A 72,089-nucleotide genomic window follows, 5' to 3' on the forward strand; every position below is an offset into this window, starting at 1 on the left:
GGAAAAGAATGAATACTACTTATATTTTATATTTCAGGTCTTGTGAAGTTCAATATTTACTATAAAATTGTTTTCAGATCCAAAAATAAATAAATAAAATCACGAACGACCTGCCAACATTATCGTTCTGTTTTGATTAACTCTGGATTCTGTTGCTACTGTTTTGGAAGGTTTTTATCGATTCAAGATGTTTGAGAAAACAGAAATATCTATCTCGGAAAAATTCAGGAAAGTGTAGTAAAAATAAAAATTTGCGCTTATTTTTTAAAAAATATATGTCATCCTGCGGTGCATAAAACTGTTGAAAAAGTTTGACGTGAGTCCAACCATGAGCGAATTTCAGTTTTGCGTAAGATTGTGACTAAAATGATTGCCGAGATTTTTTTATAGAATGGGAAAGTTAAAGTGCCAGATGCTTTCTTCTTTTAATATTGATGCTAAACTGGCTCTGCTTATTTTTTTCGCATGCTATTCTGCAGTAAATTTTAAAAAAGCAGATCATTAAAAAAAAATTGTCTGTGAAACTTCAGGATCGTAAGCTTCTAGCTGCCATGGTTTCTGTTTCAATCTCTAATCATTTTGTTTGACATTCAGTCTAATCTTTAAACTATCATTTGGCAACATAAAATTTGTTGCTTATATTTTGTTTCTTTCTTTTAAATAACATCTCATTCTCATTCAAAAAACTAATTGATGTCTTGTTTACATTATGTTCCGTAAATTAACTTTGTTTGACTGCTTGAATTTTAATAAAGTCATTTATCACTGAAACTATTTCGCTGAAAGTATTATTTGATGAAGAACTTTTACTAATTAATAGAAAGTTAAGTTCAGACTGTCTTGGGTGTTGTTTTCTAATTAAAAGGAATAGAGTATGCGTAAGTCCTTTAATTTATTGATGAATTGCTCCAGACAGTTGTTTAAAATGGCTTTTTTCATTTTCGATTCGTTGTAAGACACATTTATATTTTGAACTCTGTGTGCAAGAAGTTTGTTTACATCTTTGTTTGGAGTGGAATTTTTTTTTCTTTCCTCTAGTGTTATGTATGGTATTTACTAGTCATTTAATTTCTTAGATTCATATTTTTATTTTTTCCAAATAATGATGCAATATATGTCGATGCTTCTAACTGCGAAACATTTAATTTCGATTATCAGACTGGTATAAACAATTTAAGATGAACTTGGTGTATTAAAATTCATTCAAATTGAATTGATAGAAAACTTCTAAATTATACCTAATGTGTCCTAAACTCCATTTATCAACTACTGTTTTTAAATTGTTAAAGTTATTTTATTATCTTTCAAAGAAATAATAGAATTTAAAAAGTTATGAAGTCTTTATGTTAGACTATAATATTTGACATTTTAAAAATTTATTATGTAGCCTTATGATGGAAGAAAAACTGCTTAGTTTTTGTTTGAAAGTTATTAGATTTCAGTTGTAAGACACTGTCATATTTCTTGTAGATCATGCATGTTTTAATTAGAATATTTAAATGTATTCCCTATTTTTGACATGATTTTTTAAAAGCCAGCCATTATTCTAGGTTTCAAACTGCCTTATAATGAAACGATTCTTGAAACTTTTATTTTTTTAGTTTTATATAATTACTTGATTTTGTAGTTTTGTTAGAATCTGAAGCTATTTGATTTCAACTTTGCTTTTCTAGTTCAGCAAGTTGAGTTTTGATTAAATTTTAAACTATATTACGTATGAATATAATTATTTAGAGCTTGATCAACTTGAAAACTTTTCATAATAGTTATTCATAATGGTTTTAAAAGTCAAGCACCTAGTTTAAAAACATCAGTTGCCTTGCCAGGAACAGAATTTAGAGCCAACAATATAATTATTTTAAATTAAGGAATTATTTTCTATTACTTTGCCCATTAAGAAAAATGGGTACTTACGTTTTCTTTCATCGACCATTTCACCGTCGCACCAATGTCATTTTGGCTTCTTACAAAGTATGTATAGTAATTGAATAGGTAAAAAATTGAAAAAATACAATTATAACTTTATTACATGCCAAAATTTAGATAATATTTAAATTTGAACCATTTCCAAATCTTCAACCTCTTCACGACTAAAGTAGGTAGTAACATAGCAAAAAAATATTTTGCAGTTCTGAATTTCAATTTTACAGTCATTATAAGATAAAGTATGCATTCCTATTGACAGGAGGCTAATAATTTTAGATATATATACGTGGACCTCAGGTCTTAACTAAATAAAATAGCATAAATATTTTAAATGTTAAATTGCACATAAAATAGGAACAAACTTACTTATTGTTTTATTATGGTCGATTTAAATACAATGATTAATAGAATTAACAATTTTTGGAATTGAAAAATACAAAGTTTTTTCTATGTACAATGCGATACTCCATTAAGTTTTATCAATACTATTTTAATTATGCAAACCATACAAAATAAATAATTATTGAAAAGAATCTAACATTAATTATAAAAAATATCTAACTCTTGGGGGTAAAATTTCAAAATTATCGAAAAGTAATTAAATATATGTATGTACCTTAATGTAAAACAATTCATTAAAATACACATAAAAATATTTCAAAATAGATATAAAATTAAATACTCATAATATTATGATATTTCACTTGATTACTTACTAAACTGTTATAAATTTCGCCATGCATACCAAGTTACTCATACGTGGACCTGCATGTTCTTGATTGTATTAAATTTAAAAGCTTCCTATAGATCACTGAACTACTTAGTCAAAAGAATTTTTTATTTTATTTTTTAGAATAACTGAATTATATAACATTTGAAGTAACTGACATTTTTGAGCTCGTGGATTAGGCATCATTTTTCGAAAGTCACTTCTGTTTATGTGAAATTCTAACCAACTAATTTACATGTTCTGCATCGATTGGAATCTCCGGAAAACTTAAATGTCCATGAATGTTCCAGTTAGGGTAAAATAAATTTTCTTATAGTCTCTTTTTTGAAGCTAAAAAGCGAAGGTCCACATATGTGGACCAAGGTTATGAAGAGGTTAATAATGATATGTAATTTACTTCTTATACAAATAAAATGGTAGTTTCTCATCAATTTCATTTTTTTTTTATAGGAAATGCAAAAAGTTAAATGATCCACTACAAATAAATATTTTTTACCCTGATCCAAGACTTCAAATGGCACTAATTCTCTTTTCCAAGATTCATTGTTTTTGAAGTTATTGTTGATTGTTGAAAACAATCGACCAATTTTAAAAACAACCTATTTGAGCTGTGTTGAAAACTCACAACTTTAGAATTGAATATTTTTATGGATTTAATGTATCACTGCTTAAATGGTAACTATTATTTCAGATATTTTTGATGTTTCCTAAAAAAAACTTGTTATGCTTTTAGTCTTCACTTTTTGTAAGAATAATAATTTTAATTGCCTTTGTTAAATATGATTTGGGATTTTGTAAAAATAAATATCAATTGCACATTTACGAAAGACAATTCACACATTAGTCAATTTGCAGGTTTATAAAATGCTCTTAAAATTAATAAAGTCGGGTGGGGTATAGTGAGTATAAAATCAAGTTTTTTTAATTTTTCTTAAAGCTGGCTCTAAAATCAAACCATTAAATTTATTTTACTGAATATTTGATGAATTTATATGCATTGGATTTATATTGAATAAATATGAAGCATAGCTCGTCTACTTTGTTTGATAGTTTTCTTACAGTAATGCATTTAAAAGAACATGTTTTGATATACCTACTTTACCCCATATTACAGTGGTTATAGCTCTAAAATTAGTGTATATTTCACTAAAAAACTTGTAAATACTGTTTTCAAAGTAAAAATTTGCTTAATTAAATGTTTCTTGATTATATTTTAAAAAAATACATGCTAAAAAATGTTTTTTTCTCCATAAATTAAAGTGTAAAAAATGTTCATGGCTATCAAAAGTAGGTTTCACTTTGAATGCAGTATATTTCATTGATCTCTTCATAATTTCATCGAAAAGCATGGAAACTATAATAGTTTTAGGTTTATTTGAAATATAAATGAAAGTGTAAAATTTATATCTATATAGGTAATTTAAAGTGTTTTTAATGTTTATATCAAACATGTATTTTTATTCTATTTAGTTATTTTACGGAAATTGTTTTGTTATCCATGAAAAAACTGCCATATGAAGGCAGAAATTTGCGTGAAAACTCATCTATATCTTTAAATAAGTTCTGTTCTTCAGATGTCCCTCTATCAGTTTGAACTAAAGTTAATAGTTTTTAAAGATATTAGAAGAGAAGTGATCAACAGCTTAAAATAACATACTGTAAAATTTTATCATTAACAGATAATTTGTAAACATAAAATTTTTACAAGTTTCTAAACTGAAATTAAAATGCTTGCTGCAAAACCAGTAAATGTCTGTAATAATATGAAACAAATTTTCTCAATTTCAAAGGAGGAAATAGAATCTTAGATAAGTATTATATTAAGGTAAACCATGACTTAAACCAGAATTTTAACTAAACTTATTTTTTAATAATAACCATCCCTGTTTTTTTAATGAAAAAATCTTTGTAATAATTAACCTTTCTATTATTTATACAAGTACCTTTTAGTTTCTTTTTATATAGCCGATTGACAAAATGTATATAAAAATTTCTATAAAAATCTTCAATTTTGAGTTCGCTATTTTGAATTCAATTATGAGTTCCAATTTTGAATTGCTACTGTAAGTCTATGTATCTCTGAATGTACATTATTGCACTTTTCAAATACAGTGAAACCTCCGTTAAGCGGACATCCTTGGGACCGAAAAAATTTTCCGTTTATGAGAGTTGTTCGCTTACGGGAAGGATACCCTAATAACGAAGTTTAACACTGTTAATTGTTTTTAGAATATTTTCAAAGATGTAGAAATAATTCAATAATTTACAATAACTATTTACTAGGATATTTATTTGAACTTTAAGAAAGGTAAAAAAGTATATATAAAGAAAAGTTGAATTTTTTCCCCTTGCAATTTAAAGCAGAAATAGTTTTTTTTTTCAAATTTAGAAAAAGTAGTGTCTGGTTTGAAGAGATAGAAAAAAACGTTTCAAGGCCAAAATGACGGTCCGTGTCCGGTTACAGGAGTGTCCGCTTTGCGGAGAATGTACATAATGGTTTATTTATGGAAGATTCCCAGGGAATTAAAAATATGTCCGTATTGAGAGGTGTTCGTTTTGCAGGAGTGTCCATAACAGGAGGTTTCACTGTATATATATATAATAAACTAATGTGTGTAAAGTTAAGTCATAATGTTTCTAAAAAGTGTTTGAAATAAAACAGATCATCACCAATTCCATGTTTTGATAATTCCCAAAATTAGTAAAATACTATAGTTATAGATTGAGTTCAGAGCAAAAGTTTTTTGAACTGTTTCTTCATATTGTGAAACAATACATTATGCTTGCTACAATCAAGAACATAGATGGAAATGAGAAGTTATCTTGAATTTTAATTTTCAGTTTATTTTAATGATTTTTTTCTAATATTACTGTTATTTTTTTATGCAATATATTTTTATCTATGATTAAACTAATATTTTCAAAATAGAGACATTTATATGAAAGAACAATTTAACAGAAAAAAAATATTCCTAAATTTTAATATATGTTATCAATGAATATTATTTTATTTCATGCAGTATTATTTATATGCATATTGTTGTGTATTGTTGTATATATTTATATTGTTATTTTCCTCTTATAGATGAAGAATATACTGATGTCTTATAACAATACCTAACATGGTGGAAATGTACATTTTATGTTATTTCTGACAAATCACTGTATTGCATTGAATTATTTTAGTCATTTCTGTTAAGACTGCTTTTACAAAAAAATGGAAATTTGTTGTGTATCATGACGATAGTTTTTAAAAAATGGCAGTTCCATATTATTACAGTGAATTAAAGAAAGGCACTGTTCCTGATGCTGAAAAGAATAATTTGAATAAAGCAGAAACTCCTAATGAAAAGGGACACGGTTTTGATAATCCTTTGCTGGCAATAGAGCCTGATGTTAGCACGTGTGATATTCCTAGAAAAGCCTCAACTTTTCAGAAAAAGAAGAAAAAGAAAAAAACTTTTCAAACACCTACATATCTCAGATCAAATTCTCTAACTACTAACAGTCTTCGACTTTCTTCTCAAGCAATTTATGCTCATAAGGAAGCAATATCTACTGGAGAAGGAGCTTCTAACTCTCCTCAAAAAACTAAAAAACAAAATCATAAAAGGCGCAGCTCTGAACCAAATATATATGAAGAAATTCCTGAACAATCATATGAAGATTTGTCATGTTATACTGAAAGTAGAGATGGTTATGCATCACACAGATGGCCACCTAAGCCTCATGAATGTAATGGATCTTCAACTTATTCGTCCTCTAAGGTTGTTTTGGATGAGGTTGAAAAAGTACAACAAAGGCATGTACAAATTTTAGAAAATCTCAATTTAGATGTGGAAGCTATGTTAATGCCTGAAGAAACTGTATGCTTAGAGGAGTTAAATTCTGAAACAAATAAGTTTGCTGCTGAGCGTTCTAATTCTGAAGCTAAAGCGTTGCATTTTCTTAGTCCTGGGACGCCACCTTTATACTTTGCCTCTTCACATTGGCAAGGTGGTGGTAGTTTGTGTGGCACTATGCCTAAAGCAGCAACTACTAGTCATGGCCTCCGTGTAATGAATGAATATATTTTACAGCAATCAGACTTTTGTCCTGGTGGTAAAGCTGCTTCTGATTATGGTCAAAAAGGTATGCTTATAATCTCTATATATGTAATATATCTAATAATATATATATAATTATTAACAATACCTTAAGCATGTAAAGGTATACTCATTTAAACTTGCTTTTTTATTTGATTTTTTTTAATCAATAAAAAGTCTTTTTTATATGTGAGAATAATTGATTTGAATTATCAAATAATATTATAACTGAAGTTTTAATAATATAAAAAAAATAGTTAATTTTAATTAATAACTTTGATTAGATTTTTAATGTATAACTATCTACTACCAGGTAATTTTTGTATAAAAAATGTTAATATATGTTAAAAATTAATAAGTAATAAAAACTTTTTTTTTACATTATTTAAACTTTTATTATACTTGTAATTTTTTTATTTTTAACTTTATTATTTTTATATTTGTTATGGAATAAGAGTATTTTTTACTTTCTTATATAAAATTATCTGAATTGATAGAGTTGAAAATCTTTATAAGTTGAATTTGTTAGGTTATATAATTTATTTCTTAATACTATAAATAGAAATCTATATTTAATTTGAAACTTATATTTTCTCTTTATGATACTTGGGAAAACATATTTTAGGCCTTAAAAAAGATGATTTTGCACATTTTACACCTTTTTTTTAAAATTTTTATTCTGCTTATGTTCAAATTTATAATTATCCTGTTTATTTATTTAATTTTGTTAGTTTTTTTTCTAAGTATGAAACTAAAAAAATATATGAGGATGCTGAGAGAATTTCATTTTATTCCCTTTTATTAGATTTATTTATTTATTTTTAAATTTTCTTTCTCTGTTGTAGGGTGCTTTATTAAGTGGTTTATATTACCCAATGTGTATAGTTTCTGTTATTTGTTTAGTCATCAAAACCTTTTGCTACTATTTTGTTAGTTTTGTTTGTTTCTTTTAAGAATGCTTCTATGAAAATATACGTTCATTGATTTTTTCTCTCTTGAATTTTTTTCTATTCCAACAAATCATTCAATATTATTCATATGTTAAAGTTAGAAGTGCTGTCAGTGAATACATAATTTTTAATTTAAGAAATATTGCTAATTAGCACTGATAGTATTTAGTGTATTTAAATTACATTTGCTAATAAAAGTGCTTATTAGCATATTTCTTAGAGTAGTTTTTTTTTCTGGTAATTTTTTTTGTTTTTTTGTAAGGCTCATAATATTTTTGTGTGCTTAAACTTGGTACTGCATGCTTTGGCCTTTTCTCTTCTTTTTTTCTTTTTAAAGTCTTTCAAGAGCTCTTTCTGATTTTAGTTCTCCAGAAATTCAGCGAATCTACTAATGCTGGAGAAACAAGTGAAGAACCGTCATACATGCTTTATGATGATGCTCATCGGCTACAATGTTCTTCGCGAGGTTGGTGGTGGTGCTGCTTTTTTTTCTTGCCTTGCTTTTATTTGACTAATATGCCTATTAATAATAACCATTAATTCCATTTAATTTTTTACACCTTTTTCCTTGTTATGGACGATTTCTATTTTTCTCTTTGTAATACATTCTGAATTCAGAAAAAAATTTACCAAATCTTATCAACTATTTTTACTGATTATCTATATTTATTATATATAATGTTACTTTTAGAAGGACACCGAATAAACTATATTAGTTTTTACATTATATATCTGTTGACTGTGAACTTTGTTTAATGTAACACTTCTGGTTGCATCAGTTAGCATTGAAGCATCATAATTGCAATGCTCGTTTTTAACAACTAATCTTCTAAATACAAGTTGCTGCTCATTTTATTTGGGTAATTAATTACATTCATCTCCTTAATACAATTGTTTAGGTTGTTCCTGAATATATATTTTAATAATCAAAATTTAAACATTGCAGCTACATGTTACAGTTGAATATTAAGTTTTGTAATTATTAATATTCTTCTCTTGCATAATTCATTATTTCATTAAGTTCATTGTATTAATTACAGAAAGTTAATGACAAAAAAAAAGAAGCTGTAATTGCATGGTATTATAATTATTATAGCATGCTGGTCTCACACAGAAAATATTTTCATTCACTATTGTCTTACTTCTGCGAACTCTGCTTGATCTATGCTTATTATTCAGACCCTTCATTATTTAATAATATCATATTATTTCGTTAATAGATGTAATTTTTTTTAAAGACATGTAAGTTATAATTTTGAACTTCATTTGATTTTCTGTTAGAAAAACTTATTCAAAATTTTTTCCCTGTTAAAAAGTTTGTTGCTTATTGCACCTCAAGAGGAACTTTGTAAAGTATATGTTGTGGCTATTACTATTATTTATAACTTGCCTACCTTAACATATCTGATATTATTGTCTAGAGGAATGACGTCGTGTTTCCTATGCATTATTTTATCCTAAATTAAATGAGGCCAAACTTAAATCAGTAGAACTGATAAATTTAAAACTGTGTGCAAAAATTTTATATTTTATTTTAGTCTTTTTTGCACAAAAAATCCTTGTAGATTAGAGACTAGTAGTTCTATTAACTTAATTTTTAATTCACTAGATTTGATTTAAAGCAAAAGAAACAATTACATCGGGTCTAAATAGCAATGTCAGTTATGTAAATAAAGTGTACTTTTTATACATAATATGGATTAACTCTTTTAATTTCTAAACTACAACTAACATTTGGTTTCATTTGATTCAGCATAAAAAGATACCAATACATCATTTATCCACATATCAATGTCAAACAAGTAAAAAATGTGTAGGGGAGTGTTGGGTACCCCCACCCACTGTCTATTTCATATGTATAGAATATTTTTTCAAGTCAATGGGCCATCGGACATTAATTGTTATGTTAAAAAAAGATAATTTTCAAAGTTTCAAGTATTTATGCAGTTGAAAATATGTTGAATTCAGTAGTCAAATTTTTTAAATTTCTATTTTTTTAAATTAAACTATTCTTTTTTTGGTTTATTCTTTTTGCATTATTTAATTAGATGATAAAACAATAGAAACATACAAAAATATTGATTATTACTCAATATTATACAGAAATATAAGCAATACTCCTTAAGTGGGCGGGGCTACCCGACTCTCCCCTAAATCAAGAGTTGTACTGTTTTTTTCATAAAATCCTGTAAATTTTAAACTGTGGGTCCTGTCAACTTAGGTTTAGTTTTGTTCCTTTCAGCATAAAGAGGGTTATTCACTTATCTAGTTAGCATTTTTGAGTTTTTTTCTTCTCTTTTTTATTTAAATTTATATCACAGCTCCTCAATTGATCCACAAATTGTAGCATGAGGTTTACAGATGTAAATGGACAAAATAGAATTGTAAATTAAAAAAAAAAAAAAAAATTGTGCAAAATTAAAAGTTTAAGCTGTAAACAAAATTGCATAAAATATTTAGGTTTTTAGTGCATTTAACAAGCAAGGACAAAATAGGTGGCCAAGAAATGCCTGAGTGTCTCAGTTCCTTTTTTAAGCTTTCTTTTTGACTTGAATATAAATTAAAATAAAATATAATGTACTCTATAGTTCAGACTAAAAGAACAAAGATTTCAATTCACTAAATTAAACCCAAACAAGTAACTGTTGAAATTTCCTTATCCTGTAGGAATCTGAAATAATTTAAAGTCAGTAAAAAATTTTCTACTTTTCAACCGTTGAAAAATAGTTGGAGGAACTCTTTTAGTCCACACAGCTTTTGGTGAAGCTAAGAACAGGGTGGCCACCTACCTGGAAAACCTTGAAAACCTGGAATTATCAGGGAATTTTTTTTATACTGGAAAAAACCTGGAAAAATCAGGGAAATATGGATAAAAACCTGGAAAACCTGGAAATTTTAAAGAAAAGCTGGAAATTTTTTCTTATATATTTTTTTTAATTTCACTAATTTAAATTATTTGCTAATTTTCTTAATTTAAATTGTTTCATCCATTATACCCACATTTTTTAGACGGAAATGTATCTCCAAACAGTTAAAATATCATCAACTTACTTTGCTTTCATCAAAATTTGCTCCATTATAACCCTGTTAAACTAGAATACAACATAAAATTCTCCCATGGTTGCTAAGCAAATGTCTTTGATCTCTATGCAGACTATGGGACTGTGCAATTTAGGAAGGGCAAAGATTATGGTGGATGTGGAAGACGGGGTTAGGATTCGGTTTTTGAATTCTGTCCGTGTTCACACAGAATGATTCAAGTTTGTTCGCAATTGGGAGCGGTAATTTTTTTCTATTTTAACAAAATGTTTTTGTATTTTCAACTTTATTAAATTCTCTAAAAATTAGTTGATTATAATTTAATAACAATAGATTTTATAATGCACTCTTTTTCTGAAAGCTTTTGAACTCCCATTCAAAGAAATCTGTAAATTATTTTTTCTCAGCAAACCAACCAATCACACATTTCATTTTAACCTTTTATAGTATATTTTTATTTTGAAAAAAGTTTTTTTTTTAGAACTAACTATATATTAATATCAAATTTTACGGTTTTGTTGGTAAGTATTAGTTTTTGATTCAAAATTTGAATTGTATAGTTATTACAATATGGAAAGTTTGTAAATGCTGCTTGCATTCCAGAGATGATATTTCAAAACTATTCATCTTTTTACCTAAAAAAGCTGACAATGACTAAGGAATATATAGGAAACATATTAAATGATGTATATACATAAAATAGAATTTTTTTTCTTCATATGTGTTTAGTCAGAAGAAGGAAAACAAAACTTAGTGTTTTAGTTCTGCACTGTACAATATTCCAGTTGTTCAAACAAAAACAATTAACTATGCTAAACTAAAAAACTGTGTGTTTAGATTGGAATTCTTTAAATGTTTTAATTTCAAATAAGGAAAAAAAAATCAAAAAAGTATAAATTTAAAGGAATTTTTTTTATTTTTTTTCTTCTATAGAGTATAGAACTGAAAATTAGACAATTTTACAATTCTGACATTTATTTTTTTATGCTGAATCCCTTAAAATAAAAATGTTATTTTAAAATACCATTATTTAAAAATTTGACTTGAGATATTGGTTTAAGGAAAATTTGATCAGTGAATTTCATAAAAAGCTCTGGTAAGATGAAATACAGTATACAGTACAGCTTTATATTGAAATGTAATTAAAGTGATTCACAAAAGTGTTGATACACTTATGACTTTCAATGAAATAAGACTATCCATTAATTAAAATAAATCTTTCAGAATATATATTTAAGGATAAAAAATGTGTTCTAATCTTTACAAAACTGAAATATTTTAAATGACAATATGAAATATTTTGAAAACAAAGGAAAAGTTTATTTTTAAGGAATCAATCATCAAAAAGTGACAAAAACTTTATCCCACAAAAGTCATCATACACTTTTAAAGAAAAAACTCAGTCTATTAGTAAATCTAACTTTTCGTTAAATTAACATTTAGTGGAGTTTCTTTTAACATCTACAATAGCTTTTAAAGGTTGAAAATACGTGTAACTAGTTTTTTTTTTTTCAGGTGAAATTCGTGCAGAATATTTTTTTAAAATTTTTACAGAAACTTTTACAGCACTCAATTGCAAATTTATGAATTTTTCCACAAAATTTATAATTTTAATCTCTGATATGAAGTCCTTCTTTTAAGCATTTTATCACATATTGCACAGTTCAATTGAATACAGTAAACTAATTTAACATATTCATTACTGATTTACCTCTTATGAAGACAAATAATCAAATTTGGTCTATTTTATTACGACCACAAGTCATTTTTAAATGATAAAATAAAATATTACGGAGTTAGCAAGCAAAAATTAAAATATAATTTTGCTATTATAGGTTTGATACTAAATTGCTAATAAAGAAATAAAAAATTAAATGAAAAATAATTAAATAAAAAAAGCAATTGACGATAATTTTAATTCTGAGATCCAAAACATTTAAATGTACGATGACTTTCGTGGGGTAACATTTTTGTTACTATTTGATTAAAAAATTAACTTTTGCTTTGTTTTTAAAATATTCCGTGCAGTTTTGCTAAGAATAGATTATACATCTTATTATCAAATACCCATTGTGAAATATTCATTTTAATTATTGAATTTTTATTTCCTATTTCAATATAAGTTATAAGTGAGTGAGCACTTTTGGGAGCCACTGTAATTATTAAAAATTATTGATATATAATCACCTGAAACGGTTTTCTTTTCCTTAATGAAAATATATTAAACAATACTTATACAAGGTTTTATTGGTTATTCTGATTTTGTCATTTTGTAGGTACACTTTGAGCAAATACTACTTAAAGTAACACATTAAATTCAATAAAAACAATTAAAATTATTCAATAAAAACAATATATTCTGCAAGCTAAACATATTATTTTCTCCACGTCTTAATTTTTTAAAAATTAATGTTGTACCAGAACATTAAAAAATAATAAAAAAATATCTTGTAAAAAAAAATTTTTTTTTTCAAGATATGTTTAAAAAAATGACATTTTGAATAAGATATTTTTTAATGCAGACACTTTTCTTGTACACATCCTACACTTTATAAGAAAAAAGGAAAAAAACACAAACCTGGAAATTTTAAGATTTTTACCTGGAAAACCTGGAAAAATCAGGGAAATTTGAAATCTGTTTTGAGTGGCCACCCTGAAGAATTCAGCATTCCAGTTTGAAATAGTTTTTTCCCTAGCTGCATATTTCCAGTCTGACAGCGGGACAGATATAGAAAGATCAATATCAAGGCAAGTCACGTCTTTGTTTAACTGGTCTGCTCTATCATTGGCGACTTTTTGAAGTTTGCCTCTCACCTTTGACCCCCTTAGTAAAGTTAAGACGGCTAACTACAGCTACCTGGCTAAAACTCAGGGGAGGGAGGAATTTCAAGCATCAATATTGGCTTTTAAGCACAACTTTTAAAGCATTTTCCAGCTTTTTCCGAATTATTTATGTATTCAATTACTTAATATAATTGAATACATTAATTGAAACTGGGCTATGAAAAGAAAAAAACTTTACTTTTTTATACAGATGTATTCACAGTATATATAAAAATGCAAGATATTGGAAAAGGACCTAATACCTGTTGTTTACATATATTTATCACTTACCTTTGTACAGTTTTAAAAAGCGATAGAAATTTTTTTGTTAGTTAGTGTGCAGGGTGAGTCTAAATTATTTGTATTAAATAAGAGTTGTGATGGTACTCATTGAGATAAACGATGTTTACAATGGAACATGGGTCACATTCCACAATAAGAGGCTGAAAAGAGTAGAATCTTAGCAGACCTGTGATTTGACCATCTTACTCACAGCATTCCACTGTTCCCATTCTGGACTTTTTCTTCTGCAGGCATATGAAATCTTAAGTATATGAAAGCATGTCGAATCTGTTGAAGCTCTTGTCACAAGAATTGCTGCTACAGACAGAATTAGCACAGCACCAGTAATCTTTTCCTTTTTCCCAGGGGCTGTGGCAACAGTTGTCACATCTGTAGTTCGGGTCCTGTTAGGGGCTTGTGACACTTTCAGCTTAAGAATGGGAGTAGAAATCTTCTCGACAGTTAAGAGAGAATATTAAAATACAAATACATTGTAATACGTTTTATTGTTGTAGTCGCTGCGGGAGGTCTCACCTTCTTTAAGATTAAGGGAGAATAGTTTCATTGCATTTCCTACATACTTTTGAGCATATATTCCAAGTTAGGGTATTCAGATGTTTGTTTGCTATTTTTCTTTTCTTTTTATTTTTTTATATATTTTTTTAGTCAATAGCAATTTCAATTATACATAAAAAATATCAAGTAATTATAATAGAGAAGCGTTCTTGAAAGTAAATAATAAAAAAAAAAGTTTTAGGTTTTGTTTGCTATTTTTGTTATCTATGTAGAGTTATAATATATATATATATATACGTAATTCTTTTAAACTTTTTCTGCTACTTAACCATTTATCTGTGGCAAATTTCCCCCTTTTTTTTTCTCTTATGCTTTTTGAAAACATAAATTTATTAATTCATAAGTTTTAAGTCAATTTTGAAATAAAAGCAATAAGTGAGCTGTTGAAAATTATCAATGACTATATTTCAAGAATATAAATACAAAAAGAATAATTTCTATAATCTGTTCTACACAGCAACAAGATGTATTTTTTTATGAAATTTGGTTCAAAAGGAAAATGACATGATAATTTGAATCTAAATGTGATATATGAATCATTTGCAACTGACGCAAAGTAATTAAAGTTTTTGTGCTTTATGCGGTAGAAGATTAATTTTAAAGTTGAAAATCCTTTGAAAATCGGAAGACTTATTACATTCTAACAAAGATATTAAGTAAGAAAATACTAAGTGGCATGTTATAAATTTAGAAATAGGCTAAAACATTTAATTTTTTTAAGGGAGTGATTTTAACTGCCACATGCTAATTAGAAAATTAAAATTAAAAATGCTGTATAATTTTTTTTAATGATTAAAAATGTTATTTATGTTAATTTTTTTTTTTAAATCACACAAAATACAAAATTTACAATATCTTATTTTATTGCATTGACTGTGCTTACTTGAGAATGGGTCAGTCAAATGAGCCAGGAGTTATGACAGAATTATCTTCATTTTCCCCACTTTTTTTTTTTTGTTTTATTAAGAATAATAATGGAAACATAAGACTGGTAAATAAAGTGAAAAAACTATTTTTCATTTATTGAAGTGACCGGTATTTTTTCTAAGTTTAAAAGATTTATCATTCAAAAAATGAAAACTAAAATCGAAGAGTACATTAAAATAATTACTATTTGAAGTTTTAAAAAAAAATTTCTTGTATCAGCGACTACTATAACTCAGACTTATTGTAAAACAATGACAAGTCACATTTTAAATTGCTTAAAATTTATTTTATAATAAATATGTGGTTAAAAGACTTAAGATTTTTGAAGAAATAAAACGTTAAATGTTTAACAAATTTACTAAAATTGCAAATGTTAATTGAAGTATATTAAATAGTTATTATTATAGAGACTAATAATTATAATTATTAAAACTTTGTATTATATTATATACTAGAACTTTATAATTTAATTTATTTTTGGGCGAAATCGGAATAATTTGCTAATTGATATAACAGCAGAAAAAAAGCTGTTTCTCTTATTTCTTTCATTTTTTTATTTATTTTTGGCATAAATATATGTATGAACATTAATATGTTTGATCAATATTCTGTATTGATAAATCTTAAAACAACAAAACAATTAAGAAAAGTGTTAAATAGTGCTAATGGATGTATCCACAAACCTGTGTAAATTGCTATAACTCAGACCAGCTAGATCATTTAGAAAGTCGATAAGGGAAATGGTTTTTTTTCTTTTTCTGTCTTTTACGCTGAATCTAATGCAACCACCGAAGAAGATTTCCCTCTCTTTTTCAAATTATGCAAAAGTGTGGGGAACCTTCTCTTGTTTCTCTCCCACTATCCCTAACTATGATGGTCTAAGAAGTAGCTATCAGAGTTAAGAAAAACAGTGGGATGTTTAGATTGTTTCACACTTGTCACCTACTTTGTTTTTATGATCAGCGGAAACCTAACCGCGTAAAGAATTGCTCAATAGACCTAGATTTCTTCCTATTGAGCCCTCGTGAAAAGGTTAAGAGTGTGCACCAGTTATTAGTATATCTGTGTGAACTGTGCAATGATATGTGGGGCTGCCACTTTGAGCAGTTGTGAGTTTGCACCAGTTATTTCTATATCTGTGTGAACTGTGCAATGATATGTGGGGCTGCTACTTTGAGCAGTTGTGAGTTTTTTCTCTGATCAATCTATCAGATTGTGCAACTTTTGGTATCATCCATTTGCCTTCTTAACTTTGTTAAAAGCTTATGTTGAAATTCTAATTATAATATTTTATGCCTCTCATAGTGGAATGCAACCCTATGTTCCATAGTAAATATTGCTATGGTAACTATTGCATGGTGATATTGGTACTACCACCCCTCTTATTTTGTAAAGACAATTAAGACTCTTGTAATAAGCTTGTTAAAAAAATGTAATTTTTTTTATCACTTCAGGAGGTAAGTGTTTGCAAATTATCTTAATAATTATTCATTTTACTGATATCAATCAATAATTAAAAAAAAAAAAAAAACGTCTGATTTAAATTTTTGCCACCCTGTTTTTTACTGTATGTTTCATTTTATTCTTCTGCCTGGAGTTTTATTTATTAATTTTTTTAAATATGAACATTTTTACTTTAAAATCACTGTTTTGTTTTTAATACTTTTATTTTATATTTTTTAAAGCTTATGCCGTTAAAAATAGCCAGATTAAAAAATTTACTTTAGTGAAAAACTAGATATGCATTATATCCGTTTTTAGATTATTAGATTATGTTTTTAGATTATTTTCTTTAATTGCTTAAAAAAGGAATCTCTGGATATTTAAAGTGAACTTGTGACTCAGAAATCAGAAAAATGTTTTAAATACCCATTAAAAATTTTATTGAAATTTTATGATAGTGTTTTCAATCAAAATTTTATTGTAATTTTTTAATTTTTCAATTTATAACTATTAGTTAGTATACAATCTATTGAGATCTTAATACTAAGGTTAGTTTATGCAAATTTGTTGGAAATTAGACTTCTACGATCAACTTATTCCTTTGTTAATTACTGTTATAAAAAAATTTTATGATTTTTAAAAGTTCAAGTTTTTTCACCAAATGATTTGGAATATTATTAGCACAAAAATTATTTTGTAAAATTTGTGAAGTCAGTCACACATACTTAAATGCATTAAAAAAGAGATCCCATTGCATAGGACCTGAGATGACTGCTGACATACTATATATATAATGCATAATTTCAATGAAAAGGTTAGAAATACAACACGCAGCTACACATTTTTTTACATTCTACAAATTAGTAAATTAGAGCCAACTGATATCATAATGTGTGGTCACTAAATTTGATTGAAAAAATGGAAGTAGATTTTAATATTTTCAAATGTGATTTTGTGCAGTGTAGAGTTATGCTTTATGGATTGTTTACACAAAAACAAAGGTTATGAAAGCCAATTATTTTTAATTTGTAGGTTTATTGATCCATATTCATTAAGATTGATACAGACCTTTGATTCACTCTTTTAACCTTATTATTAATATTGCTACATTTACATTACCTTTTTATTTTTTTCATTCTGATCACTATTGATGGTAGTATTAAAAATAGGATAACTCTAGCCTCATTATTAAATGTTAGTATTTTAAAATGATTAATTTACTAATATTCAAACAGGTGAATACATAAAATTTATTTTTTGTTGATAAGTATAAAAAGAAAACTCTAGGACAGCATGAACTATTAAGGATATATTACTAAGAACATTTTTAAATTTTAATAGGTTTAGCTACACCTGAAGACAATATATATGAAGAAGTAGATTTGCATCAAACCGATGAAGAGTTTTCAAATGCGGGCTGTTGGATTGATTCTGAAGTTTCTGCTGATCAGTATATAAGCTCTGGTAGTGAAGATGCAGAAGAAGAAACTGGGGCAGTTAAACTTGCTGCTCGTTTTATGGGTAAAAAGAAAAAAAGTTCAAAGAAAGGCAAAGAAAATGAGGTATATGCACTAATTAATTAAATTTAATTAAAATTCTTTGTCAATAATTTTTTTTTCAAAAATACCATGTGTCCCACAGAGACTGATCATAAAGACACCCAATAAACACTGAAGTAAGGCACCTCTGGCTGCAGCCAGTGAGTGGGTATAAAACCACTTTGATCAGCCTGTGAAGGGACCAAAGGTGTGCAGTATCAGTCCTTGTTAAACTGTTCTACCATTTCTGAGTCTACCTGTCATTAGGCTACCTGTGAGGGGGAGAGGGGCACTATCTCCTCTCTGAAAGACGAAAAATGTGATGTTATGTTTTCAGTTCATTTTCAGGGATGTTTCCCAGATCGCAGTCAGTAGCCCATTGTGCAGTTCTCGTACGATGTAAATAAAGTATTACTATTAAAATACCATGCAACAATCATATTTTTTGAATTGAACATTTTTTAAATAAATGCATTATTTAGGTAATATTTATTAAATTTTGCATTTTTTTGCATTGGATATTCTGTTTTAGATTAATTTGCTTTTGTTTAAAATCTGTCTTAAAATTTCAAGTGTTTTTAAAGCTAGATGTTTTTGCACCAATTTTTTTTCTTTCCTTTAAATGAAACTATTATTTTCTTAAAATAATAATAATAAAAAAATTATTGGCGTTTTGCAAAAAGTTTTAATTTTTTTTATTGTTCTAATTTATAAAATCTGCACCTGCAGAGTCTTAAAAAAAATTCTGATAAATTTTTTTTTAAAATTTTATTTATTGTAAATTTGCAATTATAGTTATTGTTTTGTTACATATCATTTAAAAAAACGCAGCACCTTTAATTTCTCTTGAAACTTCATTTTACTGACACAGAAAATTGTTTCAAATATGTTATGAACAAATTTAATTTAACATATACAGCTAGCTACAGTAAAACTTTGATTATTTGACAATTGATCATGTGACCCTTGAGTTATCTTACACCTCTTTTTTGCATGTTTAAAGTGTTCATACACAGGATTCATCATTATTAGAGCTGATGTTACCCAAACGCTGTTTTACTTTTAGTGCATGTGCCGTTTAAGCTCACATTGAATACAGGTATAGTCAACTGCTGTTGTGTCAAAGATTCCAAAATTTGGTTGTTAGAAAACATTAAACAGGAAAAAATTGACTTATGATTTTTTTTTCCTTTTCATGATATTGTATCATTATTTAAGAAATATAAAACACAAGTAAGAGTTTTTATAAAAATTTTTTGTAGTGGCTAATTATTTTGAGTATTTACTCATAATTTATTTATTATATACTTAGAATAATGTTTTTATTTTTTATTTTATAATATTGTGTTTTCTATTAATATTAATGCTTTTTTAATGCTTAGAATATAAAAAAAAGCTAACCATTTTCTACAGAATTTTAACTGTTATTGTTACAATCCCTTTCTTAATCAAGGTTTAAAACCTTTTCAAAAGTTATTTTTGAGATTTTTTTGTTTAAAAAAAGTTCTACTTTGCATTTATTATTCTTTTAAAAATTTTTGTGTAAAAAGTATTGGCATTTAATGCATTCAAAATTATTCCTGATGTTTTTTCTTATTTATTCATTATAGTTTGTATAGTCTCTGTGCTTTTTTTAATGTGTGGAATTTTGTTTAATTGCTGTTAGCTCACTTGTAATTACCAAGGTTGGACTCAGGATGTTGGGTCCCATAGATTTATTTTAACTTAAAGCTAAATGTTTCATATTTTTATTAATACGTAATTAAATCTGGGGAATTCTTACAGTAAAATTGTGGAACATTCCAAAAATTTATAAGCATATATATGAGAAATTTAAAAGCATTTCAGTACTTGTAATGAATTTGAACCAGGCCCTTAACTATCTTGGGCCCAGAACAATTTGCCCTGTCTCTTCCCCCTGTGAGTATGACCTCGGCAGTTACTTTGAGATGTTGAATAATACTTTCATTTAGACATCAATACAGTTTGATCCACATGCACATCTGTTATGCAGTTTTAAATCTTATTTTGTTTCAGAGAGCTACTGGAGGCTTTACTAGGTGGTTTTCGACTCGAAAAAAAGAATATGTGCTAGATAAGTGTTCTAACAAACTGAACAGACATTCCCAAGGTATGGAAATATAATTCAATAGAATTTGGCTACATTAATTTTTTTTCATTAATTTTTATTATCTTTATTTTATCACTCTTATATTTTCAATAAATTTTTATGTGTTATTTATTTTTTCCTATATTTTTTTCACTTTGTTTTTTAAATACTTCTCAATTTCAAACATTTTGTTTTCTTATTTTAAGAATTTTAAATGAATTATTCTCTTGGAAATATTTATATAGAAATATTTTATGTGAAGAGGAAATTTATATCAAAATTTATTAAAAAAATTTTCCTGAAACTTAAGACGCACATATATAACCTGTCCTCACTACGGTTTTTATCCCTGATTTTTATAGTTACATTTAAAAAATCTTTAATTGGTAACAAAAATATCATCCCTAATGTCGTTGTAAAATTTGTCTGTTACGTTTTATTTACAATGTGAAATCTGTAGACTAATTATAGCAATTGGAAAATAAATTCTGTTAGAATGTGTATTGTATGTACTTTGAACTTGAAAGTATGTACTTTGTACTTGAATATGTGTAATTTAGAATGTATATATGTTTGAACCAAAATTGAACCAGTTTAATTGTCGAAGTATATAAATACTATGTCGAAGTTAATATCTACTCTGTTATTATTTTGCATGTATCAGTTCCACAGTATTTTACATTAAATATATTTTTTCTGGCCTTTAAAATGCAATTAAAGGTGCTTGTATTTTCCCTTATTTTTTTATATAAAACTTTTGAGATATATTTATTTTATATTATATATTCAAATCACATTGTTAATTTTCATAAGCAGTACAAAAAACACATTTTTGGAAAGACTGGAAAACCAATAATATTTGTAGAACTTGGGATTTTTGGGAAAATTTGGGAATTTGGATGGTAAAGTTTAGCTATTTACCAGTTTAGATCAAGGGGTGATCTATGGAATATAGTGAAAAGTCCTGTATCTAGAATTTTCCAGACTTCGGTAAGTGCAGATAATAGATTTTCGGGAATAACAGGTCTTTAAGGTAATCAATCGTCAAAACAAGCATTATTCAATGAAAAATAACAAATCAACAATAATCAATGTCTATTTCATACAATGTTTTCTTATATGTTAAATTAATAAATAAATATAAGTGAGGAGAAGATAATTTGAATAAGAACATGTTTCTTTCGTGAATAAAGACAAGTTTTCCTCTTTTTTTTCTTTTCTCATTTGATGTAAAGAATTAGCTAGAAAGATAATTGGATTAAAATAACGTTAAAAAGAAGACCCCAATTTCTAAAAGTAAATTAATCTAATTTAATAAAGAAAAAAAAATGAAACAGGGAACAGAATTGAGTTGATTTTGCTATTAAAAAAAATTATAATTTTAAGGGAAACAAAGCCTGTCTGCTTTTTGTTCTTTTAAGCACTTTTAATATTCAGCTTCATGTAATATTCACAGTTTATTATTTTCACCAAAGTTTGCTTTTCATTAACTGCTCTCGTCTTTTCGAAGCGGAATTAATATTTAGGTATTGGAGCAGTAAGAAGAAATAAAATTTTCTATTTTTTCCAGATGTTTTGTAAACGTTTCTGGTAAAAAAGAGGTCCATATATGGCACTTTATACTGAATGACAAGTGCAAATTAAAATATAAATAGTGCATTAATAGTGCAATAATAGTGCCAAATAAACAACTTGCAGCAGAATTTTAATCACAATGATTTTCACTGCATTTTTTTCTTAATTTAATACTTCACCTAATTAAACATGCAATTATTCATTAAGGATGAATTTTAAATCCAATATAACACATGGATCAATAAGTTCCGAGACTAACCCAGAGATGGCGCTCGTAGTAAACCAGTAACCAGGTCTTTCTAGAGTACTAACCTTTGCTTGAAACGTGTCAAAAGATTAAGTCGATTGGACCAGAAACAGCTGAGTTATCAAGGTTGGAGTAAAGTCGTTTTGTAGTTTGTTTAAAAAATGGAAAAAACAGAGTTTCGTGTTCTGATAAAACATTGTTTTTTAATATGTAAAAACACCGTGCAAGCGAAACAATGGATTGACAAATGTTACCCGGACTCTTGTCCATCGAAAGCAACGATTTGTCGGTGGTTTGCCGAGTTTAAATGTGGTCGTACCGACACAAATGACACGGAACGCTCGGGTAGACCTGTGGAAGCCGTTACACTGGAAAATGTGAGTGAAGTGTCAAAAATTATAATGAAAGATCGTAAAGTGAAGCTCCGTGAGATTGCTGAGATGACACAGATATCATATGGAAGTGTATTTACTATCCTTCATGAAAAATTGAGCATGAAAAAGGTTTTTTCCAAGTGGGTGCCGCGATTGCTTTCGATGGAGCAAAAACAGCAACAAGTCGATGATTCAGAAAGCTGTTTATCGCTATTTACACACACACACACACTATTTGCACATGCAGAGAAAAAAAATCCTTTTTCACCAAGACAATGCACCCTGTCACAAGTTGATGAAAACAATGGCAAAATTGAACGAATTGGGCTTTGATCTGCTTCCCCACCCCTCATACTCGCCAGATTTAGCCCCCAGTGACTACTGGCTCTTTGCTGATCTTAAAAAAGTGCTCCAGGGAAAAAGATTTGGCTCAAATGAGGAGGTCATCGCTGAAACTGAAGCTTATTTTGAAGCGAAAGATAATTTTTTTTATAAACATGGTATTGAAAAATTGGAAAAGCGTTGGAACGATTGTATCACCCTAAAAGGTGATTATGTTGATGAATAAAAAAAAATTTTGCAAAAAAAATTTTGTTTTCATTGTTAGTCTTGGGACTTATTGATCCATGTGTTATATATATATATATGCACACACACACTCACACTGTATACAATTATTTTTAAAAATAACTGAATGTTATTTTATTGAAAAAATATACACATTTCGCAGAATAGATGCTTTTTATGAAAAGTTTCTACTATTTCCACTGAAAGATGCAGATGCATTGATTTAATTGCCAGTTTAAAATGTTGGGTATTGAAACCTAGTTTATTCTTAATCTCTTTTTTTTTGTTAACTTTTCTGTAAGAAAGTTCTTCTGGAGTGGCATAAATTATAGCCAAATAAATAAGAGTATAAAATGCATTTCATTAATTGAAAAAAAAAATTTCTGAGGAGACATCTCTAAATGCTATGTAAAATCTATTAAAAAACAAATTGAAGCATATCACGTCTTTAAGTAGAAATCAACGTATTTCTTTTCTCTTATTCTCTTTACTGATTTATTGGGCTTTCCTTTTATGCAAATAAGTTATTAAAAATTTTATTTTCTACGTATATTTTTTCTTTACAGATGGTGCAATGTTAATATGTATTAACAGAAATTTAAAATATTTAATCTTTTTAACATCTAATTCTAATTTTAAAAAAAATCTTAGATTACATATTTATAATCTTGTAAGATATTTACAAGTCCTTAATTTCTTTTAGCAGTTTTATTTCAATTATGCAGCTGCTTTAATTTTTCCATGAAGTGAAACTGCTTAAATTTTTGGCAAGAAAATTTATTATGGTATTTTATAAAATATTAATGTTTTATTTAAATATAAATTGCATTAATTATTGTAGGAAAGATTACAAATGTAAAATAATAACATTGCAATAAATATTCACTACTGATGAATAAAATGAGAGACAAAAACTTAAAAATATAAATGTAAAACTCCTAGGAATTTTTAGAATTTCTTTCTTTACTAACCCGGTAATGCATTCGAATGTTTCTATCCTTTGCAACTCTACTTTTTCACTCATTTAGGATAGAAATACACCAGCAACAGTAGTTTTTGATAAGCATTTACAAATTTCATTTTCAATATTGGAGTTTCTACGTGGAAACAATTTAAGATATGTTCTTCTATTAAAAGTTTTTGATAACTTGTAACTTTTTTTAGAACTAAATTTTACATAAGAGATTGCTAGCAGCCTTTGAGTTTAAGGGATGTTAGTTATTGAATCAATTTTGAATCATTTTTCTATTTTTTATAATATTTAAATTAAAACTATTTAACATAATATTTTTAAATAGCAATTTAATCTAAAACTTTTAAATAACTTAAGTATTTATGTTTTTATATTTTCATTTAGATTACACAAGAATAGTTTGTTTCTTTTAGATATTTTAATTACTTAAAAAAATTATGCAATTAATTACTTTCTTGCATAAATTTAATTTTCAAAATAATAATATGAAATTTTTAACAGTTCTGTATGCTGATGAAGATGGATATGTTGATGTCAAAATCCCCAAAAAGCAACGTCCTCCTCTATCTCTACCACCAGTTCCACCAAATTTAAGCCCTGAAAAAGTAATTAGTCATGTTCTCTTCAAAGAGTTTCTTGTGTCGAAATTTTAGTTATAGCTGCTCCTAATAAATTTATCACTTTTTTTCATATAGAATTCAATCTTAAAGTATTATTATTTCTTTTTCAGTTAAAGAGAAGATATATTGTCGGAAGTATAGTTGACAGTGAAAACTCCTATTTAAATTCTATGCAGAGGCTTATAAGAGTAATTATCACTATTTTCAATTATGTAAAATTTTAACTAAAAGTTATTGTTTTGCTTTAATTGTGTATTTTAAATTACTATTTTATCAATTAATATTTTATTTTAAATGAAAATATTGAATTATTTAAAACTTTTTTGTATTTTGAAACTGTCAGGTTTTACTATTATGTTAAATCTTACAGTTAGAATCATACCTTGTTTTTATATATTTATTAAAGATGCATAATAATACAAATACTGTATAATACTATATGAGACAAGCTTACTGTGTGATAACAGAATAACAGTTTTACATATTAACTGCTCATATACTAATCATATGTACAAATTTTGGTTTACCTATAAACTCCTTTTCTCCATTTATTTAAAACCATTTTTTAGTGCGTTTACAAAATTACATTTATTGTGTTCAGCAGTGTGATGTTATAATCGATCTTCAAGCTTGGCATTTCCAATCAAAATTTACTTCCCCCCCTTTTTTTAACATTTCTAAAATTATATAAGCTACAGCAAAAAATCAGATATTTCTGTTACTTCAGTCATAAATCTTTTTTTTAAATTTTTTATTGAAATGTTTTTTTTTTTGGTTAATGGCGGGCACTTGGGTCTATTTCCCATTGACCTCAAAAATGCCAGAACTGCTACTCTCTTCTCGTTACCCAGTGAGCACCTATGGCCAAGCCACGGCGGTGGAGCAGTGTCGCCCACGTCACGCAACCACAAGCTCGTCTATAGGGCGGGTCACATTCACACAATCTCACAGAAGAAAGGACATAGAACACGGAGAGAGAGAAAGAAACATCCATGCCCTGAGCGGGATTTGAACCCGCAACCATCGACTCCGCAGTCAGGCACGCTAACCACTCAGCCACCTGGTCGGCTCAGTCATAAATCTAAACTAATTAATTTCTCCTCTTTCATTCTAAAACAGTAATTGTGAAGTCATTAATATTATAAAAAAGGATTTGTAATATGATTCAGAATATTCTTAATGATCTCATCAATTTTTGGAAGGAAAAAGTCAGAAATTCTGGTCACGTAAAACGGAAAAAAGTTCTTATGGGATAATGAAAATGAAATATACTTTATGAGATACTCATGTTCAGTATCTTGCTCTTAAGGATTCTTACATGTGTTATATGTGCATAGAATTTGACTGGAAATCAAAATTTAATTTACATAAAAAAAATCCTGTTTATAAGTGATTGTATTTTTAAAAACATAAGAGAGGGAGCCCATTTTAAAGTATCGTAAGCATATATATTTTTTAAATGTAGGAATAAAATTATGTGTAATAAATTTTGTTTCAATTTGTATTAGTCATTTTTAGTGTACTTTTTTTTTAGCTCCAATTATCATTTTGCTTAGAAATAAAGATTTGTCAGTAACATATTGCTACTATTAAAATATTTCTTTTGTAATAAATTCATTAATGTAATTAAAACTAACATCTTTTATTCTTGTAATATTCACACTCGAATTTTTTCTATTAGGATTATAAACATCCATTGGAAAATGCCCCTTCTCCAATTGTCAGTGCCAATAAAATTAGTGTAATGTTCCACAGAGTTGAGCAAATTTTGCAGTGTCATAACATTTTTGGAATTGCTTTAACTCAATGTATTCGCCAATGGGATCAAGAAGAAAAAATTGGAGATGTATTTGTTGCCTCTGTAAGTAACTTTTGTTGCATCAAATAATGTCTTTTTTTTGTTGGTATTTTTACTATCTCAATCATTAAATGTATTTTATTTTTCATTTTTAATACTCTAAGCTTAATTTCAATCAAACAAAGAGTTGGATTATACTCAAACTGAATGTAGTATTTAGTAATAATTTTTGATGTCAGTAATAATTCTAGTGTTTTTGGTCCACTTCAATTAATCTGTATATTCTTTCGATGTTCGTAGTTATTCTTTATAGGATTCTGATATCTTCAGGGCTGCCAACATTATATGCTTTTTGGGAAAATTTGCTCTAGCAGTAGCTAAGTTTATATTTTAATGTAGAATTCTTTGTTTTGTAAATTGAATTAAAAGCTATTTTCCATCCAACCACTTGTAAAAGATTCAAAAGTTCATATGAAACACCATTTAGTGCCAGCTCTTTCGTGGTGAGTCTTTTAAAATGTGTGCAAAATTACCAAAAATTCTGAAAGCTTTAATTTTTAGTTGTCTACCACTCAATAAAATATTTGCTGTCAACTATTATGCAAGAAGCACATAATAGTTGACAGCCTTGTATCTTTCATTATAACATACTGAGTTTTTAACTCTAAACCTACCGGAGAGGTCAAATTTTATGACTTTTATTAAAATTGTTAAATTTTATATTTTCATTTTTCTTGAAGTAACTGCACCATCTTTTCTGTAATATATAGCTACTTTATTGCTCAATCTCTCTCTCTCATTTCTTTCGTTTTTCCTGATGATTATATGTGCTCTATGATTATCTATTGTGAGTTGTCTTTTGACTTCTGGAAAATATGTGAAATTTTATAAAATTATTTGCACTAAAATCTTAAACTTACTACTAATTTTAAGCTTTTCAAGAAAATGTCATCTGATAGTGCTTAGAAACATCCTATGCATCTATGTACAGTTTTATGCTGGGTACAGAGGGCTGACTGGTGGTGGTAACCCGTGAAGCAAAATAACAATCATTCAAATTCAAACACAGGCTCTATGAGCAGCATTACAAATATTTGCGATGTATCAGTTCTATTTGTTATAATTTGATAGGCTACAAACTTTGGGTAATAAATAAATAAAAATAGTGTGTTCCAATTTTTGTATTTTTTTATTAGTGGTCTATTCAAATACAAATTAAAAATTTTGCTCTAAAATGTCAATGTAAAAGAAATTGTTGGAAGAAATCAAAAATAGAGGAAGAAAATTGTGGTAGTGAGGGTGGTATGTATGATCTATTGGACACTGACTCTAAGCTATTCGACACAAATAATGAGGAAGAAAATATCGTGAATATATGCATAGCAATTGAAAAAGAATAAAATTGTTCTCTACTTCTGAAGATAAATGTGAAGCAAATGATCAAAATATTCAAACTTCAATGGACATAGACATGGAAGATCCCTGCTTCATACTATTTTCAGAAAAATATTGGCCAATGAAAAATACAAAATGCTATATTATGAAGATGCATTTCTTTGTTACGTGACATTTAGAAGTGCATTTTCGTTGATACATGACCAACGAGTTATGGATCGTATAAAAATGTGTATAGAATCAGAAGCATAACAAGTTTTAGGATCCGAATGGAGTCGTTGTTAACTTCTGCAGATTTAGATGCTTTTATTGCAATTTTATATGCATGTAGTGCTTATGAAACAAGAAATTTGAATGTTTCATATTTATGGACTAAGAATTATGGTTCTGTATTGTTTGCAGGAATAATAAGCAGAAATTGTTTTACAGAAATTCTGCAATTTATCAGTTTTGCTGTAATTGCTGCCAGCGTTTATAGACTTACAAATCTGCTCTCATCTCAAAGGTAGGGAATATATTTATAGAAAATATTTAAAAAAAGGCCACAAACTAGATGCAAACATTACTAAAGATGAACAGCTATTTGGGACAAAAGCAAGATGCAGATTTACACAATATATACCCAACAGACCTGATAAGTTCAGAATCAAATTGTGGTTAGCATCTGACATTGAGAATATATTGTGAATAGGTTTCCGTATATTTTGAAAATATGAGATTAGACTATCAGCAGTATCATTTAGTGAATTCGCTATTCTCGAACTCTGGAATCATTTACAGGGTGCGGAAGAAATTTAACCACCAATAATTTTTTTACTATATCTTTAGCAATAAATCTTCTATCAAAAAGAAAGGTCTTAGTAGGAACTAATAGAGTGAATAAGAAGGAATTACCAAAACCTACCAAACACAATGACAACAAAACAAACGAAATGACAAAAGGAAAGACAATGTAGCATGCTGTTCAACGCAGCTTTACAAATCAACTAATTGTACTCTGACAATTAACAAAGTTATTCAAAAAAAGTTCTCTTATCTAAGTTAGGACTTTAAATTTGTAAACAGCGCTAAATTTATACTTAAAACTATTGCTTTTTATAATAACATTAAATTTGGCATTGATATAACATATCAAATAACTTGGAAATTACAGCAAAAATTTTAAATCTCATATATGGTCTGTCCAATGTATTTTTCAACATTCTGGATTTAGCCGCTATTAATGCTTGGATTTTGTGTAAGCAAACAAGAGAAAGAGTATAGTTAATTTTTTTTTTATTTCAGTTGGCAGCGGAACTTGCCACCGAAAATTGAAATTTACAGGAACAAGAAACGAAAGGCATGGAGGAAATTTCAGCAGATTTCATTAAAATTTCAGAAAGATAAAAAACTTATCAAATTGGGGGTTGTGAAAATAATTAAATAAAATCATAAACATTTGTTTTACATGTAAAAATTATATTTGTGGAAGAAAGTACGATAATTAATAAATTTTATTTTAATTTGAATAACAATATCAGTATAAATTACTGGAGTAACATAAAAATTTTTTAGTCTCTAATGTTTTAGCCTGAAAAATAATTGTTTTTTAATTATTACATAATTATTTTATTTTTTGTTGCCTAATTGTATTCTACTTATAATAAACTGGAAAAGGATATTGCGTCCATTTGAAACGTGGTCATTTGTCTGCCATCAGTAGAAATAAATACATATAAAGTGCTAGTATGTTTAGTATTAAATGCAGAAGTTATTTTAACTATAAACTTCAATTTTTGTTGAAGTGTCAAAAATTAAGATGTAAACAAAATAATTTTTGCAAATGATCGAAATTATCAGAATTTTTTTAAATGCGTAACCTTTTATTTTGCAGATGTAATTTTAAGCAGATTTTACTCATACAATTTTAAAATTCAAATAAACTTAATTTTGCAAAAACATTTTGCCAATATTAAACCACTTTATTTTCATCGTCTTTAGAAAATCAATAAATGTTTCAGCTTTGAGCTCTGTATATTGAATTTAAGGTTGTGCATTTATTGTCACTTATATGTTGATATATGAAGAAATCTTAATGTTTCAATATTCAGCTACTTATCTAGTGATTTTAAGTTGTTTTCCTACTAATAGTTTTGGTAGTACATAATTGCTCTCTGTTTATGGTAGTTCTTATTTTAACATTTAAAATTAGCTTTAGTTACTTATTTTCCAGCACATGGTTGAATCTTTAATCATAATCATGTAAAAATTAATTCTGCAGTTAACTTTTGATGTTTAATTGTAATTTGTGAATAAAAGAATGTAATTTATTTCAAATGATCTCTTTAAAATTTTATAATGTGTTATTTTTCATTAATCATTTAGCTTATAATGTCTTCTATACCCCTCATTTAAATATTTTACCAAATAAACTTTTTTTGGATTTACTTGATTAAAATTAGTCATAAAATAATAATTGAAATTGAAATACTCAACTTGCTAATAACTGTAAAATATTTTATAAGTTTTTAATATTAATTATTAATTTATCTAATTGATAAAACTGAGTGTGTTTGATTTATTCTTGAAATTTTATATTTTTAATTTTGTATAATGGAAACCATAATTTATTTTTCAGTTTTCAAAAGTAATGGTTCTGGACATATACAGTGATTTCATTAACAATTTTTCTTTGGCTATGGAAACTGCGAAGCAAGCTTCAAAAAATAAATCTGCATTTGCAGATTTCTTGAAGGTAATTTATATGGAATTACCATACATTTTATTTTAATTCATTTCTGTATGTAACAGCAGCTCATTATGCAATTGTGACTGCTTCAAGTATTCTATTTAAGTAGAAAAATATTTTGGGTTATATATACAAAAATAATTATGATATTCTACTTGAAACTTAAATATTTTTTGTTTACTGTATTCATATACATCACATTTATTTCAGAGTTATATATATATTTTACAATACATTATTTGCATGTAATATTATTAACTGAACTTTTTTTTTAACTGAACATATTTTGTTAACTGAAATAACTTTAAAAGAAATTCTCTTTGTAATGACTCATTAATTTAAAAAACACAAAAGAGAGTATATTCATTTTTTGTAAAAGCATCTTAAACGTTAAAAAATAGATGAATAAACAAAGCTTTTTATGTACTTTATTCTTTTCTTTTATTAAAAATTTGAGTGATATACTACCCACAATATTAACAAACTGAAACACTTTTGATAAGTTGAAATTGAACAGCTTTAATTTGGTATTGTGTGTTTTATCGTCATGCCTTTGCTTTCAATTTTTTTACAGTATGTAAAGTTACTGGTTATTTTAACAATATTATTAATTTTTTAATGTATTTTTGTGTTTGTTGAATAAATACTTCAATTTCGTTAATAAAACTCCTATAGTTAAAATTCCATATAGTTTTGTTAATAAAATACCTATTTATGCGTGATTATTGTTGGACTATTTAGTTATACACTTTTTTCCAAATTAGGTTGATTAGAAATTAGAACTTCTAAGAATTTTTTTTTCTGTTTTAGAGTGTTAAAATTAACATATAAGTTTTGGTGCCCCAATTGTGCAACCAATGACATGATTGCTGCAATTGTGCACAAGCCTTTCTTACTCCCCCGAGAAGTTAGTTGCCATTGCAGGGTTGGCATGGTATTTACCATGTGAAGTTTTTAGCAGTATTTACCATGGTTTTACCATCTTGGAAAAAACCTGTGTTTCCCATGGCTTTTACCGTGTATAAAATTAATCATTTTCAAAATGGAATATGAATAAAAAGGCAGTGTTTTTAAGTGATGACTGCTTATTTCGACAAAAAGGACACATTTTTTGAGATTAAATGGCAGGCCGTCCTTAAAAAAAACGCTTATGGAGAACACTGCTATTACATTTAGATAAATGTTTAGTTAAGTAAATTATAACTTCTTTATTGGTTTTTCTTCTAACTCTTTTTTTTTTTAAAGAATATTCTGCACGAAAATTGTTTTGATTATGTCTAGTGTATTTATTTTATTTATTTGTTTTATTTATTATTACCTCCTAATTTTCTGTTTAAACGACTATAAGGCATGTTAGATATTTTTTAAAATGTTTATCATATATTGATTTATAAATTAATCTAACTTTTGGCCAAAATAAAAAATTTGTGTATTTAATATATTTTCAGTGGATTTGATAATGATATGGTCAGTCTTTATAATTACATATTTATACTGATTTCTAATGTATACACCATTCATAATCATTTTTGTTGTTCCTTTGGTTTTTGAAATCTTCATACATAAAAAATTATTTTTTAATTAATTTGAACAAATAATTATTTTGGAAAATTTAGATCTTAAAAATGCACATACTTACTGAAATAAGTAAAATAATATTTTTTCCTAATCTATATTCTATATAATTCCTTATCTATTCTAATCTAAAAATAAATGTCAAAAGATAGGTAAGATGAATCCTTATTTTACTATATCCTTATCACTACTGTAGATTTTTTATTTTTCTAATTATTCTTTCATAAAAAAAGAAAGAAAAGAATTATTGTTAATATTGTTTAAGTCTTTTTAATAAAATTTCAAAATTTTGCTTATTTCAGCTTCACGGTTATTGGTTATTTCGGTATATAAATGCAGCTGTAATAAAGTTATGGTATACAATGGTATACAATAATGTAATTTATAACTTATGCCAAAATTAGAACTTAAAGACTATCCATTAATTATGCACAATTAGTTTGAAACTTGCATTTTACTTACAGTATTCATTTTTTCAGAATTTGATTCTTTAAAGATTTTATAGAGAAAAAAAAACTAAATTAACAATATTATAACTGAAAATTTCGAAAATGAGAAATTCAGTGGCCATTAACTATTATTATTTTCAGGCAATTCTTCCACAAATTTTGTGGGATGGAATTTTACAGTTTCAAAATTTGTGATTTCGTTCCCCCATTGTGATTGATTTCTAATTAATGATTGAATAATCGCAAAATGTTTTAATGGAAAACTTATTAAAAATCTATAAAAATATTTTTGTGCTATAGCATTTATTTACGCACAGTATTTTTGATTTGAAATTTTTGATACCATACTTACTAATTAAATAAAAAAAGGTTTGAACAAAAAAATTGGATTGAGGGCTGATTGACTCTTTTAGGGCAACTTCATGCTTTATCTTTCTTTTTTAAAAATAAATGTGTCCAATTTGATAATGAAACTTTTTGAAAACAGTTTGTTTAGTTCAAATTTTTAAAAGAATTAAGCCCAATTAATAATGAAACTTCTAAAGAAATCATTATTTTTTAATAAAATAATAATTTTTTTCTACCTTAATACAATAACAATGCTTTTTTCAGTTCTATGTATTTTTTATACATTGCCTATAAATATAATCTCTCTATATTAAAAGAAACTACCTTTGTTTCAGAAATGTTTTGCTGCACGCCTTTATTACTCTCATGCAAAATCTATTAGAGGAAAATATATTGAATTTTTATATTTTTGGAGAAATAGTTAAGGGGAAAAAATGATACAAAAACAAAAGAAAATATTACAAAAGTGATATTAATGAGGTTATTAGTTGTCTAATTTTTTTTTGTGTCAAAAAGAAGTTTTTTTGAGTCATGCATTTTAGTTTAGGGAAAACTAGTAGTAGGCAGGGATGCTACGCCTGCGCCATTTGCGACAAACTGAGACAAAACGGCATAACTGCGCCATTTTGCGACATTCAGCTCAGTTTCTGCCAAAGCTGCGCCATTCTGAGACAAAACGTCCAAAATTTGGCAAACCTGAATTCAGTTTCAAATATTAATCCGCATTGCCGTGAGTCATTGGAGATCATTTTGCCGTTCACGTCTCCAAGGGATGAAAGACTTCCACGAAAAAGCGGAAATCCGCTTTTTTCTCCCAATNGGGGAATTAAGTTGTTTTGCAGCTACAGCCATAAATTCTTATATTTTAAAATGAGCACATGTGTCATAATAACATTTTAGGTTAGCTTAGGAGTAATTAAAGAGTTTATTTATTTCTTTTTTTGTTTTATGTGTTTTTTTTTTGCTAAAGTTTGCAATTTAAAGAAAAGAATCACAAAAAAATTATTTATTTTTGCAACCATCTATTCTTTTGAAGAGAAAAGATCTTAGCCTTTAATTTAAAATGTTATAATGAATTGTTAACGAATGTTTGTTTCTTTAATGAATGTTTTGTTAAGAAATTAGCTATGGATTTCTTAAGTTATCAAGTTGGTTTTTCAGCTTTTTTTTTTAAAAAAAATCATTTTTTATAATTTTGAAGGATCATGAAAAAGCCATATCTTCCATTTAAAAAAAAAAAAAATTTTTAATTAGTGTCTCTATATCAATATTTATGTGAACTAATATGGTGAGATTTTTAAAATTTCAGCTTTTCTTTGTGTGTTTCCTCTAATATTTCTTTTTCTCCCTTTTCAGTGACTTTCTACATATGGCAACATTTCTCTATTTCATTAGAAAGGAAGAATGAAATTTAATGGTTAAAATATAAAATTCATACCATATAATGAGTAGAGGACATTTATTAAAAAAAAGTTCTGCATTAAAAAGGAAATATTTTTTAAAAACATCTGGTCCCCATTTTTACATTCCGTTTGAAACCTTGTGATTTCCAATTTTTTTTATAAAAATTCCTGCATATTGATTTGAAAAATTCTTCATTCACAATGTCCTTATAGTTGGTATGGTCTCAAGTGTGTATGTACATATAAATATTGCTAAATTAGATAATACTCACAAGCAGATTGATGTTTTGGCTGAAAATTTTAATAATTTTTTATTTATATTCTTAGGTTAAACAAATTAATAGTACTGATAGATTATCATTCTTTGGTCTAATGGTGAAACCTGTTCAAAGATTTCCTCAGTTTATATTGATGCTACAGGTAAATACTTTTACTCTCTTACTTGAAAAAAAAAATAAAATAGAAATTTATTTGGAAAGTCATCTTTATAAAATTTGGTATTGCTTGTTTTGTTGTGTTATACTTTTTCATAATGTTTTTAAAGGAAAAATAATTTATTTTCAAAAATCTGTTAGTATGTACTAGTTGTAAATCCCTCATCTTCATATTTGTAAAATATCCATGAAAATGGCACGTGACTATGGTATGTGTAAAGAGTGTATGAGAATGAGTGGAAAACAAAAAAGACAATTGCAAAATGAGGTATTAAAATGTTGTTTAGAAAGTTATTAAGTTTGGGAACAGTTGCCAAGCTATAATTTTTCGAGAAAAACAAGTGTTGAACTAGTTTTCAAAAGAAATTTTTCCAAAAATTCCTGAAAAAATAGGTTTTTGCTATTTTTGTTACCTAAGATATTTTTGTATTCTTAAAATTTGGTTTCCTGAGAATGTTATGCTAGCAGTTGGTTTCATTGGCTGAAAACAACTATGTTGCAGAAAACAAATCTATTGCTAATTATTCAGATTCTGAAGTTATGTTATAGGATAAAATTTATTTAATTATTTTATCTGTGTCATTTACAAAATTATCAGAAAATCAAAATTAGCAAATAAAGATGAATCTGTTAATCAGAATTAATGTATTTTATAAAACTTTAAAAAGTTCTCTTTGGACATGTTTTAAAAGTTCCGTTAGTGCTAAGAAAGGAAATTATATTTAATTTTTTTATATTCTTTCTGTGTAGAAATTTAGTATTTGCAAACGCATATTTTTCATTAAATAATAAGGATTTAAGTTTTAGCTATATTAGCTGTGCTTCATTTTCCTTAATCTTTTGCTACTTTGAGTTTCAACGTTTTTCATTTCCTCCTCTGATTTAAGAGTAGTTTGTTTGATTATTTAAGTTTTCTGTATCTCACTTCATTTACCTCACATATAAAAATATAGCATTGAAGACCTGTATTTCGTTTGAAGATGTGCCATCCGTTTGAAAAATTAAATAAGCCTTATAGAATATTTGGATAATTTCAATGCTGTATCATTAAAAAAGTAAAAGCTTAACAATTATTCGACATAGCTGGTGTTTTATAAGACATTTGTTATAGGTACTTTGAAGGGTTTAAAAACAGGTCTTAACCATATAAAGTGCTTTAATTTATAGCATTTAGCTGTTTGATTTTGACTTTTTACATTATTTAATTATTTTTATTCATATATTTATTGTAGGATTTGTTAAAATATTCACCTCCTGGTCATCATGATCGCATGTCACTTCAACTTGCTCTAACACAACTTGAATCACTTGCTGAAACTTTAAATGAAAGGAAGCGGGAAGCTGAACAACATCATGCTGTTCGGGAAGTTCTCAAACATTTTGGAAAGTTCTCCTTTAAATCTTCTGCTGACAGAAATCATTTCTTGCTAAGACAAGATGATGTGTTACAACTTGTTAGTATTAAGATCATCCATTTTATGTTCCATCTTATTTTGTTTTATATTATTTTTTAATTTATAAATATTTATTCCACGTAATAATAATTCCAGCTTTTATGTCTAAGAACTGTCTAACATAAAATTTTTAATGGACTTATGGGTTTAAAAGAAAAAGCAGCTGTTGTTGCCACCACCATATATATCATTGGCTCAAAATTGTAAAGTTCAAGCCTCCATAGTCTCCTTCGTCAACAACTATCTGTTGAAGAGGCTATTTTACTTTATCAACAAAATAATATTATTATTTCTTCTTTATTTTCAAAGTTATGATGTAACAAAATAAGGAAGTGTTCTGTTACTTTCTAATGCGAAGGGTAAACTTAGATAGTTCATCAACAAAATTTTAAATAGGAGAAAAAGAACATTAAGCATTTAATCTATCTTCAAACATTGTCTTCCATATCCTAAAAGAAGCAGAAAAAATTTGTCAAAAAATATTTGTAGGCCTAAATATAATGATTTTTGGAGTGTTACTTAAGTAATTTTAAGTTGGCTTTAATGATAATGATTTAATGTTCAAACCTTTTTCTTTTTTAAAAATATATGCAATGTCTTTTTTAGCAAAATAAATAAGCAAATAAATAAAATAAAAATATTCTTTTCTCTTGTATAGTTGAATTTTTGTCAATCTGGACAAATTAACTTTTTTTGTTCTTTCCCTTTACTATAAATCCTTTAAAAAAATTTATATTGATAAGTTGATTTAAAAAAATAGTAGTTGGAATCCTTAATTAGTTCCTTAGATAATAGTTTTGTTTGTATTGCTTCAAATGCTTAGTGACTGTGGGTTGTACACTAAGAATTTGAAGGAATTGCTTGTATTAAATTAAAAGAAGTGATAGAGTATTCTTAGGTATAAAATTGATGCTTTTTTTATCTCATAAACATAATAGTTTGTATAATTTAAATTTAAGAAAAAAATTTATTGCAGACATTGTTCTATCAATTTTCGCCCTAATCCTCACATAATCAAAACAAGAGGTTAAAAATAGGCGAAAGTTGTTTTATATTTTAGCCGATTTGCAAAGCAAAATAAATGAATGAATAGCTGTAATTGTTTTAACAATTCAGAACTGTTTACAGCAATTGTTTAGAAACTTATTTTTATGCCAATAAATTAAAAAAAAAAAAAACCATATTAAATTAAAATTTTTATTATTGATGATTATATTATGAATTTATTGACTTGCTATTATCCTATAATTAAATAGAAATGGGATTTCTATATTGACGTAATTCAATAGTTAACATACACAATCAATGTTCATTAATGTCTTGTTGTATCATTTTGAAACAGTACAATAATACAAAAGTGAAAAAAAGAAGTACAGCAGCGATTTCATGAAGCTCAAACTGGCAATAACTTGTCTTTTAACATCTTAACAAAATTTAAGCTATTACTTCTTAGGATTTTGAATCTTCATCTGGGGAAAAACATCATAATTTGCTAAAAAGTATTTTTACTCATATTAATTTTAATTAAATAGTACTCATAATTACTTATTATTAATTTTAATTAAATAGTACTAATTAAAGAACATTTCTTAAGTATGCGTCATTCTCAAAAAGTTTAGATTCATTATGTGGTAACTAGAATGCTTTTTTGCTCATTGAATGTTGAATATAATCACAATAAAATTATTTTATTATTATTCTATATTTTTTAATCTGAAATCTTAAAAATTAAGTAAATAAATTGCCAATATTTTTGATGTTTTTATTACTTATTACTAATTTTGTGTAAATATAAACTTAGTGTGAGCATGTGTTGAATCTATAACGATTTTCTAAAAACAGTTTCGTTTTAGTCTTTTTAAATTATGAAATATATTATTTAAAATTCGTACGATGCTTATGAAACTAGTGAGTTCATATGTTTCTAATATTTTATTTATTGTTTGGCATGTTTACAGCAGTTAGATCAAAATGGGCTTGTAGTGAAGTCTAAGGAAAGGAGACTTTTCCTTTTAAATGACCTTTTATTATCTGTTGCTGTTTCATCTCGGTATGTATATTTCACATTTAATGATACAATAGTTTTGCTATCGGTAATAACTGTACTGATATTTTCTTAATATTTTTTAAGGAATAGTGATAATCTCTCAAATGTCGAAAGGTTAAATCTCAAATGGGCAGTTCCTCTTCAAGAAGTAGATATCTATGATGATTTAAACATGTCTGCTAAAACTTTAAAAATGTTTTACAGCAAAAGTAAATTTGCAAATCATAATGCTGATGGTGAATCAGGTATTTTTTTTTCTTTGAAATTTTTTTTCCAAATACTTTTTAAAGCAAAATATAAAGATTTAATTTATGATAAAAATTTTGTTCTTTAAAATTAATCAATTTAATTTTATTTTTTAAATATTTGATTATTTATAAGAGGAACAAGTTGTTAAGATACTTTTAGTTGTAGGAAATATTTTTCTTTTTTTAAAAGAAGCTGAAGTGATTGTTTTACTGTGTTATGAATGTATGTTTAAATATATTAAATGGTAAGTGTTATAGTTTATCACTCATTTATATATTTCTAATGAAAAATGTTGAAATAAATCAAATTAGGAGAGTGTTATTCTTGTCTAAACTCATGAATGATTTTTTTTCAATAGTAAAAATTTTATGTTTTAGTGTTATAAGTTCATTAAAATATCAAATAGTGATTACTAAGTAATACAAAAGAAAATTTACTTTTAATTTACTGGTACGTCAAAATTTTTTGTGCATTCCCTTTATATTTTAATTATTTATTATCTGACAATTATTTATATTTTTTTCTTTTTTTGAATCCTTTTTGGTCAAACAGATTTTTACCATTAAAAACTGGTTTAAATGCTTTCCTTTACAAAAACATTTCATTTGTTTCAATTTTCATTTTCTTGACAAATTTTTATAGTTTATATTGTTGATGGTTATCTTGAAAATAAACAGTTAAGTAAAACAAATTTTGTTTTCTAGCTGATGTCCCTACTGAACAAACTCTTTACGAAGAACTAAGAGATCTCATTCATGACAAAGATATCATTGCTAGAATTGATTCATTAGTGTCATCATTAAGAAGAACTTATAATGTAAGTTATAAGCTTATAGTTTTTTCTAATATATTATGAGGAATGAAAGGAGTAGTTATAAATCAAGAAACAAATGTAACATTTATCTTCTTACTTGGATTCTTTCCATCTGATTTTCATTTGGGGAACAAGCTGAATGATGTTTTTTCTCTCTGTAAGAGAAAAAAAAATTCTTGATAATCACATGCATTTTAGGAAAGAAGAGGGTGATTTGTAATTTAGTCAGTGTATTAGATTTTGGTTTAAAAACATTCTAAGGAACAGAAAAAGTTTTTGTATTTGGCTTTAAGCAAATGAATTTTTCTAATGTTGTTTATTAACAAGGTTAATTTTTAATATCCAAAATATAATCTTTTTACTTAGTTTGAGCAGGAAATCATATAAATTAAAACTGTTTTATTTCTACAAATAGCATTTTTGCCTTCTTATTTGTTTATGAGTAACAGAAACAGCTTCTATTCATAATCTTAAAAATTTCTATTTTATCCTGTTGTTAAAACTTTACTTTTTTCTGTATTTTTCAATTAGTTATTTTACTGTGTTTGAATCATTTGTAAGCGTAAGTTTTCTAAAAATTCTTGAAAATTGTAATTTGATATGAAAAAGACTCAGTACAATATATATAAAATTTTCAATGTTTTTTTTTATGTAATTAAATTCTTATGGATGGAACATATTTTTAAATAATTTTGAACTTTAAGGCATAAAGTATGCTGCCTGACACACTCTTTTACTTGCCCATACACATATATTCCATTTCTAATATCTTCATATATTAAAGCCACATATTCTGTTGTAATTTTTATTATTGGTATAAATTGTATGATGAAACTTAAGCTTCCCGTTAAAAAAGTGCTTAAAGAACATTTTTACTCTTCGTACGTGCGCATGAGTTTTTCATTATTATTTAATAACACTAATGTAACTAGTTGTAATTACTGCATTGAAGTTGTAGTTGAATGAGTTGATACATGCAAAGTGATTATTTTTAACTCAATCACCTACAACTTCAATGCAGTAATTACAACTAGTTACAATGCAGTTAACGACAGTGAAACATTGAACTTCGTAATTATCATCAACTTTTCATTGTCTTTTAATATAATTTTTGGTTTTAGTTGTTGAATGATGTTTACTTTTTTTAGGATTTAAATGTTGATGTTGCACAAAGAGTATCATCAAGCATACAAGAAACTATTCAACAAAAATGTGATGAAATAAACCAAATGGAAAGCAGCTGCTTACAACTGGCTGTGCCGTTCCGATCAAAGTATATTTTCAATTTATTTTTATTAAGACACGCGTTTTGAATGAAATAAGTATTGCCCGGGAACTTGGAAAAAAAAACTTTTTTTCTTTTTTGCTTATACTTCATAAAAGTGTCGTAATTTTTCTAACTTGTAATTACAAAGGGGAAACGAAGTTTCCAATTTCATGCGTGTTTGTGTCTTTACAATTTATATACAGTCAAACTATAGTGAACCTTCAAGGGACCGAAATTTTGGTTCACTATAACCGGGAGTTCACTATATCCGTTATGCGGGCAATTTAACTAATGGTTCCCAAATTCCTCCCTTTTATTACACTTTATTCAAATAAATGACTGAAAAATATTATGTAGTAGCAAAAAATTTGTTATTTTTTATTACTCTTCGTCCTGCGTACAAAAAAAAAAGAAAAATTAGTAATCTTTAGCTGATGAACAATCCTCAACATCAGATATGGAAACACTTCCCGACTCTCAGATAATTTTTCCTGAATTTCTGTTAGTCCACTTTTTAAACTTGCCTAACCTGCCATTCTAGCACATAAAAGTAATCTCATAAAATCGGTTAGAAAATTCATCGACATTTGCTCAGATACTGGAAGATTGCGGCTTCTTTGAATGCTGAACCGCTTCAATAATGCTTCTTCAACATCCTTGTGATCTGCTTTTCTCAACTTTTTTCTGCCATTTACTATTTTTCCATATGTTACGAACTGTAGATTTGGATAGTTTATATTCCCTGCAAATGTCAGCTTGATTATATCCATTTTAAATTTTTCTGATTATGCTCATTTTATCATCAATGGAGAACATTTTACGTTTACTGCTCGCCATTGTTAAATTTGAGACACTTGTTTGCAGGCTTTTTTTTAATTGCACTGAGAGCAAACAGGAGTTGAAATGAGGGCCTTATCAACACATATTAGTGTCCAACTCTTTGACCAATAATGAATAATTGCTCATTCCCTCTGACAGAAAATGCATATTGATCTCACTGACACCTTACAGGTGCATCATCTGCCTGGGTTGGAAACATCTACTTGATTTGTTTAGGGATGGAAAAGTAAGATAAAAGAAGCATGCAAGAAAAAAATACTTATCGCTACCTTACCCACTATAGATAATATTAAAAATCGGTATATGAATTATTTTAAAGTAGAAATTTCAAAATTATTACGAAAAAATGAAGAAAAAAATCACTCGAAGACAGAAAAAAGTTCATTATACCCGACTTCATCAATTTTTTGGTTCACTATATCCACAAAAAATAACATTATACGGGTATAGCAAGGCACGGAACCGAACATTTCATTCACTATATCCGGGAGTTCACTATAAACCGTGTTCACTATTTTGACTGTATTTTATTTTGAGTATGAGTAATGAATTATTTATTTAAAATTTCGACAAAATTAGCTTAAATTAAAAATTGTTATAAATTGTTTTGCCATGCATCAATGATGGAGAAAATATTTTTAGCTCTGATAAATAGAATTTTCTTTTGTTTGTAATACTAACTTCAAACTAGTTACTCTTTGTATATAAGAAAGTTTTATAAAAAATGATGACAGAAAGCTAAAAAAGAAAATGTACAAAGAGTTTTATAACACCAATATAGTTCTGTGGCTAAAATTTCCTGCTACTGAATGACACAGTTGCAAAGCTCATTTAAAAAATATGCTTTAGTCTTCATTTCAACGTCACTGTTTTTTAAAAAAAGTTCTATATCTCTATTTGTTGAAAAATATTATGTAGGTAATACTACTCTCAATGTGGTGATTTTTTATAGTTTATTGCATTTATCAACTATTTTTTTGTTTTCTTTATATTTTTTTTAAAAGCACATTAAAGCAGCTTTTTTTAATATTTTTTGCATTGGCTATAATAATTAAATTGCTGAAACAGCCATTCTGAATGTGCTTCTTTGTTTTACTTAATATTTCCTAACTACATCATATTGAAGCTTATTTATTTTCACACTATATCTTATTTTGTATTATTTATTAATACCAAAGCTTATATTCTCTTTAACCTATTTTAATATTCTCTATTAGCACCTATTTTCTCTTTGTTTGGTCACGGGGAGAATGAGATAAAAATTTTAAAAATATGCCACAGTGTTATTGTTAAGTTTTATCCAGCTAGTTGCTAGTTTAGTGAAATGTCATATGAATTTTTTTTGTTTTATATTTGTTATTTATCTAGAGTTTTAAATGTTAGAATGTTTTCTTAAAACCTATAAATGACCATATTTTCTCAAAATCATTGATTAGATTTTGAATCTTTTTCTTGTCATCTTTTGACTATCTTATTATTATGAAACTCTAGTCAAGAGTTGAACAAACATTAGCATTTCATTTTTTGATCACGTAGCAGTTTCAAGGATGCGAACTGCTCTGCTTTCATTAAAAAATTTTCTAAACTGGTAGTGAATCAAAAACTGAAATTTATTTAATTTTGATAACTTTTGCCTTTATATTAAAAGGCTCATCACAAGATAACTGTAACTAAATGTTGAACTTCTTGAATTAAATTTGAACTTCTAAGTTGTTTATAAACAAAATTACAGAAGCAGAAGTTATTCATATTAACATTAAATTTTATTACCACTTGAAAAACTTTTCCTATAAAGCGGAACATCTTGGCATCCCTATAGTTTTAATTTTAACATTTAAATTATTCAGACTTTTCTCTTGTACATTATGATGCAAAGGTGATTTATTTCATTCAGGTACAAAATTTAGTCATTCAATGTTTCTTAATATATTTAATTTTATAACAATATTTTTCTTTATTTCTTGAATATTAAAAATAAGTGCCTAAAATCTGCAATTTCTAACATTCCCTACAGATCTAATAAAGAAATATTCTGCTTCCAAATGATAAGCCCAGCTGTGAAGCGGGATTGGATAACTGATTTGCGATTGGCAAAATTAGCATTAGGTATGGTTTTTTTAACAGTTAGAAACTTCATATGGCTTACATTTATTTTTATAATTTCTTAAGATATGCCATAATTTTTCATATATAATGATTGTTCAAGTTTTTTTTCTTCTCTACAGCACTTATTAATTAAGTTGAAAAAAATTTAAGAAAATTAACATTTTGTATTTTATTAACCTTTGTTGTAGAGAATAATTCATTAAAAACTCATTTCTTTTTTCCTTTAAAATAGTTTATACATATTTATTTAGAAGTGCTTTAAACCTTATTTAGTGTGTTACCTGTTTTTTACTGATTCTTTTGGCTTAGGTGCACAATGGTATGAAAATGGTTAACATTGTGGTTATAAAACCTCATTAATGAATGTGTACCTCAAACTTTTCCAATTCTTATAAGGTTAACTTTGTTAAACATATTTTTTTTAAGTTACAGAATCCTGGAAATTTTATGTTTAGAAAATTTTAATATATTATCATTAGCATGATTTTGAAGTGGAACTGTTGGTGTTCTTGAAAAAAAATTAGTTGTAACTATAATTTAAATAAAATACATATAGTTTATTTTTCTTTTAAATAATATATTTGAAAAGCATTTGATTGCATTTCTTACCAGAGCAAAAAATCTACTTATCTCTAAAATCTGTTTACCAACTTGCAACTGAGCTTATTAACCAAGAAAAGTGAAACTGTCTAACCCATTCACATTCTTTCCCGATCTCCCAATTATATCTTAGTGGAAGCTGGCCCTCCCAGATATAACATACAGTTTTATATGGATAAAAAATAGTTTGTTACTGAGCCTTTTTTTGTATTTTTTAAAAATTAGCTTGATTTGATAAAATTTACACATGAAACTTCTTCTAAGCAAGGGATTCTTATGTTTGTCTGGTGTTATTTTTGTCTGTCAACTTAAGTTTCTTCATTCAATTTTTTATAATTTAATATTTACAGTATTCATAATTTTTCATTTATTAAAAAAAAATTTCTTAAACTATTCATTTTTGTACCAGTAATAAAAAATATGTTATTTTAAAGTTCTTTCTTGTTGTTTTAATTTCAGTTTATTTTAAACAACAAATAAAACCAGGTAATCATTTTGAGAAATGTTTTTTGCATACATTATTAAATCTGTTTTAATTTACTCTTATCTTTATTTCCATTGTTCTATTTTCTCTTTATATCTTTTATCTTTATTACTTTATGAAATCTCTGTTTTATATTCTAACCTTGTTCCAAAATATCTTTCAAATGAGTTGCTTTAATAATGACACAAATATGAGTTTTTCAGTATATGTTACTGAATAATATTATTATTTGTCTTAAAGTTTTAAGAATTTGTCTTATTGTTGGCTTGTTTGTTTCAATTAAAGTAATCCATAATGCAGCGGTGCAGAGCAAAGTAATGTGTTCATGTAGTATAAAACATTTTTGGAATTATGAAAATTTGGCATTTGATAGAGAATATTTTTTAATTCTTCTTGCTTAAGTAACTGACATTTTGATTTATGTTTCTGTGAGGTGTATGTAACTCTAATAATAGCTCTTTCATGCCTTTTTAAGCTCAATCATTATTTGTAATTTAATAAACTAAATTACATTGTCTAATGTTTACTCTTTTTTAACAATTTATGTAGATGCCAACAACCTTCCTGCTTGGGATATTGCAGATCAAGAAAAGAGACCAAGCAGCAAAATGCCATTATTTGTGAAAAACTTTCCTGTATTTCAGACCTCTTGTTCATCTGAAGTAATGTCTGTTAGGTGTTTTACTGCCATTTTATTTATTTATTAGTTAAAGACAAATAAGTTTTATATTTCGTAATTTTAGGTTATATGTGGGTGCCATTATGTTGCCAACAGTTGCTCTATCTCTCAGCATTATTTATGGATTTGTTCAACAGATGGATTGAACAGTCATATTGTTGTTATGGCCGTACAATCCACACATCTTCGTCAAGTTGCTGTGTACCATTTAAATGAGATGAAAATTGTTGCAATCGAAGCTGTACCAGGAACACCTTCAGTTAATAAATCTTGTTCTGATGAAAAATCTCTAAGTTCAGATACTGTGCTTTCTACTGAAACTGTTTGGCTTGGCACTGAAAACCAAAAGTTAGTAAAATGCTATGATTATTTTTTTTTAACTCTTTTCTTAATTTTTTTGTAATATTGGAATGTTTTGAGTTTTTATTTTGTATAACATTTTGCTTGTTAAGTGCTTCAAATGAAATTCATTAAGCCAAGAAAGTTAAGCTCTTGAAGCTAACTTTGCAATAGCTCATTATTTGTAATGTGGAAGAGGATGAAATTGTAGATGCTAATGAAAATTATTATGTTTACTACAAAATAGCCTCAATGTTTGTACTAGTTCTCAAAGTATTTATATCAATAACAAATTATGAATTTTAGAAAGAGCTAATTGAAATTAGAACAGGCAAATAATTGAAATATTGAGTAATATTATTGGTAATAGAAAGAAAACTGGAGATTTCATGTAAAAAAAAGAAATGAGCATTGTATTTAATGTACAAATTACTTTAAACACTTAAATGCATTATTTTATGTTTCCTCATTTTTTTCATTGTTTTAAATAGTGGAAAATTAGAAATTTATTTTTTATTTAGTGCTATTGCTATATATTGTTTAAAAAAATTCATATTTAAGTGCTTCCTCTTATTAAAATGAAATTATTATTTTAAGTTTTACTCGCATATTTGACTAAAGATATTTAAAATATTTTTCTTGATTTATTCAAATCTCATATTTCATTATTTTCTCTTATAACTAAATGAACTCATTAGTTTATTCTTTTATAGTTTGTACAGCCCTTATAGATTTTGTTTTGATTGCAGGCTAGTTTTTCTAATATTTTTTGTTTTTGTTTTATCTCTTGTGATTGCTAAATTTATTATTCTTGTGTGTTTTCCATAACAATTATAGTCACAAGGTTATGTTCAAGCACAATTAGCATATGTTTTTTTTTGAATAATAATATCTGTTTAATATGTGAATTAAATTTTTATAAATTTTCTCATCATAATCTTCAACAAAATTACCTTGCTTTATATGCAATTTAAAGTTAGTGATATATATATATCAGTTTTTTGATATCACGTTTCTCTTTTTATAATTTGCCCTGTTTTGTTTTTAGAGTGATTGTTCTAGAAGGCTCATGTCCAGAAAAATGGGAAGAACTTGGCAGCACCGTTACACCAGCTTGTATTATTCAAATAAAATATCATTTGGATCGAGTTTATGTTGGAATAGCAAATGGTTCTGTCTTAATATTCAATAGATATTCTGGTTAGTACATAATTATTATATAATCATTTATATATAAAATATGATGTATAGTTTATTATTTTCAAGTTGCAATTTTATATTTTCTTTGAGTTGGAAAAATAGAGCTAATTATAATCTTCAACTTGATGATCCAGATTTGATCTGGAGACTAATCAGAAACAGTAGAAATATGTTTTATTTGTTAAATCAAAAGTGTATACAAACTCTTTATTTATCCCTATCCATATTAATTGTATTGCAATTATATCTAAGTATTTTGTTGTTTCTAAATTTACATTCATCAGGTCAAGGAAGTCTAATAAGTCACTGAGTCTAATAAACACATCTTACTTTTAATTAGCAGTTTTCTACTTCTGAAAGCTTAAAAGACTGAGTAGTAAGAAAGTATATAAAAAGATATTCTCAGAACTTGTAATATTTAATGTAAACAATTTTATTTGCTAAACAGATCTTGAAAATATCAAAGTATTAGACTTTCAGTATTTAGTTCTATTCACAGTATTGAATGAATGAAATTTATTCTTCCAACTTTGTTTGGCAGTACTCTATATTAATAAAATAGATGTATATGTTGTAAATAAAATGGATGTAAATGAAAGTTTTCTTTTACAATAAGAGAATGAATAAATTAAAAAAACAAATTGTGCACTTTTACATTGCTGACACAGAGACTGCTTAGGGATTTTGAAGTTGAGAGCTTGTAACCTTCTTTGTCACTGATAGGAATCATATTTTAACTTGCAAACATCCACTCAGATATTTTGGATCATATCTGGATAGAATTGATTATTTTATCTGTATCAATTTGTTTTTAATGTTTAGCTAAGACATTGACAAGTTACAGAACATAGATATCTAAATGATTTAAATTGCTTTTGTGTATCAACATTGGAATAATAATTCATGTTCACCTTTATTAATGCTATTGGTTGTATTCATAAAATTTATGCTTTGATGATATTTCAGTTCGATGCTGCAAATATTTTTCATTTTATCTTTTATTTTTGTACTTGTAAAAAAATGACTAGTTAAGTTTTAAATTAGTCTTGAAATTTTTTTATAAAAATATCAATTTTTGTGTACAGATGGCCATTGGCAGCTAGAAAACCCCACTAATTTAGTCTTGAGTCAAGATCCAGTTGCTTGTTTATTACCTGTTGGTCTCAACTTGTATTGCTCAAGTGGCTCAAAAATATGGATTGTTGATTCTCTTACTGCTGAAGTTCAGGTAAAATTGCTTTTTTGATAAGATATGTATCATATTTCGCTCATTTTTCATATTTATTATGGATAGTAATTTAAAATAATGTTATACTATTTTATATTTCTAAACTTTATAAAACACAATACTCAGGTGAAAATTTATTTGTTTAAATAATTGTTTTATAGGTATTGTATTGATTGTACGGCTTGATTCTGTGTCTGTAATATGCATTGTTTCACTTTTTCTTTTAAGGATAAATTTGTACCTTTATAAGACTTACATTCAGGGATATTAAGACAAAACAACATTCAGAAATAGTAACTTTTATTATAATCTTTTATTGACTTTAATTTTTTTTAATTCTGAATACACTAAATATTCAGTTACTTTTGGTATTTGTCCTCTTTCTAAGCTAATTTGGACATTAACTTTTGGGAAATAATTTCCCTAAGTGTCTAGTTAATGATAGTTTAGTAGATTGATGCAAAAACGGGAATTTGCATATAAATAATATTTTCTATAAAATTACTAAGTAAATGTGTATTCTTAGAAAATTTAATAAACTCTTTTGAATAGTGTACTTTTAACTATCATAGCATAGGTATTAATGAGAAGTGCCTGTTTAATTTATTCAAAATAGTGAAAAAGTTCCATATTTCTTTCATGTTGACAGAAATAATTAGTTTGATAAAGTTAAATAGAATCTTACAATTAAATGTTATTAATAATTGTTGTATTTTAACTATTTTAAACAAGATTCCCTTCACAAAAACTTTCACATTGATAGCACCATGTTTGACTATTAATTTTTTTCCCCTTGAACTCAAAATTATGATTTAAGAATGTAGCTTTAGTATAATTTTGTTTATTTTAGTTCACCTTGATGCCCTCTCATGTATGTTAGATTGTCATAACAGAACACATTTTTTTAATAGCCATATTTTATTGTTACAAATTTTGTGAAGAAACTCTCAAGCAAGTTTTTGAAGCTAACTAACAAAAGTTTTAACTTTTGATTACTAGAAAACAAATTATAAGTATTTTTGAATAATAGTTATCAAGTAACATTATAATTGCTTCAAATATTTAAGAATTGTGTGCAATTTTGTAATAATTATATTGAATTTTACCTGCATATAGTAATTACTTGTCTTTGTACACAATACTATTAAAATTATTTTCAACCAAATAATTGCATCTCAATGTTATGGATATTTTTATGTTTAATGTATATGTCTAATGTTCCCATTATAAAAAGTTTCATTTGTGTTTTAGCGAAACTATCCTATACAACATGATGATGGTAGCCAAGCATTTCATTTAGCTCACTCTGGAACTGGAATATGGATGTCATTGAAAAATTCTGCAACTATTTGTTTGTATCACACAGAGACTTTTCAACATCTTCAAGATATTAATATTGCTTCTAATGTGAATCATATTTTACGAGGTATTGATTTTTTTTAAAATTTACATGAAATAATAATAATTACAGTTTTGAATCACTAGTAGAATTAAATGAAAAGTTCTGCTAGAAGAACAATACTTTCATTATAACAATAAAGATTCATTTTTTAAGCTATTCAAATAGAGGATGTTAATCAGTTGGTTATTAAGTTTCTTTCAATTATTTTTCTAAAAAAAAAATCACGCTGCTGTTTAAAACTTCCTTTTGATTCTTGTTTTGACTTCTGCAGGATATTTTGATTTCTTTATCTATAGTCAAAGATTTGTCCTGAAAAATCAGGACCATGTTTTTAAAAGGAAAAGTTGCTAGTATTTGAATATGGTTTTTCTAATTTTCTCTAATTATCTACCAATTTTGCTTAAAATAATTTCATTTATATTTTTATGTAAGTTAAATTTTTCTGTATATGTGTCTCCTAAGGTTTTATCAAGTGTGGTAATTACATTTATATTAAATTTCTCAAAAACAGATGAATCAAAAAGTTCTTTAGTACTACTTTTACTTTAAATACAGCTTTGTAAATCTACCTTTGTAATCTATCTTTTAAAGTAAATCTTAGTAAAGTAAAACTTAAATTTTCTATTAAAAAAAGTTTCATTACTTAGTGAAATTATGCTTTGAGGAAATATTACCTTGAATAGCAAAAATTTTGCCTGGAATTTTATTGAAATTTTCTTGAAAAATTCTAAGAACTTCATTTCTAATACTGAAAATGAATTCTTAGAGTATATTTACTTTAATTGCAGTCATCACACATTGTTACTAAATGATAATATTTCTTCATAGGTAAGGACAAAGAAAAGTCAATTCAAGCCATACACGTAACTTCTCTTTTGGCCAGCAAAGGGTTACTTTGGGTTGGAACTAATGTTGGGATTGTTTTGACTGTACCATTACCTCGTTTAGAAGGTGTACCTATTATAACTGGACGTGTTAGTTTAGCATTTCATGGACACCAAGGACCTGTTAATTTGCTGTTAAGTTTACAACCAAAATCTGTGTCAATTCCATTCTTATCATCTCCTATTGCCAGTACACCAACCATTGATAATGTTGATCCTTGTAAAGACTTATCGCCACAATCTTTAGTCATTAAACAACTTTCTGATTCTATGTTACCCTCACCAACATCAAGTAAAAAATTTGGTAAGTCTTCCAGTTTTAATAATTCTTTACTGTTTATTTTAATACATGTGTCTTGTAATTAATCACTTAATTTTTTCTGTTATTAATGCATTTTTGTTTGCATATTAACACTATGTAATATTCTTTTATGATTTATAAAATAATACAGTGTTGGTCTTTCTGACTCTCCTAACTACTGTATGTGCAAATAGGGGCCATATGAATGGTGGGCATCTTTGGAACTGCTCTGCCCTCCAAGAGGTCCATAATTCTTCCAGTTTCAAGACGCTCTCCGCCCCTGGAGATATTTCTTTGTTATATTGGACTGCAAGACTTCTCGTGCTTGAGAGAGCAAATGATGGACATAATTTTAAAAAAATAAGAGAGATTTATAAAATAACACAGGCCATTTAGCTTGTTTTCAAGTAACTTATAAATTAGTTTAAGTGATTTAGATGGGCTTTTTCATAATAATACTTGTTTTAAAATTTACCTATTCAATGTAATGGATAAAATTAGAAAAATAAAAGTCAATATTTTTACTTACTTTCTTATCAACTTCTATAGCTAAATTTTTCTTTAGATTAAATGCTTTTTTTTCATTTCATCATAAAATTTTATTTTGTGCTGATTTTTTGCTTTACTAATAAAAGCTTATATTATGCTATACATTTTTAGAAACAAAACTAGATGTTGGGTACATACATGTATCTGGAGTTAAGACATTGCCTCACAATCAATCTTTATGTTCCCATATTGCCCCATTGAATAATTTGGAAGAAGCTAGTGATGTTTATGGATTGTATGCTGATTTAATGAATGTGCGTGACTACGAAAAAGACAGTGAAGGAAAACTGTATGAACGACTCAATCACAGCGATCCTGAATTGATGCATCTTAATTTGAATAATTTGGATAAAAAGTTAGTATATTTATGTATTTGTTTGTTTTGATAAATTTTATTTAATCTACTAATCATTAAAAAGCATGCTTACCACTATCTGTAAACACTAAAAATTAAACAAATAAAAACTAGAAGCTATATCTTTGTGGTTCATTCATGCAAAAAGGAATTTATAAAAGTGTAATAAAATATGTCTATTTTTGTTTAAACTTCTTTTTTAAAAATTTTGCGTGATTAGGCCAACTAACCATTTCTTCATTGGTTATTTCAGTTATTTTATTGTTGCATTAACATCGTTAGACAGTGTTATATCTGTAGATATTGAGTCTGCAGATGTGAAGAAAACATAGTTTTCTGCATTTTAAAAACTGATATGTTTAAAACTAAAATCTGAAATTTGGTAAATAATTTTAGAGTATTTGAAACTTTATTAATGGGGATTTATTTAATTAGTTTACCTAATTATATTATCTGTATGATGTCCACAGATGTGACAAGTTGATCTCTACTCATAACAAAGAATAGCTAAAAGTTTCAAATTAAATAAAATGAAACAAAAAATATATGCTATTCCTTGTAGATCTTAACAAAATGGTTAATTGAGAAAAAATTCATGAGCTGAAAAAGTGTATCGCTGTATTTTGGATGAATTTCTTCTGTTTACAGATGTGACATTACTCTGGAGAAACAGGAATTAGAATATAAATTTCTGTTTCTCCAGAGAGAGAGAGAGAGAGATCACATTTGTTGACAATTTTTGAACTGTAAATTAATATTTTTTATTTAATTTTTATGTTCAATATATTGTTTTAAATTGGATAATAGTAATTTTAAAATATTAAATTTATGTTATGGATGCCAGATGATAAAAATTCATGGTTTTTCTGAGGAGACCCATATATTTTTTTTCACGATATCAAGATATTAATAGTCTAAAATTCTAGCGCCACCTGTCTTAAAAAATAAATGCTAACTATCATTGAAAAATTTTATCAAATCTTCAAATCTGTACATTTTTCATCATTTGTAAAAGTCTTGTTAGAACATTACCCTTATAAGTAACAACAGGTTGCAATTATCTAAACTTTTTAATTGTTGCACCAAGCATATTAAAGCTTGTATTTTCGGTTCAGCTCTTCTACTCATTGTAATAAGGTTAATGTAAATGTCTAAGCTAATCAAATATCTATTTAAAGTTTTTATTTTTTTATATCCATGTTCAATGCGAACTGTAAAGAAAAACTTTTTAAATTAAACTAAATACAGCTACTTTATTGGACTATAAAAATTAACAAATTTTAAAATTAATTTCTTCGGAAGTAGTTCAATTAAAAATTAGTTATTGATTTAATAATTTTATATCAATATACTGTTTTTATATATTGCCCTCTTACTATGTGTTTGCTTTAAAGTATGAATTAATATTACTTTATAGAGTGCAGCAGAAATCAGGCCGTCCACGGTCTTGGGATTTGTCTACAATGGCTGTATCTGAAGACTCTGATTCTGCATCAACTGCTACTTCTACAGCCACTACACCATCTAGAAATTCTACAACTGATGAACCAGTGCAGAGGCACAGTGAAGACTTTCGTTGTTTACCTACTCATGTTACGTTAAGACGTGAGATTTCCAAATCAAACAAGAAAACTGACTCAACTCCAAAGACAATACTTATGTTAACTGGTGGTTGTGATTATATTAATTGGCGAAAACCAGAAAAAACACCAAAACAATATCTAGATGCAAATGTTATTATATGGGAAGTTAAAATTTAGAAGATTAATGAATCTCTGTGTAAATAACGTTTAGAGAAAATATTATTAATAACTATTTACATGAAACTATTTTTACTGCACATATTTTTCATTCATTCTTGTAGAGTATCAAATAAATTTGATGAATTTACTTTTTATATTAAACATGTTGCATTTATATTTATTAATTTTGTAGGTGTGAATTATTTCATTTTGCAGTTTATTAATAATATTATAATTAATATTTTATAATGAGGGAAGGTATAATAAAGTTTATAATACAATTTTGCGACCATCATAAACAAAGGTTTATTCCATTAATTTATGAATGAATGAATTTCACTCAATTGAAACAGCTATATTGGGTACTTCCATAATTGAAAGCACTTATAATTATTTAATATTATTTGCTTATTTTATCTTGTAACTTAAATTATAAATAAGGGAAGGATGTTAAGGGCTGTCTGTCCCAGATGGCATAGTAGGTCAAAAATTAGTTATTAAGGTGTTCAATCATATTAATGTACATTTAGATATGTATTGTATTAAGCTTAATAATTTTCAGTTTTTTTTTGTCACTTTAGTTGTAAATGTATTTATAAGAAAATTTTAAGTTTAATTGTGTGTCTTTAAATTGATAATATTTAACAGTTAGTCATTAAGGGCATTATTATTACTTCTAAAAATTGATTGATTAGTTTAGACTTGTGAATCAATTTCTTTTAATATATGATACTTTTAATAATCTGAAAAATGATTTTTAAAATAGTAAAATAATTATTTTTTCAATAGGTATGTTCATCCTATAATTTTATTTTAAACTGAGTAAAAATATTTAATATTTTATTTATATGGCTAGAAAGATATTTTAAAAGAACATTCAATAAAATGATCATCTATAAAAATTAAGAAAACAAAAGGTTATAATAATTGGAATGCTCCTATAAAGATATAACAATATATTAGTGCTAAATTCTGCTCAAATTATAAAATCGGACTCAAACCATATTTTCTCAAAATAACTTTTTCAACTTAACTTTTTCAGACACATTTTTATAATATCAAAATGTGTCTAAAAAATCATTTATGTAATCTAAAAAAAGTTACCTAATTAGTTTAGATTAATATTGATCAAATAAGAGGAAGCTTAAAGTTGATTTTTATTATTTTTTCCCAATTTTATGATTGTAGGCAAAAATTTACCCTATTAATTATAACTTGTTTACTTAAGTAGATTACACGGAAAAAAAAATTTATAATTTTTTTATGTTTTTGTTCCTAATTGAATAAATATAAAAAAAATTGAATTTTAAGACAAAAAAATTTACATTACGTTAAGTTGTATTATATGTTGTATTCCAAAATTTGAATTGATTGAGTAAAGTCTAAGAAAAAAGTAAACAAAAATTTTTTTGTAAAGGAAATTGGTGTTTTTCATTAAAGTTTTAGGAATTTTGAAACTAATTTTTTAAAAGAAAGATTTGTCAGTGAAAGAGCATCTTGTGCAGAAAAAAACTGCTATTAATTCTTTGGTCTCATGATGTAGCATAGCCCAAATAAATTGAGGGAATGAGTTTATTTCAATTGTATGTTTAATTTAACCAGAGTTCTTATTAATCGACTGAGAATTTCTTGTTTCTGATTTTTTGTTGGGAAAGAATGTCTTAAGTTGGGTAAACTAATAATTTATTAAAAATAAATCTGCAGTTTTTACCCTAATTTCAGTTCTGTGTTTTGTTTCATAGTGTTTTTAAGAAGACAAAGAAAATTAGTACTAAGTTTTGTTTTTTTAGTTTTATTTCAAAACAACAGCAGATAATGACTTCTTAGATATACATACAAATAATTTATATTCACAATATCATGCTTAAACATTTCTCATATAATAAAGCTTTGATACCATTTTAATTTAAAAACTTTCATTTTTAAATGTGTGCTTATTATAACAGCTTGCAGCATTTGAAGAATATAGACTAATTTTGTTTTGACATTCTTTTTTGACATCAGTTTTTAAGTTAGAAGTAATGTAAAGGCGCATTTACTCAATACAGTACTTCTGCAATGCATTAATAATTGCATATTCTGTGTGGACATAATATTTTAATGAGCTTTTAATTTAAAATTTTACTAAAAGGACCATGTCCATAGCACCCTTATTTACTCTTTGTTTTTGATGGAAGGCATACAAAGTGGCCGGTAAACACTTTGTCATATAAAAAATATTGAATCTTAATAAGTTTAAATTAAAATACCACTCAAGTAACCCATTTACATTATTAGCATATGTATGCACTCATTTTTACATTCATTCTCATGTGCTTCATTTTTTCTTCTAATGTAAATAAGATACAATGTGTTACACATAACAAAAACAAATGTACATTATCACTTAATGCGTATTAAAAAATAATTACGTATCTTATGAAAAATACTTTTTAAGCAAGAAAAACAAGCCAGAAAGCTGATAAGACACAATTGATTTAAAATTAAATAACACTGTGCAAAAATAAAATATTTATAATGAGTATTTTTTCTAGTGTACAAAGTGTAATTTTGATTATTTTAATTTTGTTGTCACTTAGTTAATTGATGGCGCTGGCTGAATAATTGCTTTTCTGCCATTCTTTGTTGAAACAGAGACAAGATAATAAATTGGATAAAATTAAATAACCAACAGGATCAAAAGTTCTATTCCCAAAGGTATTGTGATGATCACGCAGCAAGTTCCAATATTTATATTGCCCGTCTAGCAATTATGATGATTTGTCTAAGGCACAGTCGGGTGCCTAGCATCTGGTACCATGCGATATATTCATCCCACCAGTGAAAAGTGCTTACGAAAAACATTGAGCACGTAAAATCTTTCAATTAGTTCACATATATGACATTAGTTTTATGCACTTTTCATTATCAAAATTTGTCTCTAGTTTTATGAATTTAGCTGAATATCCCTTTTTATTTCAATGTTCTGTAATTTAAATTTGTTATTTGTTCTAGATCGTTTTTAATTTTATTTAAAGATTTTATGAGTTCACGGGCCACTCTGCGTGATTTTTTTCTGTGATTTCATCTTGCAGACACACAATGAATGATTAAATGCAATACATATGAATTTTATGCTTTGTTATTCATATATTACATCAAATTTGAACAAACTTCATGGTTCATGATAGGAATTTCTGACAAATCCTATCATTAAGTTTCACCAGAGCAGTAGTTCCCGAAATAATTTTTCTACCAAACTTTTTAATGTTGTTCTTCAAACTGAGGAACAATTCTTTAATTTTGAAATGATAATAAAATAAATTACTAAATTATAGATCATATTTATTAGATTATAATGCATTTTGAAAATTTATTCCATGACTGATAGTTGTAGTTAACTTTTACCCTAAAATATGCTGGCAGAGAATACCAGATTTGTTTCGCAATCTTTAACAAACCAATTGACTAAAAATACAGAGCAATGGTTTAAGAAGCAATGGCAGTTAGAATTAATAAGTGAATCTTATTGATAATGTTATTTGTTATTGCTGACAATTAAATGATTTTACTGGGATTTTAATCTCAACAGCAATATTCTTAATTAGTCTTATTTGGAAAATACTCGTTTAAGATAATTTTAGATCAGCATAAAAATTATATCCTAAAACTGCATATCAAATCACTATTGCTTGCTAACATTGTTTTCAACCTATATTATATATATTTAAGGAACCTATATTGAAGAATCTATATTGAATATATATTTAAAGAACAACATTTGGGAATTACTGCTCTATGTAAACAAAAAAAGCACCATTTTTGTACATTTCACAATTGTTTTATTTCTTCCAGTATCAACCAGTTCCTGTTCATTAATATAAATCTAGGCAATGGAGGGCTACAGAATATTCAAAACAAACAGTTTAGGTATGTGCATGCGTGTAAATACTTCATATTCTAGAAAACAAAAGCTGTACAACAATGTCTAGAAAATAACAGTAATCAAACATATAACTTTCAACTATAGATATTTTTTCCAAACATCTCTTTTTTTTACTTGACTGAAATTGTATTAAGTCTCCAGCACACACAGTCACTCTGAAGAAGTTGTAATATTGCATTTTATCCATTTTGTCATGCTAACCATTCAAACTGATGCGTCACAAATACAGTTAATATCTTTTCTTTGGCTTAACGTTTTTCACTAATTACCAAAAGGCATATTCATCTTGCATGGCTTCAGAAGAGTGACACTTTCAAGCTCATGATTATCAATATAAATTTTTATAAATAACGAACACATAATTTTTACTAAAATGTAATGGAGTAATAAGATTTCTATTTAAATTGTTTTAATAAAAATAATTGTTAAAAGTTTTCCTAATTAATTAAAATTTATTTTAAAAGCTATAAAATTTTATCTAAAACTTAAAAGAGCCATGATAAAATTTGAAAGATTTTTCTTTAAGTCTCGAGTAATAGATATTTTATTTTTATAACAGTATTTTAAAAACAAAAACTTATTTCCAGGAGTTATAATTGGGCTTCATCTGTATACATGAATCTAGAGTGTATAAAAATATATATCCTTTTCCTTTCTTTTTCTTTTTAAATATAGTTCTGGCATATTTGAAACATTTTTATATGTTTCTCTTAAGATATGTTTTTGCTATGGGTATCTGTATGAACTTATATTAATAATTTATGTTGTGTATAGCTAAGAAAGTGACGGTTATTAGATTTTTGTTAATTGATCATTATAAAGAAATTAAATGAAAAAAAAAATCAGTTTTTTTTTTACTTAACTTTTTATTATTATCATAATACTTGATTTCTTCGGATTAGGAAAAATCTTCTGATATTATTTGATATTTTGTCCTAACACTAGTGTTGGATAAGGTAAACAGTACGTTCGTGAACACTAAAATGCCTAAAAGAAACTCAAACTGTGACTGTGTGTGCCTTAGAAATGACATTGATTCATGAGTTTTCACCAGGAATGCAATCGTCAATTTCTTAGAACACATTTTAAGGTATTATCATCTAAATACTACTGCTCTTTAACCAAACCACATATCCAAACACAACTTTCATGTGCCTCCTAAAACGCACTTTTCTTATTAGTCAATATATTTGGCCACATCTCGAAAATAAAATTTCTTCTCATTTGAAAGATCTGTGTTCAACTTCTTTGGAAGATGACATATTTTCTGCCCAAACGCAGCACATGGTCATTAACTCTAAGAAAGGCAAATTGCTCATATTTTTCATGACACTTGAGAACACTTTATATTAATTTTGATGCTCTCAAAATTTTCACTTTCGATATAAATAAATATGAGCTTTAATCTCTTTAGTCCCCATAATGGGAAACAAATGATGATTAAAAATTGTCAGCAGTTGTGGCATATCAGTATAATCTTGTGGACGAACACAACTTGCAGTGTCTTAATCTGTCATAACCTCATAAATCACGTAATTCAACTAAAATTATAATTTTCAATTTTTATTTTGAAAATATAAATCTACACGTTTAGGGAATGAAAGAGTTCAGTTTTGAGTAATTCTATTTGACTTCAAATTCATTAAAGTATCTTCAAAATAATACATATTTAATAAATTAAACAGATTAATTTAATTTAAAATTATTTTGCTATAAAGCTAAATAAATATTATTTTATAATAGTCGGGTAAATTAAAATACTCTCCGCTTTATAAAAATAAAAACTAACAATTAAGTTTATTGACTCAACATTGATTTTTATATAAGTATGCAACGAACATGTTACACATTTCACATCACGTTACACAATTTTTATCCACATATATTTTCAAGAGTTTTACAACAATAACAGTGAGTTATTTTACTTGAATTTTAATGAACTAATGGATAATGAGTATCACGAATTAAAAGTAAGTATAATGTGTCTTACTTTAACACAGTAGATAAAACTTGTGAGATATAAGTTAAAGTGAAACATTTGTTTGGATCAGCATTTGAATGCCAATCTCAGTCACTATGAATACATACAGTAATATCTAATATGACATTGATAGATTTAATTTGAATATACTCTCTATGTGACTGCTACATTGTTTGCAGAATTCTCACTGATAAGCCTTTTGTCGGAAGATAGCAGTTATTTCTTCAACTGTTTTGTTTTTCGTTTCAGGAACATATTTATATGTAAACATCCAGAACATAGCCAAGAGAGCCGTAAATATTAAGAAGGTGTACACGCCCATCACATTCTGTAATAAACAACACAATTAGAATTTTTTTTTAATGAAATTATTGAAAAAATTATAGTTGTAAAAGAGAATGTTTTTAAATTCTTTATTGAAATAAATTTTAAAAAAAGAGCATTACATTCATTTATGATGAAATGTGTATTAAATTTTCTAAAAAAATATTAACATCATGATATTAAAGTGTGCAATTGTTTTATTTTTCTATATTAATGCTACCTCAATTGAAGGAAAATGCAAATTTTTGGCTTAAATATCTCTGAACCGAATATTTTCTATTTAATGGATAATCTTTTAACTTGCAATTTAAATATTTCAATTTACTTTAAGAGTATATTTCAATAACATAATTACAATTACATAATTAAAAATAAAACTTTTCTATCAAAGATATGTTTAATTGTAACGTTAAGCATAATGTTGTAATATTGTTGCATTTCAAAAAATAATGACATAAGACGTTTCTTGCAACCGACTTTTCTAAGCTAATGATGATACCATATCAAAAAATTCTAAATTTCTAGTACAGATATCCTGCAACCAATTATTATTATTTTTTTTATTTTAGTTAGGGTATATCTTGTAATGTGCAGTTTAATATAAATATTTCTTATGATCCTGAGATTATATGTTTTGCAGTTACATAAGCGTAAAAACTTATTTTTTCTGAAATGTGAAATTAAGTACCATATTGGAAAGGGTTCACATATTCTAAAAAATATTGACCAACTGTTATACTACGCATCCAACTTTTCTATAATAATGCTAATTATATAAGGAAAAAGTATAAATTTTTGCCACAAATATCTCGGAACGCATTTTTTTTTTTAAATTAAAATACAATATAATATTTTTATGGGTGGTTTAATTATTTTGAAAGCGTAGATTATATAGGTGAATCCAATGGTCGGAAAAACTACATTCTTTTTGTATTTTACTGCAACTACTTTTTTACAAATGTAGTTAACTACAACCAGTGGTGTAGTTTTTTTTTTGGGGGGGGGGGTTGATATATATATATATTAGAAGGAACAGATGACCCCCCTTGAACTTACATTAAAACTACGCCACTGACTAAAAATAGTTTTTTTAAATGTAGTGACTGCAAACTACTTTGGAATTTAGTTTAACTTCTTCATTACTTTAATGAGACAAACTTTTCTGGAGAACTTAACTTACACTCATGTTCAAAGTGGTTTTGATTAAGAAATTGGCTTGCATTAAATATAAGAGAATAATTAAGTTCAGGTTTACATGAGCCAGTTTGTTATCCCGAAACATATTTTTTGAATTTGTTCATTTAACCTTCAACTTTTATGCCTTTTTCGTGAGAGAATATTTATTTTAAGAAATGCGAAATTATCAAATGCTTACAATTTTTTAATTGTTTAATGCTCTATTATTTCCTCTAAGAAATTAAGTAAAACAAGTTTCTTTCCTTTGAAATAACATCTATGTTTCACAGTGTGCATTCACATGTGGATGTGTGACTAAAGTGATAATCTATTTTTTATAATGGCTAATTTAAATATCACTTATAGGTGATTTTAAATACGTAATTTCTGTTAACGCTTCAGTGGCAGCCACAGGAAGATTTTCGTTGCATCTATTGATAGACCCACGAAGATTAGATCCCATCAAATTCGAAAAATTAGTTGCGTTAGAACCCTGTTTCTTTTCTAAATTAACGTTAAAAGTAGTTGCCAGAAATCGCTACAATTACTGTTAAGATCTAAGAGAAACAGTTATTGTTCATTAAAATTACTTTAATTTACGAAATTAACTCTTAACAATTTTTTAAATATTGAAAAAAAAATTTACAGCTACTTTTTTAGATTTTATTATTAAATAATTATTTCATTACGTATTAAAAGTGAGCAATTTTTGTTTCACATGTAATAGTAAAAATTCTTAAACAACTGGAGTGTGTACTATGAAGTTCGCACTCCAGTTAACAGTGACAGCAATGCTTGAATTTTTATTGAAGATACTTTTCATACTTTTTTTTCTTTATTTTGCATTAAATAAAGTCAAAATAATATAATTTTAGCATTTCTACAATTTATAAATATGAAATACAGTATGAAACACCAGTGTCTGTTTTTGCGTTAAAGGTAAAATCTTCAAAACATGGCTTTCTGCCAAACAATAATTTTTCAAATTTCCACTTATTTACAGTTATTTAGATCTAAGAGAAACAGTTATTCGTCATTGAAATTTCTTTAATTTTTAAAATCAATTATTGTTAAATTTTTGAATCTGAATAAAAAAAAAAAAATTTTTTTTAAAGCACTTCTTTCGGATTGTATATTTTAGTACGCATTTAATTCCGATAATCTGACAGATTGTTTTATCTATTAGACTGTTTTCTATAATTAATAAATATCAAAATATATAGTTGCTTTTAATTATATCGTCAAAAAGAAGATATATAAAAGGGAAACTGGTGACCCATCTGCATCAAAGGGTTAAAACATTAATTAGGACAAGTAGAAAATTTTTGTTTTACCTGTAATGGTAAAAATCCTAAACCAACTATGAAATTCGCACTCCAGTTTACAGTGACAGCAATGCTTGTCGCGATGGGTCGTGCTCCTTGTCCGAATAATTCAGTCACCAGGAACCATGGAATGGAACCTAAAATTCGAAGATGAAAAACAGATTATATTGCCCCATAAAGAAGCATAAAAAAGTATATTTGAAATAAAATAATGTAGAGTATAAATGTACGATGAGCAAAATAAAAAATGGAAGACATTAACAATTCTTGATCTAGCAAACAGATTATTACAATCTACTAAATCTACTAAATTATTTCAATCTACTAAACAGAAAATTACAATCTACTTACAATGTACTAAAATGCCTTAATGGTCTGATTTACTAACCTTAAATAGGTTAAAATAATTTTGCAAGCAATAATTTGAGTTACGAAATCAGACAAATAAACTTAATTTCGCTGAATAAACATGCCTTTTATTGTTGTTGACAAATTTAAATTCTTGATCCTCAAAATATGGTCTCAATAATATCAATTTCTCTTTTTCAAGATGAATAGAATAAAAAAGTCAGTTCAAAAGATATTTTGACTGTCTTTAAGAATAAGTAAAGAAATACAATGAATAATTTATAAGTATTTACTTTTTAGGAAGATCTTTAGATAAATGAGTTTTATAGACATGTGAAAAAATGATTTGATGATTTTACATAGTTCCAAAGATATGGTGAAATACGCAAAATGGGAAATTAACATTAAGGATTCCAAGAATTTTGCAGCTTTCAAGTCTGAACTATTGAGACCATTTTTTTCAAATTGCAACTGCCCTCTATTCTTTGAAGGTCAAGAATCCAAAATCGTTGAGGACAGGCACTTTTATATAAAGATAGTACTTTCTTGTGTCTGACTTAACTAAACTATTGTCTGTAGAAATATTTCGGCAAATTCAAACCTCTAAGTTAGTATATTAGAGTGTGATTTAAAATTAGTATTGACAGTAGACTCGAATTTCGAAAATCAATTTTTTTTCTTAGCAGTTATATGAAATTCAATTTCAGCGTTGATGGTTTTAGTAAGGGAAAGATAATAGTTTTCGAGCTTTCTTCGTAATCTATTGTAAAGCACTTACGTTTTTTTCTTCGTTTTTCTTTAGCATTTTTCAAATCAAATTTTTCACAATTGTGTTGTCAACAAACTAACAGTCTACAGTTTTTTTGTGTGCATCTCCAAATAGCATGGTGAATGTATGCAACTTGGTTCATATCATTTCTGATAAATGATAACGGAATGCAAAACCAAAGTCAGTCAAAAGTGCTGGGTTTTTGATTTTATTTGCTTTCCCGTTTTTGATCAATCCAGCTTACAAAAAATGTATCAGATATCGCAATTCGCAAAATTACCAAACTCAAAAATTTGTAAACTATTGCACTGGGAGACGAATTTTTTGTTGCATTTATACAAATACATAATCTTGCCTAATTCGGGTGTGAGGTTTTCAAATCTAAAATTAGTTGGGCTCCTAAACCTATGTATTTTTTTTTCAAAAAGATAATTTTAGTCCATTTTTGTTGAAATGCACAAATTTAAAAAGGTTATATAAAGCATAGAGTACCATAAATATTGTTACAAACTTCTAGGAGAGTCAGGACACATCATCAGAATTAAAAATTACATAAGAACCCATATCCCGATATGTCGTTGTACGTGGCAAGGGGCGCTTCCCTATAATGACCTGTTCGAAGAAACAGTTCATAATAGCAAAGAATTCTTAGCGGCATAGGACGATATTTTCGGACAGGGATTCCTGTGCAATTTTAATCCTAATGATGTGTCTTAACTCCCTCGAAAGTTTGTTGCATTTATGCAACTCTGTGATATAGATAACGTTTTTAAACTTGCATATTTCAACAAAAAATAGATTAATAAAAAATCTGCTGCTTGGAGAATGAAATCGATTACAAATTTGAAGTCACCGATACTAATATCTCATGCAACAGGTAAAAAATTATTCCACTGTCTCTTTTCAATACTTTTTACAAGAAAAGATTAAGCAAAGATTTTGGCAATGTTATTTTAAACTGAAAGAAATTTTTAATCAGAACCTTTGAGTTTTCATAAGTGTATAGGTTTAAAAAGAGTACAGAATTGTTAAAAATTGCAATCAGGGTTTAAGAGAATAGAAGGGCTGGTTCACTCCTTTGAAGAAACTCTCGCCGCGCCAATCCTCCGATTTTCTCTAGTGACGTCACTTTGGCGCAAAGCTCGCCCTTTTACTTCAAGAACAGAGCGTTCGGCCTTACTAGCTCTAACTAATATTGGAGCATTTTTTTGTGACATATTCTAAGACATTTGTTATTTTCTATAATGACTTACCTCAGTTTTTGCCGCGAATTTACAAAATTTTAAAACTATTAACGAAATGCCAGTTTGCACGATTGCAACTTGCAAAAATTCAGGAAAAAATATAATTTTCCACGTGTTCCCTAAAGTAAATGAACAACTATGTAAAGAATGGATTCCGAAATGACACAGTTAATATAAAACAGCAATACGTTTTTTCTATCGTTAAGAACTTTTATAAAAATTCGTTATCTAAACAGAAACCGCCTCGTTACTTCAAAAATAAAAATAAAACGTAAGTAAAAAGTATAAATAAAATATATAGTGTACAGTAGAAATTCTCCTAATTTCATAACTTATTTTTTTAATGTAGTTATTCTAAATATTTATGATTCTTTTAAAAATTAAATTTAAATATCTATAAATTATATGATCTTAAATTTAAATATCTATAAACAATTGTAAAATTTCTAATGTCACTATGAACCTAAATTATTATTTTGTTTCAGTAATTAGCGTTTAAGGTTGATGTTTCCTAATGATTAAGTATGAACAAATTGCTATTAACGACATATCCAAACCGGGGATTCTAAATTTAACTCAACTTATCGTTATAAAAGANTGAGAATATAATTTTAAGTATTTATATGAATAATTAAAGATTGCAAAATGTTTTCGTTTTCCTTTAAAAATTGGCGAATCACTCTTTGAAACGTACAAAGATTATACAAAGAGTATTTAAGAACGATTCCAGAAAATAACATATTTAAGTGGGCTGTAATTGAGCAGCAATATCATTTTTCTAACTTATTTTTACAAAGAGAAAGATGCAAAGTTATCATAATATCTTTGCTTGCGATCTTCCGAGATCTGTGGACGCAGTGGCGTCATGAGGAGGGAAATCGTAGCTTCAGCTCTAAGAGCGGAGTGAACTAGCCCTTCTATTGTCTTTAGCCCTGATTGCAATGGTAATCAAATTGAAAAAGCTTTTTACTGATCACAATTTTTGTTTAAGTCAATTATGAACTAATTAGAGAGCAACTCACCAGGTCCAATGGCAAACATTATCACAAATGTTATCACACAAATGATGCTGACATATGATAGCCATGGTGCGGATTTCTGAAGAAAAAAAATCGATTTAAATAATATCAATTAAAAGCAACTATAAAACAAAGATATTATACATGTAAGATGCTCTTTGTTTTATGGTAATTTGGTTATTCTTAACAGAATATTTAATTTTCAAAAAATGACATATTTTGTAAATAAAAGGGGCTCTGCAATTATTGTCTTCAATAAATATTATTTTTAGGACATATAGTAAAAAAATACAGGCATCAAGGTTCACAAATTATTATTAAAATGAGGACGTGAATCCGACATATGACCATAAATGATGGCAAGATTAAAAACATCAAAATCTCTCCGATTGCCAAAGGCATGGCAAACAAGGATAGGTATTCTTTGGCCAAGGCCAAAGGAAACTGCGGCGAGGTGTGAAAGGTGCTTATTAGAAACTAGAGATGGGGAGTTTCTTTTAAAATCAGTTACTGATGCAGCTGATTATCAGTTACATTTAGATCTTACAGTAGAAGGGGTTAAGAATTAAGTAATGTAGTAAAAGCTTGTTTTAGCGCAGCGATAATTCATAACAGTAGATGTTATTGCCATCATAGCGAGCTTGTTTTTATAACACTTTCATCGCAGCAATAGCGCGCCTTTGTCCCTCCCCCTCTGCTTTAAGAGTTTCCCCGCAGCGCTAAAATTGAAACAAAACACGAATTCCTTTAAAATTTGTTTGTAAATTCGTACTGGACACGCTGCAATAATATAGAAAAATCGCATGTAGAGTACGAGCTATCTCGTCTCTCGCGCACAGAGAATATTCTTGGAAGACGAGTTATTTCGCCCGTTGAGTTGAAAGAGATAATCAAGCATTTAACATTAAAATAGTAATAAAAGAGACTCAAGTGTTAAAGCGTGTATCAGCTTTTGATGTCATTTATAACATTGAATATTGATTTCAGTTGTAATTAGTCATGATGTGTAGTAAGATTTCTGGTCATCATAAAGAGGATCCTTCTGAAGTGGGAGACAGGATTCTTAAAAAATAGCTGAAAAACCTAACTTTCGTAAGGGCGAAGATAACGTGGCCGATGGTTGCTAACAAAAGTTTGCTTTATGTACATAAAGAAAATAAAAATAAATGATGTTCGCTTTTGCTTTTCTATATTGATAGCAGATACATAAATTTTTTTTTCCATTTTGTTCTTTTTCATGTAACATTGCTCACTAAAAGAACAGAATAATGTGTTTCCTAAAAAGAAAGAAATTCGAAATAGCGGAAAGAAGCGAAATCGAATAGTGGATCCCGAGCGAACGGTGACTCGGAACTGGTCGGTAAAAACAACTCAAATCGAATACCTATTCATTCATCACGATTAGCTAAAAGCAGGATCGTGCTTTTTGCTAATCGTGAGTTTGATCCAGGTAGTCGAATAAACAACGTGTGTGTGTGTTGGCATCAAGTTGCATATCAAATCTGTCGTAGTTGAATGGAAGTTTGGAGAGAAGTGTACCAGTTCAGGCTGGCCGACCGGTCTGCGTAAGGGGCAGGGAACTGTCCTTGCATCTGAAAGGTCCTGGGTTCGAATCCCGGGCAAGGCATGGATGTTTCTTTCTTTCTCTGTGTGCTCTATGTCCTCTCTCCTTTGTGGGTGCGAATGTGTGAATGTGACCCGCCCTATAAACGGGTTGTGGTTGTGTGAATGGCGTGGCAGAAGTCGAATTCCTGGTCATAGATGGCGCCACCGAAAAACAGGAACAATCGCACCCCCACTGTCTAAACAGGCATACGACAAAAAAAAGATAAATGCCTTAATATGGGACTAGGGGCTTGGCTATGGTTTGGTGATGTATTATTGTAAAATTACTTGAGGATGAGTTTTTTTTTATTTATTCCTGTTTAATTTTTTATTTTCTGTCTATCATAGTTTTTTTTCCTTGTGTTACATGGAATAGAATTGAACTTACCTGAAAAGCTAAACATATGGTTAAGAGAATAGTCATGACCATCATGCCCGCTAATCCAGTCAGGAGAAGAGTTCGTCTTCCGGCTCGTTCTATTAGAACAAGAGATACGATAGTCATGACTACATTAATGCTGCCCATTCCTAATGTGGCATTCAAAGCTTTTTCCGCTGTTAATCCGGCACTTAGAAATATGTCGGTCGAGAAAAATATGGCCTATAAAATATTTAAAAGCAATACTTAATTAGTGCTGATGTTATCGCTAATGCTCGAAAACAATTTAAATGCACATTACAAGAATAAGAGATTTGCTCCATCAAAGTGCGGAATGAAGTACTTTTCGCACTTAACCTTGATAATGTGCACATTAACGACTTCAATATCGTTAAAGTTCAAAATTTTGTTTTTCTCATTCTATCAACACTGAGAAAAAGGCAAAGTCAAAATTACCAGAATATGTTAAAATTTACCGTGTTACTGACTCTAATGGAATACCATAGAGCTTTGGTTATGACTTTGGTGAAATGAGCAATAAAATATGGTTTTATAATTTGCGATAAAATTCGACATATGCGGTAAAATTTGGTAATTTTAACATGATACGTTGGAGCATGACATAAAAACCGTATATTTGGTAAAATTTTCTTTTCAGTTTTGTATTTTTTATAAAATGTATGGTAATAAGAACTATAATTATGAAAATCAGAATTTCCGGTAAACCGTTTCTATATGAAAGGAAAAATTATCATGTATGTATGGTTTAAATACCGTATATTTTGGTTTTATTAACCAGAATTGTCTTTTATTTTCTTTTTTATGAGAAATGTCATTACGATACAGTATGATAATTTTACCAGAACATTTTACCCCCGTGAATTCATTTAATGACTGTTTTGACTTGGTTCTTTAGACATTGAAAAGTGAATAAATGGCATTATTTTAATTTCCTTAATTGTAATAATATTTTATACCGTTTAATTCTTGATATTTTAGTTTTTAAATTAATTGATGATTGATTCTATCATCTACTTTGTTGTTTGCTTGATGTTAGTAACTTGATTTTTAGATAGCTAAAAATAATTATAAATTAAATAATTATAATAAAAAATATTTAGTTTTTTTAGTTGTAGTAATAATTTAAACCATTTTATTCTTTATAATTTAGGTTTTAAATTAATTAATGATTGATTTTATCATCTACTTTGTTGATTGTTTGATGGTAGTAACTTGATTTTATAGATAGCGAAAAATAATTATAAATTAAATAATTATAACTTAAGTAATTATAATTAAATAATATTTTGTTTTCTTAATTGTAGTAATGATATAAACCATTTTATTCTTGATATTATAGTTTTTAAATTAATTGATGATTGATTCTATCATCTACTTTGTTGGTTGTTTGATGGTAGTTACTTGATATTTTAGTTAGCGAAAAATCTATAACATTACGTTATTTTAAGCGCGCAGAAACGTTGCCGTTGTTCCAGCGATATGATTTTATTTTCAGTATATGACTGCTTAATGTGCAGATTATCTATGTAGTTTATAGATTACCTTAGTAATTTGAGAAATTTAGCGTATCACTCTAGTTGATCTGCACATTAGCTAGATTATATACAGGATAACTGATATTCTACATTTTAACGGTAATACTTATAACTATTAAGCAATAAAATATTTTCAACCATTCTTCCGTATGCATGAAGCTAACGATTCTGATTTGACTGTAAAGCATACTAAATTAATGTATTAAATGAAACATCAGTTTTGTTTTAGGCAGAAAATACAAATGAAATAATTAATAACGAATGATTATTAAATTGTAGAAAAGAGAGGGGAAAGTGATCCATCCGAAACAATTTAAACAATTTTAAATAAAAATAAGCAAATGGACACTTATAATTTGATTTGCCTTTTTATTTTCATAAATATAAACCACAGGCGTTGGGAGGAATATTATATACCTATGTATTTAGAAATAACAAAAAATTCAAACATTTAAAAATATGAAATCTTTTGGTCGAAATTTGGTCGAAGTAGTTCAAATAGTGATAGTTTAAAAATACGACTTTTTCGAAGTTTTATTGATCATAGGCTGTTTAACTTATTTCAATCAAAATTTGTATTTATCATTTAAAATTAGAATGCTTGAAATAATGTAAAAATGTATAATTAAAAAGTTCTTGATCGCTATAAAATTGAATAAGAAATAATATTAAAAAATATATTTTTTGTTTCATTGAATGTATAAGTTTTAGATTTGTGTGCAAAATTCTATTCAAAGACACAATAAAAATGTGCAAAAAAGTCTAACTAAACTATTTGAATCCGTTTTTTTTTAAATTTTGTTCCTCAAAAAAAAGTTCTGTTCATTTTAAAAGAAAGTATGTTTATTTCCCAGTTTCATAAATTAAAATCTCTACTACTTAATTAGCAAAGTTTAGATTACCTTATGAACTATTAAGATTGTATGTTAGTGCGACCATTAGATAAAAAAAATTATTCACGCTTTTGTTATTGTTTATTCATTTATAACTTAAAAATAGGAGTAAAAAAATAATTACTTACTGCATTGATACCTGAAAATTGTTGAGCCAGCATTACCATGACAGAAATGAGAAGTGGAGTCCGCAGAACGGGATTGTGCCACATTTCATGAAGAGTAACCTAAAAAATTTAGAAGTAGTTTTAATACCACATTTTCTACAGATTCATCTTTGTATGACCAAGCTCTATTCCTTTTAACCTAAGCTATCGTGCTTAATAGCACCAATAACTTGAATCTGAGAGATAAAATCAAATTTTACAAGCAAGAATACGTTACAATGGCACTAAATAGTTTATTAGCTTTTAGTTTAAATTTAATACAATATTAAATATCTTATTGCTTCTTTATTTAATTACATAACTTATTTAATTACATAATTTATTTAATTACATAACTTAATAGCATAACATTACATTCATTAATTTTAGTAGAACTATAAAATTATTTTTATCATGTTAATTTAATTATATTTATACACTGAGAAAAAAAAATATGGTAAAATTATCGTACTGTATGGTAAAGACATTTCTTGTAAAAAATATATAATTCTGGTTAACAAAACTAAAATATACGATATTTAAGCCATTTATTTGGTAACTTTTTCGCTCATATGGTGACGCTTTACTAAAAATTCTGGTTTTCAAAATTATAGTTCGTTTTATCACACATTTAGTAAAAAATTCAACACTGAAAAGTAAATTTTATTGAATAAATAGTTTTTATGTCATGTTTTAAGGTATTACGATAAAATTACCAAATTTTATCGCATATTATAAAGTCATACTTTATAATTATTTTTACCAATATTATTACCAAAGTGCTTCTGTAAAAATTACTGAGCTTCTTAGTGTTTCCATAGAGCCAGAAACAGAATAAATTTTACCATATACTGGTAGTTTTGACCATACTTTTGTCCTCAGTGTATTATTATTACTAAATTATGTAAACCAAATTATCTCTTTATTTTAATGTAGGCTTATAAAACTAAATAGAACTAACAAAATTATTTTACATAATAGAATAAGATAATATTTGTAATTCAAATTCTTGTCTGATTGAATTTTCAAATTCTTGTCAGATTCTTGTTTTTTAAAACTGAAATTTATTTTCTTAAAACTAATCCCTTATTTTGTCTGATATTTTTTTTAATTAAAGTTAAAAAATTTAAATTGCGAAATGCGTGGCGTGCAATAGTTTTCTGCCAATTTATTATTTATTTCTTATTAGACAATAATAAATAATAAAATGAAGCTTATTTTTTTAAGCAGCATTGTGTTTTTATCATAATACAGTTTTATATACATCTTTTAAAAGTCTTATAATCTTTTTTCAAAGTTTAATGCACAAAAAGCGAAAAACTGTAAAATGTTACAAAAATATGCAGACCGGAGACTTATGCTCGTCATGTAGCTACTAGTCTACTTTTAACTATTTATACGAAATAACTATTCTTTTAAAATAAATTCGGTCAATAATCATGGTAAGAAAACAATTGCGTGTGGCATGTTTAAATGGGCATGCATGTAATTTTTGATTTCAATATTGAAAGTATGAAATCTTAATTGGCTTAATCTAAAACTTAGTTAAGCTGAGTTAACTGAGCTGGGTAAACTTAGTTAATCTGATTCAAAAGTCATAAAAGGGATTCAATATTCGTTTGACAATTGCAGTTACATAAAACAGCAATACTGGTTAAAGACCTCTATATTTAAAGCATACCAGTTTAATCAAAAAATGATTTTATACATTTAAACTATTTTACGTCAATAATGACGTAAAGTGTTTCTGTCTGGTGGAGCAGTTGAGGATCGGCTAAGTCTGAGGTTCCGAGTTCTATCCTCCAAGGTCATTCCAATTTTAATCGAGTTGTCCTAAACATGTAAATACGTGCAAATAAAATTCAAGATTTTATTTATAATTTAAATGGAATGTTCCGGAATTTTATAAAATATTTCCCGACATCATTTCAAACTATCGATTCC

The 72,089-nt window shown here is 27.0% G+C and overlaps 2 protein-coding genes across 6 annotated transcripts in view; one reads left to right on the forward strand and one right to left on the reverse strand.

The window, feature by feature from the left end:
* The first annotated feature begins 592 nt into the window (after nucleotides 1–592).
* On the forward strand, nucleotides 593–53,636 carry LOC107447338 (rho guanine nucleotide exchange factor 10-like protein). Of its 5 annotated transcripts, none has more exons than XM_016062215.3 (25): nucleotides 605–878; nucleotides 3,107–3,331; nucleotides 5,742–6,787; nucleotides 8,056–8,157; nucleotides 18,123–18,343; nucleotides 20,357–20,450; nucleotides 24,667–24,770; nucleotides 24,896–24,973; nucleotides 26,467–26,646; nucleotides 30,596–30,712; nucleotides 34,809–34,901; nucleotides 36,148–36,369; nucleotides 38,328–38,419; nucleotides 38,501–38,661; nucleotides 39,370–39,482; nucleotides 40,628–40,752; nucleotides 43,601–43,692; nucleotides 45,326–45,438; nucleotides 45,520–45,803; nucleotides 46,843–46,994; nucleotides 48,080–48,222; nucleotides 49,474–49,648; nucleotides 50,453–50,812; nucleotides 51,470–51,713; nucleotides 53,131–53,636. In XM_016062215.3, exons 3-25 carry the CDS (start codon nucleotides 5,914–5,916, stop codon nucleotides 53,471–53,473), a joined length of 4,482 nt encoding a protein of 1,493 aa, XP_015917701.1. In that variant the 5' UTR covers nucleotides 605–878; nucleotides 3,107–3,331; nucleotides 5,742–5,913; the 3' UTR covers nucleotides 53,474–53,636. The 5 variants fall into 5 exon arrangements, with proteins under 5 accessions (XP_042894997.1, XP_015917701.1, XP_042894998.1 ...); XM_043039062.2 differs by lacking the exon at nucleotides 605–878 and adding an exon at nucleotides 2,780–2,951; XM_043039063.2 differs by lacking the exon at nucleotides 3,107–3,331 and having other exon boundaries at nucleotides 593–878.
* Nucleotides 53,637–58,032: 4,396 nt separating this feature from the next.
* LOC107447340 (solute carrier family 2, facilitated glucose transporter member 1) overlaps nucleotides 58,033–72,089 on the reverse strand; it is a 60,593-nt gene continuing 46,536 nt past the window's right edge. The window contains exons 7-11 of the mRNA XM_016062217.3: nucleotides 70,128–70,226; nucleotides 67,560–67,772; nucleotides 65,570–65,645; nucleotides 62,196–62,323; nucleotides 58,033–59,689 (exon numbers count right to left, since the gene is read on the reverse strand). Of these exons, the coding sequence (XP_015917703.1) occupies nucleotides 59,546–59,689; nucleotides 62,196–62,323; nucleotides 65,570–65,645; nucleotides 67,560–67,772; nucleotides 70,128–70,226 (660 nt within the window). The 3' untranslated portion in view covers nucleotides 58,033–59,545. The remainder of the gene's footprint in view (nucleotides 59,690–62,195; nucleotides 62,324–65,569; nucleotides 65,646–67,559; nucleotides 67,773–70,127; nucleotides 70,227–72,089) is intronic.

This window comes from Parasteatoda tepidariorum, chromosome X1, assembly GCF_043381705.1.
Source record: "Parasteatoda tepidariorum isolate YZ-2023 chromosome X1, CAS_Ptep_4.0, whole genome shotgun sequence".
Taxonomy (NCBI): Eukaryota; Metazoa; Arthropoda; class Arachnida; order Araneae; family Theridiidae; genus Parasteatoda; species Parasteatoda tepidariorum.

Bases quoted from the DNA above. Each gene is read 5' to 3' on its own strand.
- LOC107447338 (XM_043039063.2), top strand. From the start codon at position 5,914: ATGGCAGTTCCATATTATTACAGTGAATTAAAGAAAGGCACTGTTCCT. The intron at 30,713-34,808 runs GTAATTTATATG...TTATATTCTTAG, and splicing joins CATTTGCAGATTTCTTGAAG to GTTAAACAAATTAATAGTAC. The intron at 39,483-40,627 runs GTAAGTTATAAG...TACTTTTTTTAG, and splicing joins CATTAAGAAGAACTTATAAT to GATTTAAATGTTGATGTTGC.